The sequence below is a fragment of the Curcuma longa genome, chromosome 10 (genome assembly GCF_044706935.1).
Source record: "Curcuma longa cultivar G26 ecotype Majalengka, Jawa Barat chromosome 10, ITB_CL_G26_1.1, whole genome shotgun sequence".
Taxonomy (NCBI): Eukaryota; Viridiplantae; Streptophyta; class Magnoliopsida; order Zingiberales; family Zingiberaceae; genus Curcuma; species Curcuma longa.
The window spans coordinates 1,381,237-1,443,055 of NC_133870.1; the positions used below are offsets into that span (position 1 = coordinate 1,381,237).

The 61,819-nt window shown below is 36.1% G+C and overlaps 3 protein-coding genes, 1 non-coding gene and 1 pseudogene across 4 annotated transcripts; 3 read left to right on the forward strand and 2 right to left on the reverse strand.

Annotated features, from left to right (window-relative positions):
* Window positions 1-14,922: 14,922 nt before the first annotated feature.
* Window positions 14,923-44,239, forward strand: LOC141836339 (ferric reduction oxidase 7, chloroplastic-like). Its single transcript, XM_074723806.1, has 9 exons — window positions 14,923-15,156; window positions 15,238-15,328; window positions 15,412-15,609; window positions 16,356-16,590; window positions 32,441-32,768; window positions 33,715-33,985; window positions 34,285-34,540; window positions 34,617-35,058; window positions 43,688-44,239. Exons 1-9 carry the CDS (start codon window positions 14,928-14,930, stop codon window positions 43,855-43,857), a joined length of 2,220 nt encoding a protein of 739 aa, XP_074579907.1. The 5' UTR covers window positions 14,923-14,927; the 3' UTR covers window positions 43,858-44,239.
* A 1,393-nt stretch (window positions 44,240-45,632) lies between these two features.
* Window positions 45,633-47,731, reverse strand: LOC141836046 (uncharacterized). Its single transcript, XM_074723452.1, has 2 exons — window positions 46,809-47,731; window positions 45,633-46,752 (listed from the first exon to the last, which is right to left on the reverse strand). Exons 1-2 carry the CDS (start codon window positions 47,729-47,731, stop codon window positions 45,633-45,635), a joined length of 2,043 nt encoding a protein of 680 aa, XP_074579553.1.
* Window positions 47,142-47,247, forward strand: LOC141836774 (small nucleolar RNA R71). The gene has a single exon (XR_012602491.1). It is a non-coding gene; the product is annotated as a small nucleolar RNA R71 (small nucleolar RNA).
* A 5,093-nt stretch (window positions 47,732-52,824) lies between the features above and the next one.
* On the reverse strand, window positions 52,825-59,229 carry LOC141836047 (uncharacterized). The gene is made up of 4 exons (XM_074723453.1): window positions 59,176-59,229; window positions 58,641-58,862; window positions 53,301-53,872; window positions 52,825-53,155 (listed from the first exon to the last, which is right to left on the reverse strand). Exons 1-3 carry the CDS (start codon window positions 59,227-59,229, stop codon window positions 53,321-53,323), a joined length of 828 nt encoding a protein of 275 aa, XP_074579554.1. The 3' UTR covers window positions 52,825-53,155; window positions 53,301-53,320.
* LOC141836620 (haloacid dehalogenase-like hydrolase domain-containing protein At4g39970) lies at window positions 59,177-60,193 on the forward strand (annotated as a pseudogene).
* Window positions 60,194-61,819: the final 1,626 nt, after the last annotated feature.

A 61,819-nucleotide genomic window follows, 5' to 3' on the forward strand; every position in this document is an offset into this window, starting at 1 on the left:
TGTGTAATGGTTTGTTTTCTTACAGTTCGAGTTTATTCATCGTATTGCTACTGTGGACTTTATTACACTGCTTTCATCGTATCTGTGGTTACGGATTTTATTCTCCGTTCGAAATTTTAGTATATTGTGTTTTCTGCTGCATATTATCTCTTTTGCGAAGAATTAACGAGTTTTATTCGTTAATACTTTTACGGATGCATTGCATATATAGTAGGATGTGTTGAGTGGTCGTGTGGGTTACATTTACATTTATTTTACTTGTATAAATCCATAGCCTGTTATGGATTGGCCGTGTGGGCCTTATATATGTGTATGTATCCAGGGAATTGTCATAGATACAGGGGAGATGCTGCCGAAATTTTTCGGAAGGTCATCTCCCGGGTCGTGACACCCGCTCTGATACCAATTGTAGGATCGATGTACGCGCTAGAGGGGGGGTGAATAGCGCATTGCACGCTTTTCAATTTTCATAAAACTTCGAATGCTTAGGAAGCTAAAACAGAGAACGATGCAGAAACGTAAAAGATGAAGTAAGCAAGTGACACATTTATTTTTACTTGGTTTATAGCGCAACGCTGCTACTCCAAGGCCCACGGTCCTTGACCGTTTACTCTGGGCAATCCACTAAGTCACTTGCCCCTTTTCGGCTGCAAATGTGTCAGAAAAATGATACAAAATCCGATTACAAGATGTGAAATAATTAAAGTACAGGGTTTGCTTTGTTACCGAACTTCTGGCTTTCTCGTTAAAGTTACTTTTCTTGAAATTTTCTTTCTATAATTTTTCATTTCATTGATATCAGTTCATGATTTCTTATTATCTTCAATAATCCTTAATAGGTATGGATTCCAATTCAAGAATTGTAGTGGAAAGTAGAAAGCAAGCAAGCCTATGGAAGTGCATGAAACTTAAGTTGCTTGAGTGAGCTCTACTTTACTATGATCATGAATTAGAATTAGGGTGAGAGCCACTGATTTATCTATTGAAAACAACCTTGTGAGACTGAGTGTGATGCATTTATCTTAATTAGTCATGAAGGATGAAACTTGCTAGGTGGTTAACCAAGTACAAGAGTCTAGTTCATGGACTTAAACTTTTGAGATTCTACAATTTTAGGTAATTCTCCTTCAATTGTTTCTAATTATGATTGAGGATGATCTAGGGGGTACGATGGTAGGAGGTTTTTTTTATTATTTTAGCTTGAGCGGGACTCACAAGGTTAAGTGTGGGGGAATTTGATGAGCTAGGGTTTTAGTGTATTTTGATGGTTCATTTTGGAATTTTATATGAACAATTAAATGCTTAATCGACGTAATTAGATTGCAATTGTGACATAATGTATTTTTGGATGATTGATTTAATTTATGTAATTTTGATGGTTAATTTGATATTAATTGAATTTAATTCTTTGTAGGACTCAATTGGAGCCATGATCGAGCCAATTGGGATCGAATCAAGTCAAGATTGGTCAAATTCTTTTGAACCAAACTTCATGATCAAGATTCAAGTTGATTTGAGTTGAACCCATTCGGATTTGAATTGAACCAGAGTCAAATTGGAGCTGAACCAAGTTAAATCAGAGCTGAACCGACTTTAATTAGGGTTGAACTGGTGATTAAACGGAGCGAACCCGGTTCAGCACAGTACCCCGTTTTAACGAGGAATGCACAGTGTTTTGACGCGGTTACTGTAGATCTTCGTCCCGCGACACTCTTTTCTCTGTTTTTCTTTCGATTTTGAGCCAAATCGTCGGATCTTTTCTTTCCAAATCAATTTCCAGACTCTAGGAGGTGATTACAATCTCAGTTCGGTGTTAATTGTGATTAGAATCGCTGGAGAGGGTTTCTTCAGAGCTGCTGATCCGCGATAAATTCCGGCTGCCATGTTCAGATCCAGATTGATCGGAGCTACCAATTGCACTCGGAGGGGTTCTCTGAAGGCTATTGAAGCTTCCTGAGCATTAACTTACTAGCGATTTGAAGGATTCCAGCTTGATCCTTAGATTCTTGATTGTCTCTGTTCTGCAATTCACATAGGGTTTCTGTGGCTGATCAGATGCAATTTAGATCAATTTGAGCTGAGAATTGGCGTTGTTCTTCTGGATTTCTGATCATAGACCAGATCTAGTGTGACGGCTAGATTGGATTTGATTTGTGGAGGGAAGAGTCGAGATCTTAATTTGAATATGTTTTTATTTGCCATTTATGATTCTATTGTTCCATTTCTGAATTTTCTATGTTTATCAATGTTTGTCATTCTTTGTGCTTATCAAAATTCACAGCCCCATTTACATTTCTGATTCCATTGTTGATTGTAGTGATCTGTTTTGATGTTTCATTAGCTTCGAATCCTTCATCAATTGTATCTGGAAGTTTTTCATTATCAGTTTCTGATTATAATCACTGTTCCGTATCATACTTTGCTTCTGTATCAGATTTCATCAACTTGTCTAGCTTAAGAATTGAAGTTGTTGTTAGTTAAATACATTTGGTTAGCTAGATTGAACTTATGTAAGATAGGTGAGCTTGGTTTCTTTGAAAATCAATTTCCTGTTTAGCCTAATTTTCATTCTATGTTTCATGAATTGCATTCTTGAATTACTAATTTCATTGCCCTTGTTAAACTTGTGTGCTTTCATTTAGGTCCATAGCCATTTATTTCATGAATTATTTTTATGCTTGCAGTCTATTTCATTTAATGAATTCTCATTTACGTTTCATTTAAAAAACACTAAAAACCCCATTTACGTTTGAAAACCCAAAAATAACGACATTCTAGCTTGATTCATACAACTCTCTACTAGTCCTTGGAAAAATATGACTCGTGGCCCCTATATTACATTTGTTTGTGAGCTAAGGGTTTTCGATTATAAATTCTAATTTGAGGCTCATTCGTGACACTAACTATGGGCTCTATCAATTATCTTATGACACCTCTTAAATATAACACTTCCAAACACCTAGATCAGGCTTTATAAGTTGCTTCGAGAGGAAACCCTAACATCAATTTAATACGCTTCTACGATGACTTGTTGTGCACAAAGATCCGATCCAGAGCATCATCGTAACACCGAGGAGCTGCACTGACTACTACAAGTCTACTACTCTCAGTTGGTAATCTTTTTGTTGCTTTTTATACTTATGAAATTAAGACGGTATAAGTTTATCAAACCTAACATATTTGTAAAAGTAACAAACTCCTTATCATGAGAGGGGAGATTTTATAGTTAATTTTCTGTCAGAAATGATCACGGATCGCGGACCTTAGAATAGCAGCTTGTGGTTGTGAATCAAGTAAAAATAAAAGTGTTCATCGTTATTATTTCCGCTGCACTTTCTGATCTTATATACTTTTATTTTACGCACGAATTATTAAAAGAGTGAAAAAAATAAAAAAGCACTATTCACCCCCCTCTAGCACTTTTACTCAATCTTACAGAATCCTCTATGGGCTACTCAATCACATTCGGGCACTTCAACTTATACCTAATCATCCGAGGGCCACACCTCCAAAAGGTGTTTGCTTAAGATGTCAAAATATAAGTCTCCCTGACCAAGATGACTTGAATATCTCAAGTCAAAGGAAACTTACACTTAAGCTATAATAAGATCTTCATAGACATGTATAAAACCACATAAAGTCTCATGGTAGGTCACATCTGATGAACTAGTTATCCTTAACTAGCATCCTTATGTTAACTTTCAACATCCCAATATTTTCAACTAGTAAAATATTAAATTAAGGAGTCTAACACATGCTAGTTTTACAGAATCATTGATGTTCAGTCTCATCAATTTATTGACTAGGAAATATTTTAATACGTACATAATTACATATCAAGAGATACTCATTAATTATGATCCAATCATAATTTCTCTCATATTATGTATTATATTGTGGACTTCATTAATTATGTTTAAGATCTAATCAGATATATAGAAAATGTACACTCAAATAGTGATTTTATTGATTAATAAATAGTACATTATCTAAGGCAATATCTTAGAATACCTCTCAAATATAACATCAAGTATGTCTATCTGATCTTCGATCCTCTTGATTCACTTAGACTCATTTGCCAAAGTCAGATCTTCCTGACCCACTAGGACTTCGAATGTCTAATGTCCAATTCTCCTAACTCATTAGGACTTTACATGTTAAGTGGCCTACACACTTAACATTCATATCAAATACATAATATCTAATTTTATACCCTTTGTCAGACATCAAAATACATGTTTGATTATCGATGTCATCTACACCAATAATCTTTCCCTTTTTGATGTTTGGCACATCTTAAGTTTGTTATCTTTGGTCACCCGGAAGCTTCTCCTATCGCCAAGATGCCTAGGTCATTTCACTCCTCACTTCGGTCCTCTAATAGCTCTTGACTCCATCAGTTGAAACTTATCCTCAACGAGTCTCCCAAATCCCATTGTTAGTTGGAACCATCTAGTATTTCCCTACAAGATAAACTTTAATAAGCAAGAGTAGTAGTATTATAGGTAGCTCACTTACCATCTTGATGTTCTACTCCCATCTAGACTTATTGCCAAAACCTTAGCTCTTAGTTGACTCTCTTGGACTTCCTTTACCTAGTTCCCAAACTAGATCTTCCTTGCTTGGTTCTCAACTAGATCTTCCTTTCTTAGTTCCCAACCAGGACTTCATTACCTAGTTCCACTAGGACTTTAGCCATTACCTAGTTTCCAACCAAGCCTTTGACATTTATCAAGTTACTTGTACTCGCAAACTCAACAAACTCATCGGATCACAAACAAACATAACTTTAAATATAGTCATACATCAAAATATAGGTTCGATGTGGTGCTCCCAGTACCAACAACTTAGACACTGGCGAGATGCATAGGTTGATACAATGGTTCACATTGCTTGAGACATCATGATGAATCATAAGGGTATCTTCCATTAATCATTGACCAACTAGGGAAGCACCATTATTTAATTAATAATTACATGGCTCATAGATCATAGTTTAAATTTTATATTTTTAAAATCATACCATGTTTTGAAAAACTTAGGTTGTAGATTTTACATTTAGGTTTCAAAACATAGTTTGCAAAATTAGCACATAATTGGAGGTTTTTGACCTTTTGTAAGTTTGTGTCAAAATCTTACTTTAAAAGACATTTCATGAAAAATGATTTTTTTTTCTATGTTAGATATGCATCAGAAAAGTCTCATTACAAAATTTTATAATTTTGGAAATTTCTAAAATTTTTGGAGAATTTCTTATGTTGGTACATATATGCAATTTGGAACTAAAAAAAACTAGTCTACTAATTTAAAAACCTATCAATTGGCCCTAGAATAGGCGAATAGAAATGAGTAATTAGTAAATTAACATTCTACAAATAGTCTATAAAACACTATTTAAAAACATCTTTTTTGCTTTTCTTGATTGTATCCTTACTGATCTATGATATGAATTAGGAATACATATTTTGGGATGAATTATGGGTATTGGGACTCAAATGATGCAATCATTTTGATGATTATCTAAGGGGGTTTAGTTAGAATTTTAGAAAATTCTTTGGAAAGTTCATTCTCCCTAGGATGATGTGTAAAATTCCTTGCTCAAGAGTGAGCTTAGGTGTAGGGGGAGCCTATTTAGGTCTAGCATACTTGTGTTTTTTTTCTCGAATGTTTACCTAACTTAAACATATTATCAATTATCAAAAGGGTAGATTGTTAGTGCAATAAGACCTTTGGAGATTAGGTATGATTGATGTTTTGATAGATTGGGTAAATAGTTTAAGTTAGGGTTATAGTTGTATTTGATATGTATATTTGAGGCATTCAAGACTTGGAGATATACACATAGAGATGACTTTGTGTGACCATGGTTGGTTGATGATTTGATGACTCAAGGTCCATGGAGTTCGAAGAAGAATTGTATGTCACATCCTAGGGGTTGTAGGACAAGAAGCATTAGAGTATGGCTGAGCTAAGGAAGCGAAACTTGTAGGCGAAGGCATGAAGGATGGCAAGAGGAGGAGTCGCATGCTTGAGTGCATATAAGGAATGAGTAACTTGATGAGAGGGGGCTTCAAGGTGAAGGCAAACTATGGGGAGTTGAGTGTTGATAAAATTATACCTGAGCAAAGGGTAGAATCTCAACATAGATGGGTTTGGCCTTAGAAGTGGTCAGAGTCATGAGACCAATCTATTGGTACTTGATACCAATTGACTAATACTAAGTTCAAGGACTCCATTCTTTAAACAGAAAGGTTTTGCTATTCATGATTTTCTAGTATAATATACAATATATATAGTAGAATCAATCTATTGGTGAAACCTTAAACCTCAAATTAGGAGAGTCATAGTTTTGGACCAGTTTATGGTGAGTCAATGGACTAATAAGGAATTATGAGTTGACCGCTTGTTAGTTGACTAGGGCTTGAGTTTAAGGACGAGTCAACTATTGAGTTGGCTAAGAGAAAATTTCAATTGATTGCTATCATAGAATTTAGATCGTCAAAATGAATTGATGGAGTAACAATAGTAGGATCAACTGACAATGACACTTGACTAATCAACTAATGAAAAATCTCAATTTAGTGTCGGTAAATTTATAAATAGTTTGAATGAAGGCTATATAGAAGGATCTCTGTTTGGAGTTTGAAGAACCATCATTCCCAACTATATTTGAGCACATTCTTAAGCAATATGAGAGCTTTGAGCTTTTACTTGTAATCTTTCTCAAGTGTAAATAGGTTTTGTGACCCCTAGAACTTAACTGATAGTGGTGATTCAATGACTTAGGCGATGGATATAACAACTCGTGGGGAATTATGAACAATATTAAAGCCTGTGCCACATGGTTTGTTTTTCTTTATATTATATTTATTTATTTTCCTTTGTGTTTTGTTTGCTCTAACCAATTAGCAAGAAAATCATTTAACTCTCAAATCGAGAATATTTACTATTCACCCTTCCCCTCCCCACCATCAACTAGCTAGGCCTCTCAATTTTCAACAAACACCTATTGGAATTCTCTATCTATCACATATCAATCATCTTTGATTTACTTAAATTTTTTTTGACCACTGAACTTGCAGTAAGTTATCATGTATTTTGCACCTACACACTTAATAAATACATTTTAAACCCAACATTAATCAAACTTTTATCTTTTTCAAACACATCAAAATTTGTTGATTAAACTCGACACTTAGAGAATGATTGCAACAACAATATATATGAGCATTTTAACAGGCAGACATGTTTTAATGGGTCTAAACTATAATCTATATCCACATTCAGAATTAAAAAAAGAATGTTGGGAATTTGCTCATTGTAGATTTCCAATGTGAATTTGGCCATAGTAATTTTCACTTGGGCAGTATCACCCATCCTGTTTTAACTCTTGGGTTTTGATAAGTTTGCCTTCACTCTCTATCCCCAAACACTCGTTAGAAGGCCTTACTCTTCAGTCTCATTACATTAGACAGGCCTTGCTCTTCTGTCTCATAACTGGCTTTCGACTCATCTATAGCTCCTAAACTTGTCCGCTGTGGCTTGATGTTCAGGGCTTCTCATGTATCTTTATCCATTTCCATGGCCTTGATGGGAATCTCCGAGCCCATAACTTGATGGGAATCTGAGGCATGAAATTCAACCCCACCGTCGGTGGTCCAAGCTTTGTTGTCTTATGTATGATTGTAGACGTATGTCAACGTTGTGATGATCCATTATAATAGTGATAGCGTGTAATTCTATCCACACATTTTAAAATACTATAACCGATTATGTGATCGCTAATAAAGTTGGATAGACAGATTAAATGCAAAAAAACAAATCTTGGAAATAAAAATACAATTTTACATTTCAAAAAATTTGGAACCAAAAAACTCGTTAGAGTTGGATAAAATATAAGGTTGAAATGAAATCTTTCCCTGAAAAAATAATAGCGAAGATAAACAGTCTCTTTCGTGGCTTTCGTCCTCGCCTTTATTCGTGGTCTCCGTTGCAAGATTATGTAAGGTTGGCGATCTGTCTATTGCTTGTCCAGAAAAATTACACATGGCAGGAAATTAAAGAGAACAACCTTTTGGCATTGCAGCTGCCAATTTTGTTGTGGTTTAAATTACTATACAATGAAGAATACCTATCTAGTATTCATTGGAATGAACAGGACAATATATTTCAATATGACCTAAATTGAAACATAAATTAATCTGTCATGTATGTAGGTAGACTTAACATCATTAAGATATTTGATGGCTTAAGGTCTGTAATGATGAAAGAAGGATGACGTGGAAATTGAAGGATCATAGCATGTGGTATGTGGAAATTAGAGAAAGTATCTGGGACATAGTTGAATTGATTACAATAAGACCGACTGACTTATTAAAGTGGATAAGAATCGAATCTTGACGAAACTGAGATAATGCCTTCCCCTGTAGTGACCAACTGTAACTTTTCAATTTATCTCTTCATAGATGATCGTGGGATCGATCGTGTGGGACCGCTGGGTGGCGGATTCCACCTTTTTACTAGAATGTAGAAATTAGAGAAAAGTGACATAGGCACCCGATGATAGGTTAAAAATTATAGAGATTGAAAAAGGATGTCACAAGAATCCTAGAGACCATAGGATGAGATCTGTATAGATTAAAGAAGGATGACATTGACATTTGAGGGATCATAAGATAAAAAGCATCATAGTAATATAGAGCTAAAGAGGTGAATTATATAAGAGAAAACGTGAAGGAATGTGTGGGCATTTGAAGGACAATAACTTGACGAGAGAAGACTTTAAGGCTTTGAGATACTCCATGAGAAATGTCAATAGTGGCTGACATATATAAGAGACAAGGGTAGATGATAACTTAGGCAGACTTGATCGCGATGTAATCGAAGTTAAGGGAGTCCATCATCAGTTGGCCGAGAGAGTGTATGATTTAGTCAATTGGTTGATGGTTGTGGATTATGTAGGATCATTGAGTATGTTAGAAGGGTATGAATAGTATTTTTGGCTTATTCTCTCATTTTTAGTTTATCAAAGATGGCAGCAGAAAGTAAAGAAAAATAAAAGAAAAGAAATTTTTTTTTACTTAGTTCACAGTCTACGGCTGTTACTCTAAAGCCCACAGTCGTTGACTGCTTCCAATTGGTAATAAACTAATGTCTTCCTTGTTAAAATAGGAAAGTTTTCCTTTCACAAAGGATAAGGACCGGTAACAGATCTACCAATCCTTTTTAGAAGAAAGCACGAAATGATAAAAATAAGTGATGGGAAAGTCTTGAAAAACCGTTCCGTTGAATTCTTGCAGAACAAAAATTTTCTCGAAACGGTCTCAAGTTGCCCAACGCGTTTAGATATTTGGCAACATGATTTAAAGTTAAGTTTAAATTTTCATAAATAAGGCTTAACTCAAAAAATATTATTTTTAAATCTCCCCCTTGAGTTTAAACTCTACCTTAAATTCATAGTTTCTTTTGAAAACATTTAAAATCAATAAACCTCCTTATGTTGCCCCCTGTGACACACATCAAAAATAAGGTTCTAACTCACAAATGAGGTTTTAAAAAGATATCAAATTATTTACACTATTTTCAAGCTTAATTTCAAAAAGCCCTAATTGATAATTTCAAGGTTCATTCCTATTCAAGACCAGAAGAATTTTAATGCTTAAAGAACATCGAATGAATAGTTATGTCTTAGATTCCAAGCATGCATCATGTAAGAAAAATAACTACCTTTTGAAAATAAATCATTTATTAAATTATCCTTATTAACATGTCTAATTTTTGTTACTAGTTGATTATCATAAGATAATAGTTTTTAATAAATTAGTCAGGTTAAGTGTGAGTTTCCAACGTGTTTGTACAGTAATTGTTTGTATAAATACTTTATATTTTGATAGAATGGATGGAAGCTATGAGAAATTTTTATGTTTTGCGATGAATTTTGCAGCAAAAATAGTTTCGTCACAAAATTATCGTAATATTACTGTGTTATTGAAACTTTGATGATGAAAACACTATTTCATTGCCATTTGGCAACGAATAATCTGTTCGTCGCCAAATTGGTGATGAAACACTATTTTCGTCATCAAATTGGTGATGAAACCGTGTTTTCATCGCCAATTTTGATGATGAAAACACTATTTCATCGCTAATTTTTGGCGACAAAAATTCAATTTCATCGCCAATTTGGCAACCAAAATAATTTTCAACGCAAAATTGATTATTCTCCTATAGCTTCTCTATTGCAACGAAATCAATTTTTATCGTAAATTTAGCGATGAAAATAATTATTCGTTGCAAAATTTATGATGAATTGAAATTTTTATCACAGATTACAAATACTGAATTCTGTAATGAAAATTATTTTATAACAAATTGACAATAAATTTGGTGATGAAAAAGTTTTCCATTGTAAAATTAGCAACAAATCTGCTATTTTTCATTGCAGAAATTTGCGACGAGTTATTAAAAACGAATATTTTTTCATTGCAAAATTCGTCGCTAAAGGTGTTTGCGATGAAAATATTTTTCATTTTCGTCGCAAACTGTCCTTATTTTTGTAGTGGATATTGGGCTCATTTGCTTGAGTGAGTCTAATTAGGATCAAAAAATATAAAGATTGATAAAAGGATGACACGGTCTATGCCTCATTGATTAATCTAGATATCGAGGATAGAAGGACATGGTCATACATTATCATAATCACGAAGATTATATCGGATCTCAACATTTTTATCACTTGGGTAGCAATGATGCATTACTAGATGTCGTTCATTACTTATGTTTCTAAAATAGAATTTAGAAACATTGCCAATATTATAAGAACCTATTGGGTCACACACAAATAATACTCTATTTGGAGATGAATTTATTTTAGTTTGACTAAAGGAACAATTAAGCTCATTGAATGACCTAGACTTGAGTTAGACTCAAGTTGGTTGAATTTGAGTTAGACTCAAATTAAACCAAGTTAGATTTTGATTCATCATGCATGATTAATGTGGATTAATCATGCAATGAAGAAGAGGAAGTTACATACATGGAAGTTATCATGTATGATTAATAGGATTAATCATGCATTGATGAAAGAATATCAAAAGCCTAAAAACCTTTGGTATTCATGGCATGAGTATAAAAGAGTTTTTCTTGCAAAAACTCTTAAGTGGTTCATTTTTCTTCCCTCTTCCTTCTCTTGGCTGAAATCCACAAAGGCAAGGGTTGCTAGCACAACCACCTTTCTCCAAAAGTGAGTGTTCATGTGGATATGCATAGAGGCATGGACACTTGAACATGCTTGAAATTCGACAATCTTTGGACAAGTGGGATAAGCGAAGGGTACGCATCAAAGGTGAATTCTATTAGATAGAATTTTGTAGTTTTAACTTTTACGAGTTTTTTTACATGGATCACGAAAGGGATCCTATTTTCCGTTGCGAAATTTTCATTTTCGCATAGGATTCCCAACAATATGATCCTATAATTTCCTATAAATCATAATTCACTCCCATCCACATGAATTTAAGCCCTCATAAGTATATCACCAAATACACGCATGACACAATTCATATGGCAAAGCATAAACATATCATAGAAAATGACAAAGAGTACATCCATTAAAATACAAATCATCCAATACATCTCAATTTATCCTACATCTTAGGATCTAAGAGATCTACTCCATGACGGAGGGAACACAACTCGAAGAAGAATAGGAATACATCTTTGACCCCCAATCTAAGAGAGAAAAGGGAAAAGACTTATCTATGTGCTCAGATCTCCTTCGAATCGCAATCTCCTCGTCGGTGGTGGATGGAAACGGCAGAGTAGCACTGCAAGAAAAAATGAGATGTTGAAATCCGTGCAGAATCATGGTTGCAGCGTACTCCGTTTGCCTCTGTCCATCCCCCTTGTAGGGTTTCAAAAGAGCTTATTTATAGGCCCGCGCTTGACACGGCCGTGCCTCAAGGCACGACCTAGAACTTCAACTCGAGTCTTCCGCGGGCATGGTCGTGCCTTTAGGCATGACCCCTGGCTGATTTTACACTGCATAAGAGGCACAACCGTGCCTGAAAGGCACAACTCTTGCCTTGGTTCATGCTGTAGGAAGGGCACGGCTGTGCCATTTAGCACGACCTCTTTCTGGGATTTCATCATTCTCCCTTCGTTTCGCCTTATTTCGCTCTGATTTTCATCCTACAAATGCAAATACACATAAGCAGATCTCTGAACTAGAAAGTAAAGAAAATATGTCAAATGCATGAATAAAGAGTGCGATAAACACAGAGTATCATCCTGAAATTTATAAGGATGTGCAATAAATGTGATAGAAATGTATGTATACCCTATGTACATCAACATCTCCTTTTCAAGGAGAAGTGAATCCTCTATGGGCTATCCAAACAATTTTGAACACTTTGACTTATATCCAATCATCCCGGGTCTACACCTCTTTGGAGATGTTTGCTTAAGATATCAAATAGTAAGCCTCCATGACCAAGATGACTTAAATATCGCAAGTCAAAGGAAAATCGCACTTAAGCTGCACTGAGATCTTCATTAACATATCTCTATATGCATAGAACCATATGAAGTCTCATGGCAGGTCACTCCAATGAATTAGTTACCCTTAACTATAGCATCTACATTTAACTTTCAACATCCAATGTCTCCAGCCAGTGAGAATAGCTGCTTGGTAAATCAAGGAGTTTAAAATGTGCTAGTCTCAATATAATCGATGACATCCGTACTCACCAATTCATCGACTAGGGATAATTTCAATACAGCCATAATTGCATATGTAGAAATACTCATTAGTTGTGATCCAATCATAAATTTTCTAATGTTATAAATCGTATTACAGATATTCAGTAAATGAGTTTAAGGTCTAATCAAACACATAAAGAAAGTGCACTCATATAGTGAATTTTTATTTATTCAATAAATAGTACAACCATAAGATAATTATCTTAGGACACCTTTCAAATATAACAAATTGCAACAACAATCTCCTCAAACTATGCAACATACATGCTTGGGGTGGATTGCATCAACAAGAAGCATGTTGATTTGTACTCCTTACACATGGACAACTTGCATAAATAGATGCTAAAGGTTTAAGTAGCCTAGTGTTTCAAAGTATTACAGCCAAGGTATGGATAATAAACATCTAGTCATCAACTTATCGGAAAGTGTGAAAAATATTATTTTTAACCATATATAAGTTGAAAATATTCCATAAATTATGAGGTATGATAATATAACTAGTCTCTATAAAAGTTTTGTTTTTTTTTGTTTAATTTTTTTAGATAATTCTGTTAGAATTTTTATTAGAAAAGTTTATTATTTTATGAAAATAAGTCCTCTTATCTTCAGCAAGTCCTCTTATCAAACTATAAAAGGGGTATGATCGCATATATTAGACAAGTTTGAGGTTAATTCAATTTTAATTTTTAACAATATGCATTTCTTTTCCGATTTGAAATATTTTATGTCCATGTAATAATTTTGGATGAAATTACTACATGGAACTGAACTGGTCTAAATTTACAAACAAACACCCTTGTATGCTCCTAGACCTTCTAAAGTAGTTATATGCATTTGTTTTTTCAAATTTAGACTAGTTTAGCCCTTGTATCTATTTTAGCCACTACTAGTCTAAATTCATAAAAAAAGCATTCCTATGTATTCCATGAACCCTGTGAAGTTGTTATATGCTTCTTTTTTATCCAATTTAGATCAATTTATGATAATATAGTAGTTTTGTCCAAAACTACTATATGGACTTGAACTAGTTTAAACTCACAAACAAGTACTTCTATGTGTATGCTGCATCCTATGAAGTCATATGCATTTTTTTTTACTTTTGAATATTTTAGATTCATGTAACAATTTTTGTCAAAATTAAATTACCACATGGATAAAAACTAACCTAAAGTAACAAACAAACAATCATATGCGCCCCTTAGATCTTATAGATTCATTATATGCAATATTTTCCCAATTTAGAATTTTTTAGGTCGATGTAGAAATTTTGGACAGACCCTTGTACTAGTCTAAATTCACTAACAAGCACTCCTTGGCATTTGTTGTACCTTACGAAGTCATTATTTGCATTTCTTTTTTAATTTTGAATATTTTGAATTTATGTAACAATTTTAAATAATAATTATGGACAAAATTATTACATGTAGCTGAATTGATTTAAATTCACAAATAAACAGAACTATGCATTCCTTGTACCTACAAAGTCATTATATATTTTCTTTTCTAATTTTAAAAATTTTAGCTTCTTGTAGTAATTTTAGCAAAACTCCTATATACTAAAGAAGTAAAAAAGAATAACATGAGTGAGTAATTTAAAAATATAGGGTAGAAAGTGCTTTTGAATGAATAACTATTTAAAAACATATGCATGAAAATATAGAAGAAATAAAAAGAGAATTATTTGAAAAAAAAATTGAGAAAGTAGATTAGAGAAGAAATGAGAAAAGTGTTAGGAAGATAAAGCGATGTTTCATGTTTGCATGGAGAACAAATGAATTTGTAGGGAGACAAATTGTGCATTGGTTCATGGAATTAAAAGATTGCAGTAATACTATAACATCCTTTGATGGATATTAGGCTTGAGGTGGGTCAGAGTGTTAACTTAGTTTTATTTGAGAAATTGGATCTCAGAGTACACAGTTCGAAATAGTTATTTTAGAAGAGTATATTTGACAAAAAAAAAATATTGAGTAAGATATCTTTTAATAATAAATAAAAATACTCTTTAATGATTTAATAAAAATTAATTTTTACTCCCCCCTATTTTTACCAATCCCTTTCGCTAACGGTGCACCTGATTGAAACATATTTTATTCATCCTTTTGGGAGTATAAAATGGATGTTGAGCTCCGTCTCAAGAAGATGCTCAATTCAGAAGCACTACGTCCATGGCTGAACTCCAACCCCTCCTTGCAAAGGAGCAAAACCTTGTCGACCATGGAGGATCCAAGCCTACCTCCTTCCTTCTCTGTCTGGTCAGGCTTCTGTTCAAATCCCTCATGTGGTTCATCTTCATTCTCTGGATCGTTGGTATATTTTTCTTCCCCACCCAAACCGTCAAGGGTTTGTTCTCACGATGGACTAAATTAACCGAAAGCACCCTTTTTGGGATCACAGGCATAAGCATAACCTTCTTCTTCTCTTGGATTTGCCTTTGATGCAGATGATTTTTGCTTTAACAGATAGTATAAATTACAGGAAGTATCTTCCTTGGTTTCAGTGGACCGATCCTTGTCATCGGCCTTCTCGCGTTTGTCGATATAATTGCTTTCCCAAAAGACCAATTTGAGTACGCATATCAATTTTTTTGATTAAATTCACGTTGTACTTTTTCGAGATTGGGGAATCAATGATGGCTTTTTTGATTATCAGGAAGAATAGTGGGAAGTTACCCAGGTTTCGTCTTTGGACATTTCCGGTTATTGTGGACGGTCCTTTTGGTGTTCTTTCTGCTGCTGAGTTTATAGGGGTACTCTTGTTTTCAATTTATATTTTGTGGACAGTCACTGCTTATATCATCGAGAACCAGAGCACGGTTTCGATATTGCCCTTGCCATCAAATCTGAAACTGTATGTTAGCTTAACAGTTTTGTTTATGAGTGCAATTTTGTTTCATGTATAAATTCTTCGTTTTTTCTGATGGCTTATTTTTAGGTGTACACGTTTGTGTAAAGATTAAAATGGTTCTTATAATCCTCAAAGCTCAAGTTATTTGATAAGAATCTAATTTATGTATTGAATATCAAAAGGGCTAGATTAACTTCTTGCCTATTTTGAATCAGATTAATCTATATTTTGACTTTCTTGTGGGGATGATTGAAAGAGAGAACACTTGACCTAGTGGTTTATATGCGAATAAAACCATACAGGGATTTGAGAAACTATCAATAAAGAAATAATCATGGCTTTTGAACTGCTGTTCCATGTTCCAATTTATTTTTGAAGAATTGAATGGCTTATGATACACTCAATGCATATAATTGAACTCCTATTCGATGTTCCAATTTCTTGATCTAGTTGGGTACCCTTTTATGAGAAGCTACAAACTTTTTCAAGCATGTTACAGAAAGATAATTATTGGTGTAGAATTACATGATATAATTGAAGAGACCTAATTATGAGAAGCAAACAACCCTTAGAGACCTCTACTGTAATCATTTTGAAATAATTCTTAGTGACCTAATTATTTGTGTTCTTACGTAGTATGCAGTATCATTATACATTTCTATATATTTCGCTGTCTATTATTGTTAAATAGATTTATGCTAAATCAATGTGTTCTCACCTCTAATTTAGGAGTTTTTTCAAACTTATAGGTACTTTTTCTTGGAGATTACTGGTCATCAGTTCGGCTTAATAGGGTTGTTTTGCTTGGCATTTTTGTTTTTGCCAATTGCCAGGGGTTCCATTCTTCTCCGTTTAATAGACATCCCTTTTGAGCATGCTACTAGATACCATGTGTGGCTTGGACATCTCACAATGGCTATATTTACCATACATGGCCTCTTCTATGTGGTTGCATGGGCACTTGAAGGGCGCCTCCTACAGCAAGTGAGTTTGTCTATAGTGAATTTTTCACCTAACATCATTATAGCACCTATACATACTTTAGATACTGCTTTTATTGAATCCTTTATCACTATCAAAATTGTTATCTATTTGGGTGATGTTTGCTTCTTATGGAAAAGAGAATTTTACTTTGTTTGATAAAAATATAAGAAATAATCTAGCTTAAGGCATACCTAGCATAATGCCTATGTTGTTTTAAATAAAATACTTATTTAAGATAAGATTAGTCATTTATATATAGCAAGCCCTGTTTAGGGTTTCTTACTTATTTAGATAAGATTAGTATAACATCATGTTGAGTATAACAATGCAATTTTCTGCCATTCCCTGAATTTGACATGGTATTAATGTCACTCTTTTAGGATTTTCCAAAGAGATATTCCCATGAGGCACTGACCTAGCCCTTATCCTCCTAATCCTTTTATTGCCTTCCCTCTCATCCCTGTGTCTAACACATGTGGAGCTCCCCTAGGGATGAAAAATGACCTCCCGAGAATGTCATACAAGATAGCATCCTCACCTCTACTGATAATGAGCAACCTTGTCTCCATCATCTATATCTATTGACACTTTATTTTCTAGTGTTGTGGTACTGCTAAATTTCTTTCACCTCCAAAGTTGTTATGTTTTTTTGGATCTTAGATGGAAGACATGATTTTTGGTCCTTGCAAATGTTGACATGCTATCATAATAATGATAGCTTGTTGATATTAATTTTATTGCAAATTTGAAAGATTTTTCTTAACAAATCAAGTGCATGTATTGCATCAATAGCTATTGTTGGCATAATCATACCCTATGAAGTTTAAGTTAAGGGGAAGATTCGTGTTACAATCAGACCCTAGGAGATTTAAGGTGATGAGAAGATTGTTAGTGCAATCATGCCCTAAGTATGGATAAATTTGAGGTAATTGGCAAAAATTTCCGAATTTATGCTATTGTAATGAATGTCGAGCATCTAGATGGATGAACTTGATAGGAACTATAAGTGTAGATGTGGATGGAGTCCAAGTAGATCATAGTGACTAGATACTTGGTAGATGGAAGAAGTGTAAGTAGTCAAGATGACCATACTTGGCAAATAGAAGAATTCCAAGTAGGTTAACATGACTAGATACTTGGCAGACGATGAAGTTCAAGTAGCTCAAGGCTAATTAGATATTTTGCAGATTTAGTGTTGATACAAATGTAAGAGATCTTTGCTAAAAGAAGAAGTTTTGGAGGCAACCTCTTAACAAATTTATTGTGGAATAGGTAGTGCTTGGTTTGACAAGTGTTGAGGAAGAAACACATGTCTATGAAGATGTTGATTTAATGGTTCAACGATTCAAATCAGATTCAAAAGCAGAGAAAGAATCGAGGGAAGAGAATCATCAACATGAAGCCATGTGAGATGAGAGTACAAGTGAATGTGATTTTGGGTAGAATTTTTCTACTTAGGCATGTGCTCAAAAAAGGAATAGGTATTTTGGATCCAAGTCAATAAATAAACTCGAAGTCAAGTAGATTCAGTTGATTGATAGTTGAGTCAATCTAGTAGTCAATTGTAGATGATCTACTCAAGAACAAAAACATTATGTTTTAACTAGAGTTGATTGAACTAAAATTCAATTGATTCATGTTACTTGAGTTGAGTCAACCAGAATGATTGTGAATTGACTCAAGACTTGTTATTCTCAAGTTAAGGTTCATGGTGACAAGATTTGAGCGGAGTTACCTAGAGCCAAGTCATCAACAAATAGGTCACATTTAGGTGAGTTGATTAAGCATTAATCGAGTTGACTGAAGACATAATCGTCAGAAGAAAATGTTTAGGAATTACCTGGATGAGTCGACTAACAAAGGCTAGGGTAGACTGTTCTAAATTAGAGTCGACTAAAGACATAGTCGTTGGATGAAAAGGTTAGTGGTTATCTAGTTAAGTTGATCGATGCTTTTTAAAGTCAATTGATGTTGTTTTGAGTCAATTGATAAAGATTTAGTTGATTGGATGGACTTTAATTCAATTGAAGACAAAATAATTACTACAAATAAGTTTCAAATTTGGTGTTTCAGTCAACTATGAAGTAAATTTGGGTCAATTAAGTCTTGCAGATTGCAAGTGTAAATAAGGGAGTGAGACAACTTCAAACTTCATCAATTAGAAGCTCTCAGTCTTCATTCTCTTCTTTGTTCTTACTTCTCAGAAGTGTGCTTGACAACCTAAAGGAGAGGTTTCTCTAAAAAGGTTTATTTTCTTGTTTTTAGTTGTTTCTTTTGTGCTTTAATTTCCAAATTTTTATTAAGAGAGAAGCAAAGATTTTTGTATGAGGTTTCTCTACCTACTAGATAGAGAACTTTATCGTGTAAGGAATTTCAAGGGGTGACTTACCTTATGAGTCAATATGCCATAGAATAGAACTACGAATCTGAACTGCGTTAAAATCTTGATTCTTACCAAAAGTTCTTCAAGAAAAATTTATCATTGTAATCATGTCCCAAGTGGTTGTGTTTGACCTTGGGTTTTCATGGGTTTTGATGTTTGTGGAAAGGGTTTATGTTAGGTCTAACTAGATCTAATATGTGTGTGTTTGAGTGGTGTAGAGATTTGACAGAAAACTTTGTTGGTGTAATCATGTCCCAAGTGGTTGTGCCTTGGGTTTTCATGGGTTTTGATGTTTGTGGAAAGGGTTTATGTTAGGTCTAACTAGATATAATAAGTGTGTATTTGAGTTGTGTAGAGATTTTACTGAACACATCTTGAACTTGAAGAGATCATGACTCGATAAGGTCAAGTGATATTGATGGTGACTTGGTGCAACCAAAGCGACTCACTGAGTAACTTGGAGGTTCGTAGAGATCAAATAAGGTTGCATGAAATAATCAAGGGATCGCAGGACAAGAAGCACTGAGATGGTGATGGAGCAGTTCGTGGTGCATGACTTTGTTGGTGCAGGGAACACCAGATGATCGAACTTGAATTTTGATAATGGCAAAGGGTTCAAGTTAAGTTTGAGAAGTGATCTAATGAGCTAAATTGAGTGTGCAGGTAGCACAATGAAGTTCTAGTTGAGGCTAGGCAAAGGAAATCCTAGTTGCGGCTAGACAAAAGAAGTCATGATCTGGAGGATTGGGTGGAAGACCTGGTTTAGAGGACTGGGCAAGGAAGTCCTGGTAAGGAGGACTAGGTAGGAAGTCTTGGCAGATCAGAGCACCAGGCAAAAAGTATAGGCGGGTTTGGAGGACCGTCTAGCAGTGGAAGACCTGGGGGCTGAGGATCGAGGTTGAGCAAAAGTCCAACAGAGGTCTCGAGGGTCTAATTGGAAAAAGGTAAATTCTCCCGAGTGGAGTGGGTGAGGACATGTTCATGGTAAGGAAAACAGTAGACGTCGGTTTAACCTAGGATTTCACTGGAAACCTGAAGTCAAGACCAAACAGTTTGCAAAACTGTTATCCTTCCTGTTATATTTTGATTTTTGGACTAACTTGTAATGCAGAAAAGGAGGAGCTCTTAGAACTTTGTGTTCCAAGCGCCCTTATTTGGATCCAGGCGATTGGCTGGTCCAGGTGCCTGGATGGTATCCAGGCGATCGAACGTCAGTTGAACGGGCCAGCAAGGCAGATGAGATGGCAGAGTCCCAGTGGTTGGGACACCTCAACCTCTAGGCGCCCAGAGAGGTTCCAGGCGCCTGGATCTGGATAAGGCGTTGCAAAGTCAAAGTTGATCTGGCAACCTCCACGTCAGCATACAAACGTCTGAAAGGATACAAATACCCGGAAGATGCTGAGTCAGCATCGAAAGTAGATCGACAGGATGACGTGGAGGCGCCCGGAAGGACTTCTAGGCGCCCGGATCAGGCCTTATAAGCAGCTGCAAGGGGGAACCCTAGTATCAATTCAAGATGCTTCTACGACAACCTCCTACGTGCAAATCTTCGATCCAAAACATCGTCATAACGTAACGCATCGAGGAGCTACATCGACTACGTTGCAAATCATTACTACTTCTCAGTCGGTAAATTCTGTCTTAGCTTTTCTATACTTAAATTCTTAGGACGATATAAGTTTACCGATCCTAACTCATTTATAAAAGTGACAAACTCATTCTCATAAGAGGGGAATTATTATAGTGAATTGTCCGTCGGAAACGATCACTGATCATGGGTCTTGGAGTAACAGCCTGTGGCTGTGAACTAAGTAAAAACAAACATGTTCACTTTTATTCTTTTCTACTGCATTTTCTAATATCGTATAATCGTGTTTTACGCAAGATTTATTAAAAGAGTGAAAATGCGAAACAACGCTATTCACCCCGCTCTAGCGCTCTTACTCGATCCTACAATTGGTATCAGAGACAGGGGTGCTCGATTTTAGTGCAACCACTAATTGAGCGTTTTTCGATTTTATTTTTTGCTCTAAGTTTTCTATTTTCTTATTTTTTTTCACTACTAATCCAAGATCAAGTCTTGGTACATTCCTTTATTTTTTTGTGTGTGCAAGATAAATGCCCATTAGGAAGGCTATAGCATTGCCAGACCACCACTGTTTTCTAGGGAAGACTTCATCTACTGGAAGGGTAGAATGGAGTACCACCTTAAAACATAGTGGAAATGTGGATTGTGATCCAGACAGGAGTTCACAATTCCCACATATAACGATGGCATTCCACAACCATGTGTGCAACCATTCAAATGAAAATTGGGACGCAGCTACAAAGCTTAACCAAGGAAGAGCTTAACCGGGTTGGTCCACATAAGTGTGAAAGACTTATGGGACAAACTCATCGAGCTTCATGAAGGGACGTTAGACACTAAAGTGAGCAAGCACGACCTTCTGCTCAACAAATTATACAACATCAAGATGCAAGAAGGCGAATCCGCAAGTGGGCTACACGCACGGATTCAGGACCTGCTCAATGGACTTCATGTCATAGGACAACCCATGGAGAACCGAGACATAATAAGGTATGCACTGAAAGCATTCCCTACAAATACCTTGTGGGCATCAATGGTTGATGCGTATAAGGTCTCCATGGACCTTTCAAAAATTAAATTGGATGAACTCTTTTTTGAATTCTGAAGAAGAAAAAGTTGTACGAACAGACTAATGTCAATCCTGTCGAGGAAAGGGATTGCTCTTATTGCAAGTCTAAACGAAGGAAAGAAAATCTAGACGACAAACTGAAGAAGAGTCCGAAGACTCGTTCGGGTTCAGAAAGCAATGACGAAGTTGCTACCGAACTAGTTAATCTAGTTTGGAAGATGCTCAAAAAGAAGCGTGAAGTTCGGAGATCTGAAATGAAGAAGATGGTCCAAAAGGCAAGCATCAACTAAAATGCCAATCAACAAGACCGAACTCACCTACTACGGCTGCAAGGAGAAGGGGCATTTCAACACCGATTGCCTGAACCAAAAGAAGGAGCGCAAATCAAAGAAGAAAATGCTCAAGGCCACCTGGGATGAGTCTTTCTTAGAAGACTCAGAGGAGGAAGCAAACACAAGCTTTCTAGCTCTCCCAGCAAGAGAAGAAATTACGGAGAGATTGTTGGAGTATACTGAAAAGACTAGCTCTTTTGTATATAAACATTTCATGAAATAAAGGAATCATGTTTTGGTCAAATGGTTGCAATAGATTAGACTTGTAACATGTCCCATTAATTTACATTGTAGATAACATGGTGTCTGTGAGACACAGAAGATCATGATTATCAGCTCCTTGTAAATTATAAATTAAGGCTCACAACCAAGATGACTTTGGACAAACCATCGGGAACGGTTGTAGTGTAATTCAGTAACTGTCTATCTTGACTGTAGAATTACACTAGTACACTTTGTGTGTATTGAGTAGGACCATTGAGGTTGTTCAATTTACGCTGACTCATAAATTGAACAAGACCTCTGTTATTATACTTATGCACTCTTAATCCCGATATAATAAACGGGCGCATATATTTAGTAACTATCACTTTGATTTACCAAAGGGTGAGATCTTTCCGTCAGATCAAATATTCTCGGTAAGTTGGGTGATGTTACTATCTATATGGTGTGCCGTTAATTATAGAAGGAATCCGTGTCCCAGTAGGGCTGATGATGTCCCCTTGAAGAGCTCATAAGGATTGTCATGTCAAATCTTGCAAGTGGACTTAGTCCGACTGACAATAAGGATGAGTGGTACTATTCAAGGACATAGATGTCGATTATTGAGTTGTCAGTGAACTCAGATAATTGATGGACATACGATATCTTAAACACGGGGAGCAATGCATAAAATAATAAGAAGGAACCCATAACGTAATTTGGGGATTGGATTGGTAGTGCAATAATGATCCTCTAGTGGAATGGATCGTTATTGATGGATGTAGGTGTGTATTCGGAGTTGAATACGGGATCCGAAACCCATCAGAAGGCCAGATCCAATACCTCCTCGAGGTCCCTGCTGTAGCCTAAAGAAATCTCTAAAAGATGCAATCAAACGGATGAGATTAGTTCTCAGCCGTCGGATAAGATTTAACCGATGGATGAGATTGGTTCTCAACCGTAGGATGAGTTAGTGGATGAGATCAACTTGTATCCTTGGGATTAGATCAAGTTGCATCCAATGGATCAAAATAAATAAAGAGGATCAAAAGAGATTAAATTAGAACCGTTGGATGAGATCTAGTTGCGTCCGATGGACGAGATCTCTTCGGTTCGGTTTTAATTCTCTTTGGAAGCAAGAACCGGTTCACAAGGTGAACCGAACCCATCCCCTCTATAGCCCACGCCCAAGCATGATGATTTGTGGCCATTGGATCGAAGAGATCAAGTTATATTAAAGAAGATTATATTAGAACCATTAGATGAGATTAAGTTGCATCCGATGGATGAGATCTCCTTGGTTTGTTTTTATTTCTCTTAAATATAAAGATGGAAACAAATCCTCCTTGATGTGGCCGGCCACCTCTCTCTCCATGGATATGGAAATGTTTTTTTTAAAATAAAAACTGAAGGGGGACCGCCAAGCAATCAAAGGAAGAAATAATCAACGCCTATTCTTTTCCAGATTTGGAAGTTATTTATGGAAATTATCCAAATCAATCCCTTGAAGGGAGGGGGCGGGATTGGCTTGATTGGGGGCATGGGAGGCTATAAAAGAGAGGGGGAGGGGGCGGCCAAGAGAGACACAAGAATCAGAATAGCATACGAAATCTCTCCGATTTCGCAATTGCTCTAGTTTTCTTCTCCCTCTTGGCCGGCCACTTCTCTTCTTCTTCCTCTTTCTTTTGTGTTCTTCTCTTCTCCCTTTTGGTGGCCGAATATCCTTTTGGTGGTGGTGGCCGGATCCAAGGTGGAAGACAAGGAAGAACGAAGCTGCTTCAAGAAAGAAGAAAGGCGATCCAAGACTCCATCCGGCAGAGGTTGCAGTTCTTAGTTCTCGGAAGATCGTTGCCCACACAACGTCCGAGAAAGAGACAAGGAATACAGCAGAAGATTCCGAGGTTCAAACCGGGTTCAGGTATAATTTATTTTCCGCAGTTTTATACTTAGAACTGAATATGTAAAACCGTAGATAAGTAATTTAGAATCGGCGATCCTGTGGATCGATCGACTTAATCTTCTTTGAAGATTATGTCGATTGATCCGGGCGGGATAAAATTTTTGTCCTATGGGGTTCTATGCTTCTCGGAGCGGATAGAATCCGGAACATGGGACGAAGATCCAGAACGCCAACATAAGATCTATCTACTCTATAACTCCACAATGATCCAAACCAAGTATCTTATATATAGGAACAAAAAAATTTAGACCAAGGGATGTTGGATAGTGGATGCTCCAGACATATGACTAGAGACAAATCAAAATTCACAAAATTAAAGTTCAAGAATTTAGGATCCGTTGCTTTCGGAAACAACGAAAAACTTAAGGTAATCGGAACAGGTAACATTGAACTAGACTCAAACTTCATTATTCGCAAAGTACTTTTAATAGATTAATTTGAGTTCAATTTGTTAAGGATTAGTCAATTGTGTGATGTTGGATATTTGGTTAGGTTTACTAAAACAAAGTGCATAATTGAGAACATAAAGAATCCTAAAATCATACTTATGGGAATTATAAAAAATAACATATACAAAATTGACCTACCAAGCTTCTCAACTAAGTGTCTATTGACACAACAAGAGAAAATCAAGTTATGACATAGGAGACTAGGTCACACTCATATTAGACTCATTTCAAAGATGAGTCAAAATGAAGTTAATCACCTTAGAAAACATAATTTGTAATGTTTGTCAACAAGGTAAATAAACTAAGTCAACCCACAAAGTAACCAACCTAAACCAAACAAATTTCATACTTGAATTATTACACTTAGATCTCTTTAATTCACATGGGGCTAAGTCACTAAGCGAAAAATAATACTGCTTAGTAATAATAGATGACTACTCTAGGTATACTTGGGTAAAATTTTTAAAAACGAAGGATGAAACTTATGAAAAATTCACAAATTTATACAAACTTATAAAAAATAAAAAAGACCTAAAAATTAAAAGAATAAGAAGTAATCATGGTGGAGAGTTTGAAACTGCTAAATTTAATAAATTTTGTCAAGTTAATGAATACCACCATGAGTTTTCATGCCCTAGAACCCCATAACAAAATGGAATAGTTGAAAGAAAAAATAGAACTCTATAAGAAGCAACTAGGATAATATTAAATGAATACAAACCTAACTAATAAATTTTGGACTAAGGCAATAAACACAATCTGTTATATACAAAATAAAATATTAATTAGCAAACACCATAATAAAACACCCTATGAAATATATTATAACAAGATATCTAACTTGAATTACTTAAAAGTATTTGGATAGTACATATACTTAACATAAAAGATTACTTAAGGAAATTTGCACCAAAAACTACTAAAGGAATATTGCTAGGATATTCAACAACTAATGCTGCTTAGTAATAATAGATGACTACTCTAGGGCATATAGAGTTTATAATCAAAATACCCTAAAAGTTGAAAAACCACAAATATAATATTTGTTGAAGAAAATAACAATATAATCAACCTAATGAACAAATTAATAATCCACAAAATCAAGAAGAAGAAATTCAACCTAACACTATATCCGAACCAGAAGATAGGACTGACCCAAACCTAATCGAACCTGATACTACACGAGCACCTAAACTAAGAGCTAATCACCCACCTGATCAAATTTTGGGTGATCCGACACTGGCCTATAGAAAGATGAGCCAAATAGCACTAATATCCAACATTGAACCAAAGACTATAGAAGAAGCCTAACCTTGACTGGATAATAGCAATGCAAGAGGAACTAGCATAATTTAAAAGCAACCAAGTATGAGACTTAGTTCCCATGCCAGACAACAAATCTATCATAGAAACCAAATGGGTATTTAGAAATAAAACATATGAAAAAGGAGAAATTAAAAGAAACAAAGCTAGATTAGTAGCTAAAGGGTTTAGCCAAGTAGAGGGACTAGATTACGACGAAACCTATGCATCCGTAGCTAGACTTGATTCCATTAGAATGCTATTAGTTTACATGACTCATAAAGGATTCAAGCTCTACCAAATGGATATAAAATCCGCATTCTTAAACGGGTTCATTAAAGAAGAAGTCTATGTAGATCAACCTCTTGAGTTTGAAGATAAAGACTATCCAAATTATATTTTCAAACTCAATAAAGCCTTATGTGGGTGCAAACAAGCACCTAGGGCATGATATGAAAGACTATCAACATACCTAGTATCTAAAGACTTTAACCAAGGATAAATTAACCCCTTTTTATTTGTTAAGATTGTAAAAAAAGACTTCTTCATAACTCAAATTTATATAGACGATATTATTTTTGGTTCAATCAATACTAAATTTTTAAAAGAATTTATTGAACTAATGAAAAATGAGTTCAAGATGAGTTGAGTAAGTGAACTACATTTTTTCTTAAGATTACAGATAAAACAAACCAAAGATGGTGACTACATTTATCAAACTAAATATGTTAAGTAATTAATTAAGAAATTTAGTATGGAAAACTCAAAAGAAATAAAAACACCCATAGCAACAAACACCAATATTGATAGCAACCCAGAAGGAAAACAAGTAGACTTAAAGTACTATAAGAGTATAATAGACAGTCTACTATACTTAACAGCAAGTTGATCCGATATTTTATTTACAGTAGGTATGTGTGCTAGGTATCAATCAAATGCTAAGGAATCTAACATTAGTAAAAAAGGATACTTAACATTAGTAGGAAAAAGGATACTTAGATATGTTAAGGGAAACATAACCTTGTTTGGTTGGTTTAACTAAATTGTAGATCGAATGTGTGTACCTTGATCTACGGTTTTGAGAAAAAGAGTCTTAATCGATCAAGTGATCGATTAAGGAAGGATATAAGTAATCACTTTAACCTAGTAGGGTACTCTGACTTAGACTATGCTGTTGCAAACTAGATAGACAAATACAACTGGAGGATGTACCCCAACCAAACGCACCCGTAATCACTTTAACCTAGTAGGGTACTCTGACTTAGACTATGCTGTTGCAAACTAGATGTCTCCATGTCTAGTCAGCTGTTGTAGTAGAAAGCAATAGTATATTGCATTATTTATAGTAATATCTAAAGACTTTAACCAAGGACAAATTGACTTCTTTTTATTTGTTAAGGTCGTAGAAAAAGACTTCTTCATAGCTCAAAGTTATGTAAACGGTATTATTTTTGGTTCAACCAATACTAAATTTTTAAAAGAATTTGTTGAACTAATGAAAAATGAGTTCGAAATGAGTTGGATAAGTAAACTACATTTTTTCTTAGGATTATAGATAAAACAAACCAAAGATGGTAATTATATTTATTAAACTAAATATGCCAATGAATTAATTAAGAAATTTGGTATGAAAAACTCAAAAGAAATAAAAACACACATAGCAACAAACACCAATATTGATAGCAATCCAGAAGGAAAACAAGTAGACTTAAAGTACTATAGGAATATAATAGGCAGCTACTAAACTTGACAGCAAGTTGATCCGATATTTTATTTACAGTAGGTATGTGTGCTAGGTATCAATCAAATGCTAAGGAATCCCATTTAACATTAGTAAAAAGGATACTTATATATGTTAAGGGAATACAAAATGTAGGAATGTGGTACCCTAAGAGTAATCACTTTGACCTAGTAGGGAATCCCATTTAACATTAGTAAAAAGGATACTTAGATATGTTAAGGGAATACTAAATGTAGGAATGCGGTACTCTGACTCAGACTATGCTGGTTGCAAACTAGACAAAAAAATACAAGTGGAGGATGTCAGTTCCTTGGTCCATGTCCAGTTAGCTATTGTAGTAGAAAGCAACAGTGTGCTGTATTATCTACAATCGAAGCAGAGTACATAGCTATGGGAGAATGTATTGTATAATTACTTTGGATGATGCACACATTAACTGACTTCAACCTGAAATACCACAATACTAAAGTGTTGATTGATAATATCAATTCAATCAATTTGACTAAAAATATAATCCATCACTCTAGAACTAAACACATAGATGTCAAACACCATTTTGTTAGAGACCATGTTGCTAAGGGAGAGATTGCACTCAACTATGTTAAGTCCAAATCAAACTTAGATGATATCTTCACAAAATCCCTACCTGAATATGAGTTTAGCACACTCAAAAGGCAATTAGGAATGTGCTTGATAGACTAAGTAAAATTTATTTTGTGTTTCAAAACTTTTAATTTTTAAATTTACTACTACTTAGTTTTTCAAAAGTGTTTTCAAAATTTTATTTGTCTTTGATAAACTTAGTTTCAAATTTTGTATTTTCAAAAGTAAAAGGAATCTTTGGCCTTAGTCTAGGTACTCCCAATAAAAGTCATGCACCTATAGACTTAGGTTATTGCATCTCACAAAGCACATTAGATAACTTAATTGTGTATTGTGAAACCTAGAACGGTGTGAGATGCATAGGGTCAAAGCCTAGGTTTCAGATACTTATGTCCGTGCGTTAAATCAAAATTTGGGCTAAAAACAAAAATTATCGATCAAGTATTCCTACTTAGTGAAAGCTAACTGGAATGATACACTTAACTTGACTATCTTGATCAAATTACTATCTTTTGATAGTCAGCCAATACCAATAAGTTAGACATGTGCCTAAAGGATAAATTTTTTTAACTAAGTATTTTTTATACATTTATAAAAGACATGCTTGGACTGAAACTCAATTTTTCAGGTAATTGATATTTTATATTTTTTTTTACAAAAACACCACCCTTAAAATTTTAATAAATATTTTTGATTATGTCAAAGGGAGAGAGAATTGGTTAAGGTCAAGTTAAATTAAAAATTATTTTTGAACTGACTTAGAAATAAATTGTTTTTGAAATGACTTGGAAATAAATTATTTTTGAAAGGACTTAGAAATTTTTTCTAAATACTAAATATTGCCTTGGAATATTTTTCAAAGTGTATTTGATTGAAAATTTTCAAAATTGATATTTGCAAAATTATTTTAATACTTGTAAAATATTTTTTTTCTAAATATGACTTGAATGGTTTGTAACCAAATTGACCAAAATAAAAAACCATGTCAAGTTTAGGGGGAGAGGGAAAAGAAGTTTTTCTCAATTTTTTTTCTCTTCTCTAAGTAAACCTTAACTTCAAGGAGAGAATCTTGAATTAAGGGGGAGCCAAAAACTTTAACTTTCTATTGACTTGAAAATATGCTTTGATTGTTTTTGTTTACTTACATTTAAAGCAAATATTTTACTTAACTTAGAACCTAAGTTGTCATAATCAAAAAGGGAAGATTGTTGGTGCAGAGAACACTAGATGATCGAACTTAAGTTTTGATAATGACAAAAGATTCAAATTAAGTTTGAGAAGTGATTTAATGAGCTAAATTGAGTGTACAAGTATCACAGGAAAGTCCTAGTTGCAACTAGACAAAGAAAGTCCTGATCTAGAAGATTGGACGGAAGACCTGGTTTGGAGGAGTGGGCAAGGAAGTCCTGGTTAGGAGGACTGAGCAGGAAGTCTTGGCAGATTAGAGCACTAGGCAGGATGTCTAGGCTGGTTTAGAGGATCGGACATCTAGCAGTGGAAGAATTGTGGGCCGAGGATCGAGGCTGAGTAAAAGTCTAATAAGTCTGGACGATCTAGTTGGTAAAAGATAAATTCTCCCGAGTGAAATGGGTGAGGATGCGTTCCCGGCAAAGGGAACAATAAGCGTCGGTTTGACTTAGGGTTTCACTGAAAATCTGAAGTCAAGACCAAACAGTTTGCAAAATTATTATCCTTATCTTTGATTTTGGACTAACTTGTAATGCGGGAAAGGAAAGACTGAAACTTTGTGTTTTAGGTGCCCTTATTTGGTTCCAGACGATCGGATGATCCAGGTGCTTGGATGGTATCTAGGCAGTCGGACGTCAGCCGAACGGGCCAGTGAGACAGATGAAGTGGCAGAGTCCCAGTGGTCGAGACATCTTAGCCTCTAAGCGCTCGGAGAGGGTCTAGGCGCCCAGACCTGAATAAGGTATTGTGGATTCAAAATTGATCCGACAACCTCCACGTCAGCATACAGGCGTCCAAAAGGGATATAAGCGCCCGGAAGATGCCGAATCAGCACCGAAAGTCAATCGACGAGATGACGTGGAGGCGCCCAGAAGGACTTCTAGGCACCCGAATTAGGCCTTATAAGCAACTGCGAGGGGGAACCCTAATCTATTTAAGATGTTTCTACAACGACCTCTTGCGTGCAAATCTTCGATCCAAAACACCGTTGTAATGCCAAGGAGCAGCATCGACTACTGCACATCATTACGAAATTCTATCTAGCTTTCTGTACTTAAATTAGTAGGACGGTATAAGTTTACCGATCTTAACTTATTTGTAAAAGCGACTAACTCCTTCTCATAAGAGGGAAGTTATTATAGTGAATTGTCCGTCGGAAATGATCACTGATCGTGGATCTTGGAGTAGCAACCTGTGGTTGTGAACTAAGTAAAAACAAAAATGTTCAATTTTATTCTTTCCCTGCATTTTTGATATCGCATAAGTTGTATTTTACGTAAGATTTATTAAAAGAGTGAAAATGCGAAACAACGCTATTCACCCCCTCTAGCGTTTCTATTCGATCCTACAGACTTGACACACTAAGTTGGCAACTCAGTGGTTTAAGGTTCGTAAAGATCGAAAAATGATGATGTAAGATATCTGGCCTATGGATGACATCAAGGTACAACATTGACGATAGTTGGTGAAGGTGAACTATATAGATGAAGCATGAAATATGACACATGGAGCAAATCGATGGATAGTGCATCTAAGGGACGAAGAACCTAATAAGAAATGACTGTAATGACAAAGTTAATTTGCAGATGGTAAGCTTTGTTTGTGAGCTATGAAAGATGAGAGAATGTACTCTTAGGAGAGGGTATATCTCAACTTAGGAGAAACTTGATCATTAGGGTGATCGTACTCGGTCTCCATTCTACTAGAACTAAGTCCAAATAGAATCCCTATTGGGGGTTGATTCGACTAGACAATAGATTGATTTGTGGTGAGTTGACTAATGATAGGATCCAACCAACTGATGTTATAGCAAGAAAGTAGGAAGGAGCTTTTGATTGGATAAAGTTGCACTTTAGGTTGAATGACTCGAGCTATAGTGCCTCAAATGATTGATGGTGGAATCTAGTCCACTCATTTGTTGTTGGTAGATCCAGACTAAAGCCATTAGAGGAATTGAAATCAGCGATTGATTAGTTGAACAACAAGTTGAGATTGAAGAGGTATGAAGTCTATAAAAGGGAGCAAGGTGGTGTCTTGAACACAAGGCACAATAGTGATTGATTAGATCCTATTATGCCTTTCCATTGTATTCTCCTTGGCCTTCCTCTTAGTCTTCAAGTGTAACTTCATTTTGTTAGAGGTTTTTCTACAAAGGCTAAAGATAATGGACTTTCCGAGAGTGATTCATTAATGAGTCAGATCATGAAGTAGGAACGAGGGTTCCAAACCATATTATATGGTCGTGTTAGCATTGTGGTATGCTTGAATTCTTATGTATGTTTTATTCTATTGCTAATTGGTTCTGTGACCTTGCTAACCATTAGCAAGAGTAATATAAGAAGTACAATTGCTATTCAGCCCCCTTTAGATTATTCGACCGTCTTCACTATCCAGTCAAAGAAACTTATCCTTGAGGCTTTGGTATGTGTGATGAAAGGAAGGTACTAGCTTAAGGCTTAATGTTCAACACTTTTTCAAATAATGGCTAACAATTTACCACTATTTGGCAATCTCTAACTAGGAGAAGAACAATGAAGAAGAAAAAGCAAGTACAAGAGAAAAACTTGTATGAAATTTGTGCAAAGAAGATTTACAAGATACTTCAGATGCTAAAGGCTTGGATACAACACAGGATGTTTACATTTATACAAACACTACAACCACTATATAAATCCACTTTAATTTAATGCAATAACTATCAATATATATGGATCAGAATTGTCTATAAACATTAAGATTCATTAATCATCTTGTTTGAAGAACAGTGACAGAAAAGAAGACACTCCAACATGTCTTTCACACACTTCTAGTTTTCTTTTCAGTTATTTGGTTCATTTTCTCAAGCAGTCGGGATATGATCCTTGTAGCCATACGTAAATAGTTGTAGCCACTTTAACATTTTTCAACTCATGGTTTGCTTGTTCCGGTTTATTAAACCATAAATTTAACAACCAGCATAAGTTTTTGGAATTAATGTTCGTCAATAAATTCTTCAATTTCAATCAATTTAACACAAGATCAAATTGTGCTGCAGCTTCTGGAGTGGAAGGAAGTTGGTGTCGCCAATCTCCCAGGTGTTATTAGTCTGCTAGCTGGTTTGTTTATGTGGGTTACATCACTTCATCCCGTGAGGAAGAACTACTTTGAGCTCTTCTTTTACACTCATCAACTGTATGTGATCTTTGTTATATTCCTAGCCTTGCATGTCGGGGACTTCATTTTCAGCATAGCTGCTGCTGGAATTTTCCTTTTTGTACTGGATCGCTTTCTGAGATTCTGTCAATCAAGAACAAATGTGGATGTCCTTTCAGCAGTTTGCAGACCATGTGGAACTGTGGAACTTGTTTTGTCAAAACCAGCAAGTAAAATTCCTTAACTCCCTCTTAATTGTGAAGGTCATCATTAATCTCTGCTCTTCATATGAGAATACTCTTTCTCGGTCTAAAATATATATATATATATATATATATATATATATATATATATATATATATATATATATATAATTACTTTGAAATGCAGAGTAGGTTAATTCATTTAAGAGAATGAGGATGCATGGAATTGGATAGCATAGATGGAGTTTGAGAAATGATTAGCGAAGTGTTGATTAGTGATATACTGATATTGGGCTAAACCACAACTATGCAAGGAAGGGAGATGCTGCTTTACTTTTCCCTTTCAAATTGTGAAGAATGTTATCTTTTTCATTGTTCCAATAATTAGTCCAAACTGATAATATTTCTTGATCTAAACTAAATATCCTGAACTATTTCCTTATTAGATTGCAAAGTTTATCTTTTAAGAATATTATCAGTGGTTTAGATCGATTATACCTCTTTGCTGATCCAAATTAAATTAACAGCATTGAAAGAGGGCCATAAAAATGAGCCCAAATCACTTGCTCATGGACTCCTCTAGACTTAACAACCATAATATTATCCATCATTTCTGATATCTGTTAATTTGGATTGTTATAACTTTTGCCACTCAATAGGTTCCAAAGTCCACAGCCCAAAGTTTAATCCTAAAAATGACAAAGTGAAACTAATTCTACTATGACATTAGTTATTAGAAATCCACTAATTTGATGTCTAACCTCGTGCATAACATGCAGAAGGTTAAGTATGATAATAAACTATTTCTTGCTTAAATATAAAAGATAATAGATCTATTCATCTCAATTAGCCAACCATTGGCAATGTGTGACTAAATCTAACTGTTGTAATAATTTCCTCTAAAATTGATTGGTCTTATAGTCTTATTTGCTTTCCTGTGGTTTCCTAATGAGCACTTGGTTAAACTTTGCAGACCTTCGGTATAATGCACTAAGTTTTATTTTCCTTCAAGTTCGAGAGTTGTCATGGCTGCAATGGCATCCCTTCAGTGTTTCCTCCAGTCCAATGGATGGTAGATACCATCTGTCAATTCTTATAAAAGTTCTTGGTGAATGGACAGACAAACTGTGTTGCCTAATCATGGATTCACCGGAGCAACAACAAATTAACATTAACTCAAAAGCTAATAAGATAACTGCCTCTGTTGAAGGACCTTATGGTCATGAGGTACCATACCATTTGATGTAAGTCTCTCCTGTGACTTCCTGTGACAGATTAACATGAAATACCTCCTAGCGAATCCCAATTTTTAATTTTACCAAGCCTTGGTTTTACTAAATCCATAAACAATTTCCATGCCCTTGTAATTTTTTTTCAGAATGAAACAACAACGAATAAGTGCATAAAAGAAGGTAAAGAAAGACATTTTATATATACAATATCAAATACAAGCCCTTTGCAAAAGAAAACTAAAGAAGAAATTATTTGTAAATTGAGAACCGTTTACTGATTTTCACACAATTGACTACATACTAACTTCCAGGTACAAGAATCTTATCATGGTAGCTGGAGGAATTGGCATTTCACCATTTTTGGCTATTATAAGTGACATATGTCGACGAATCAATGAAGGCAAACCATGCCTCCCCCAAAATGTGCTTGTTATTTGGGCTGTAAAGAAGTCCAAGGAGCTTTCTCTTCTTTCAGTTCTTAATGAACAGTGTATTTCTTCATCTTGCTTTGACAAATTGCATCTGGATCTACTCGCTTATGTCACTCAAGAATCTGAACCTCCATTGGTACTACTTAGTCTATTGAACTGTTCTTTTTTCTTGGTGATTGTTCTACTTTCTATGTTCTACATCTTTATTTCAGGAAGAGGGCATTGTTCATGAAGATGTGAAGCCTGCCTCCATCTTCACTATCAATGGAAAGAACATGTCATGTTTGGTTGGCACAGGGAACACCTTTTGTTCTGCAATATACTATGCAGTATCTACACTTGGCTTCATTCTTCTATTTGGTTTGGTGGAAAAATACTACATAGGTCCTTTTGGAATTTATGCGTGGTGGTATCGTGGACTCTTGTTTACTCTATGCATGGTTGCTGGTGCTGTTGTTTTTGGAGGCATTGTTTTGTTCTTATGGAACCACTGGGAGAAGAATTCAGGTAATGCAAAGTGGATTGAAAGGGATGAGAACAAAAGCGTGTTGCATAATGAGGAAAGCACCCTACATAATGAGGAAGGCACCCTGCATAATGTCAATTTTACAAGCATGCTTTCTCTTCAATATGGATGCCGACCAGATTTCCATGGTAAGGTTTCTACTTCCTGCATGAGTAATACTTATGGATGTTAATTCTATAGTTCCATCAAACTACACTAAACACGTGCATAGACAAACTAAAGGAGACCTGTCACATGATGCAAAGGTCACCAAAGGATAAACCCTTTATTAAGCACATATACATACACTGGTTCCTTTCTTAACAGTAAAATTTTTTGAGATAATTAAATGATTAGTTTATCAATCTTAACATAATATTGATGTCTTATGTTGTTGTGCTTGGATTGGATCTGTCATCCAATCAGTTGGCCTACACTTGGGGACTTTCAAATTGTAAGAAAGAGTCTCTTATGAAGTACTTAGTGTAGGTTTTCTTCATATTATCTAGTCGTATATTTACTTGGTATTTGAGGTAGTCAGTTAACTTGTTTGTCTATAAATACGTAAGTTGTATTCTCTTCAATTAATAAGAAATATTTTTCTCCCAACTTAAATAATCAAAGTACAATTGTTGATTTTCTTAATGGTTTGAGCTTTTGAAGGATATCAATTTTAATCACATTTTATCTGAATAATTGATACATCACTATCATTCATAACACATATTCATTTTACATAAATAAAACACTATTTGGTAAATAATGAAGAATTTTACATAAATAAAACTAGATAGTATTGTAGTGGAGAAAAATTCATTTGAATGATTAGATGACCTAGTGATGTTGCAAAAGCTCAACATATGGACCTATGTGGATCCATCTACCTTAAAGATTCCAGATCGTGTAATGATTTTAATTGATTTTGTGCCACTAAAATTATATATCATCATGCCATATTTATCCATATTAACCCAAATATTTGGGATTTGCTAGATAAATCTTCTACCTTCCCTTTATTGAGCCCTTTGCAAGTCAATATCACTAATGACACTTAAATTAATTATTATTTTTATTACACTAATGAATATTTTATATGGCCTCCCTTCACCTTTTCATTTCCCACTTGAATACATTCAATTGTTCTAATTACAAAATCTATTGAACATCTTTAAAAATATTAGTATTATCTCAATCTATTTTCTTTAATCTTACAAAAAAAAATTTACAAACAAGATGATTTTAATAGAAGACATAAATGGACAATGTAGGAGTAAGAAATGAGAAATATGATAGAATGTATGGAGGTAATAATTTTACAACAAGAAATGATAAAGAAAAAGCTATATTAGATTTTATGATAGCATATAGACTTATAGTAATTAATACTTTTTCAAGAAGAGAGATGAACATTTGGTTACATTCAAAAGTGAAAATAATAAATCAAAATTTGACTTTTATATGGTCAGGAAAAGGGATAAAAAAATTTATAAAGATTGCAATGTCATTTCTAAAAAAAATTGAACCACCCAACATAAGTTAGTTGTGTTAGAGACACACCTCAAGCATAGTATCAATAGAAGAAAAATATGCATGGATCCTAGGATCAAGTGATGGAAGTTAAATGATGGAAAACAAGATATTATTATGGAGAGGGTAGGAGTATAAGTATTAGGAGAAATACATGTAGACTCAAATGTGACATGGAATTAGATGACATTAAATTTGAAAATGGTGGCTAAGAGCGTATTTGGTATCAAAAGGATGGGTACCACCAAATAAAGAATCTTAGTGGTGGAATGAGGAAGAAAAAGGGATGGAAAAATAAATAACTTATCAGTTATTGTACACTTGTAAGAATAAAGAAAACTTAAAAAAGTATGGTTAGCTAAGAAAGCAATAATAAAGCTAAGAATGAAACTTCGAATACTTATATCAATAATATGATACAAAAGAAGGAAAAATAAACATTTATAGAATATACAAAGTGAGAGAGATGAAAACAAGCGATCTTACTTAAATAAGATGCACTAAAAATAAATCCAATAGAGTACTGGTGAATGTGAGGAAATAAAGGAGCAATGGAAGAGGTATTTTTATTAACTTTTTAATGAAAGTTTAGGTGACCAACTTAGCTTAGGAAATTTAAGTAGGTTGGTGGAGTATAAAAATAAATTTTTATTAGAGAATTTAAATTTTAAAAGTAGAATGGGATATTAAATATGTTGCAAAATGGAAAAACGGTTGAACAAATGATATTTCAATAAAGGTATATAAGTGTCTAAGGAAGTAAGGTATTGAATGACTTACGAAGTTATTCAACCTGATATTGAAAATGAAGAAAATATTTAATCAGTGGAGGATAAGTACTCTAATCCCCCTATATAAAGATAAAGGAGACATATTAAATTATTTGAATTATAGGAGCATTAAGCTAATGAATCGTACCATAAAATTTTGGGAATGAGTGATAGAAAAAAAAGAGATTAAAGTGATTATAAATCAATTTGAATTTATGCTTGAAAGATCTATGACAGAAGTTATACATTTTTTCAAATAACTGATTAAAAAGTATTAGGAAAAAAAGTAAGAATTATACATGATTTCATTGAGTTAGAACAAACTTATAATAAAGTTTCGGGAGAAATTATATACTGCAAGTTCCCTATAAGGAAATTATAATAGAGTTCTGAGAGAATTCTACAAAAGAATAGTGTAACATGTAGCATATATTAAAATAATTAAGAATATATAAGAATGTAATGACAAGAGTGATGACTTCAGGTGGATTAATCGAAGAGTTATATCAAAGATCAGTTCTAAGTCCATATATTTTTACACTAGTCATGGATGAACTCACTAGACACAACTAAGACACGTGAAGGAGTAAATGCTAAATTTAAATCTTAGTGGAAAATATTAAAAGCAAAAGATTTTACACTTAATAGAGTAAAGATAAAATATATGGAATTTAAATTTAGTAGTAGTAAATGTAGCAAGGCAATTATTAAGATAGGAATTAACGAATTCCTTATAACTCAGAGCTTTGAGTATCTAGGTTCATTTTTGCAAAAGCATGGAGAGATTGATAGAGATATTTTATATAGGATATAAGCATGAAGGTTAAAATTGAGGAGGATATCAAGTGTTTTTTGTAATTGTAAAGTACCTCTAAAGTTTAAAGGGAAGTTTTATAAAATGGTGGTTAGACCTATTATATTATATAAAATTGAATGTTAGGCTATGAGTGAACATATGAGTAGAAGATGAGATTTGTAGAGATAAAGAAGTTAAGATAGATATACGGACATACTAGGATAAACAGATAAGAAATAAGAATATTAGAGAGAAAGTCGGGGTTATATTTATTGAAGGAAAACTCCAAGAGTCACTTTTAAAATGATATAAATATATACTTAGGTGATCAATAAATGCCTCAATTAGGCGATGTAAGACTATGATAAATATACACATTAATCGAGGAAGAGAGAGATCAAAGAAAAAAATAGTTAGCAACGATAAAATAGGATAAAATTCATTTAAATATTGATGAGAATATAGGGGATTAAGTCTAATGGCGTAGAAGGATCCATATAGTCAATCCCACTTATTGGAATAAAGGTTTGATTGTTGTTGTTGTTATTATTGAAGTACACCTAATTGCTCTACTTTCTAATTTTTTTTTTTGTTTACTCCACACATCCATGTTAGCATTCTCATCCATGATATATTAATGTTTTAAGTGTGATACTTCTTAATAACCTACCTGACACTTCAATCCATAAGTAAAAAATCCTCAATCATTCTTGTTAAAACCTGTAAATGAAGAAGGGGGGGGGGGGGGGGGGGGGGGGGGGGGTTGAATAGATAAGAACTTGAACCAATGCTAACACATCAATTTACGTGATTTGGAACCTTTAGTTCTAGCTCTGTAGCTTATGCCTCATTTGGTGAGTCACTCCTCGAATACCATTAATTTTCTCCTTTCATAGGTAAAAAAGAAATATTTTACATTTCTTCTTCTTACAAATAAGACAACAATAAGCATAAGTAAGAATGGAAACAAATATGAGGCTTAAAGATGGAAACCTTAAGCTTAACTATAAAATGAAGACTACAAAAAAGAACAAGAAAAGAGAACATTGGATGTTGAGAATGAACACTTTCAGTAGTTTTTGTTGTCTTCACAAGCACCCTTTGGTCCAATATTTATCGCCTTCAAGTAAATGCACTTATTCTCAAAATAGTTGCTCTACACAAAAATAGTTGACTTGACTCATGCTTTTACCATTGATTGAATCCTTGGTTGCATCAGCCTGCTTCTTTGCAACAAATACTTTAATCGACTCAATTAACTTCTAGTTGACTAGAGCTCTACATCACGGAAGTCATCTAACAATCTTAGCCTTTTTCTATTAGATTGATAATTATCAAGAAACAAGTCAACTACCTCATGATCTTGCCCCAGTCGAGTGCCTAGATGACTCCACCCTAAACATAAACATTCTATTTGTGAGCAAATTAGTGTGAGTTGACTCACATATAGTAAATTGAAAGTTGTAGCCAACTGAATTCAACCTTTGGTCAGTCGGATCATTGGGGACAACCAATTTTAAGGTTGAGTCTTTGCTAAAGTCAAGTTTAACTTAAAACCCAAATTTCAAGGTTACTTGACTCTCACAACTCACCATGAGTTACTTTTCAAGAGGTCTCACTTCTTGGACTTCTTTGTATGCCAAGAAGTCTCACATCCGAATCTTACATGCTAAGAGGCCACCACTACCTACAAGTCTTCCTCATTTACCAAGTATTTTATTTAACCCACTGGACTTCCAACCGCTAAGCATTAGATCACTGTTGACCTTCTTGGACTTCCAACTTGCTCGAACTGTTTCAGTTAACCTTGATCTACTTGTGCTTCATGCATTATAATACCTACAACACCTTGTTAAGTAACCTTGCACCTGCACACTTGACAAACCTCATCAGTAAACACAATACAAACATTGACTCAAACATCAAAACCACTTGGCTGAACTCAACCACCACTTGGATATGATTGCACTAACAATCTTTTCAATATATTAATATCCCCTAATATCATTCAATTGGTCGACTAAAACATTTGGAGCATAATTGCACCTTCTTTCATTGACATGTGAGATCCTCGATATGGTCGACGAATAATTGTAGTTCCTTCATTGACCAATTCCATAAAACTTGGCACACCTTCATAGTTTTCTTTGGTGCAATAGCTTCTTCCTCATCTGTGTCAAAATTGAAATCCTAGCTTCATCAGATTTCATCACTAGCTCCACTCATAATTGTATGCTTCCTCATTTCTTACTCCTCTACCTCTAACACCGGCATCCTCTTCTCCTCTTTTTCACACCTTTGATACTTATACCGATATTGATGACAACATCTCGAGCCATACAAGGACCTAAACTTTATCCCAACTTGAGATTTCAATTCGTGATTACCACAATTTTTAAAACTTTTCTTTTAGCCAAAAGGAGACACAATCATTACACAAGGTTCCACATGCACCTTTCTAGTTTGACCATTGATTTTTTGTCTTTTAATGATTTTTTCATCAATATTTTTTTGTTGAATAATAAATCCAAGAAATTTAAAATTCTTGCAATGATTTAAACTTCATCCATCTTTATGATTCCATTGTTTCTTTTCTTGTGATTAAAATGTTTTAAATATTCATTTTTACATCTCTATATTTTAAAACCTATAGTTTCTAAAGTTTTTATCCATAATTCTAGCTTAATTACATTCTCGTCGTTAACAAATATCATCACTAAAAAACATAAATTAAGGGGTTCATCTTGAACATAATTTATTAGTTCATCTTATAGACTAACAACAACGATAACAACAACCGAGCCTCATTCCATTAGGTGGGGTCGGCTATATAGATCTTTTTATGCTATTAAGTTTTATCCCCTACTATATCATCATTTATATTTAAATAAATTTTATCTTATTTTATTATTACTAACTAAATATTCTTTAGTCTTTCTCTTCTTCATTTGACATATACATATCGCCTAATTGGAGCATCTATTAGTCTTCTACATACATATTCATACTATCTTAAATGTATCTTTAGAAGTTTTTTCTCAATAGGTGCAATTCTATTTTTTCTCTAATATTTTTATTTTTTATCTTGTCCATCCTTATATGTCCACGCATCTACCTAAACATTCTTATCTCTGCAACTCTCATTTTTTACTTATATGCTCGAGTCATAGCCTAACATTTAGCTCCATATAACATAACAGATTTAACTTTTATTTTGTAAAATTTTCCTTTTTATTTAAGTACTTTACGATCACAAAGAACACCTAACAGTTTCTTCCATTTCAACTATCCTACTTATATTCTATGTAAGACATCTCACTTAATCCCTCTATCCTTTTGCAAAAATGAACTTAAATATTAAAACTCTCAGTTACAAACAATTTGTTGTCTTTTATCTTAATAATTGTCTTATTTTATCTAATATTACTAAATTTAAATTTTATATATTCTGTCTTTACTCTACTAAACCTACACTTCTAGTGTTTCTCGCATGATTCTAGTTTAATATTTACTCTTTAAAATGATTCATTTACTAAAATAATATTATCTACAAACAACAAGCACCACAGTACCGTATCTTGGATGTATTTAGTGAGCTCGTCCACGATTAGTGTAAAAAGATAGGGACTGAGTGTTAATCCTTGATGTAACCTTATTCTGATAGAAAATGCTTCGATTAATCCACCTGAAGTCTTCACTCTCGTCAATATGTCAACATATCCTTAATTAGTTCAATCTACACTATGCTAACACCTTTCTTTTCTGGAATTCTTCATATAATTTTCCTTGGGACTTTATCATAAGTTTTAATTAGTTATCTAAGAAGATGTATTGCTTCTGTTGTTGACTTCAGGCATAATCAAATTAATTTTCGGTCACCGTGATCTTCTTCATTAGTCTTTTTTTTTAAAATTTTTTTCTAAAATTTCATGATATGACTCATTAATTTAATACCCTTATAGTTTGCATACAATTTTATACATCTCCTTTGTTCTTATATAAGGGAATTAAAGTATTTACCCTCCACTGATTAGGTTTTTTTTGTTTGCAATATAATAATCATTCAATATCTTATTTTCCTAGGCACTTCCATACCTCTATTGGAATATCATCAGGTTCAACTATTTTTTTATTTTTCATCCAATTTAAAGTTTATTCTACTTCTGAAATTTGAATTCTATGATAAAAATTTAAATTTTTATATTCATTTCACCTACTTAAATTACTTGAGTGAAGTTGTCACTTAAATCTTCATTAAAAAGTTGATGAAAATACCTCTTTCATGACCCTTTTATTTCTCCATCGTTCAATAGTACTATATTTTATTCATTTTTAATACATTTTATTTGAATAAGATCTCTTGTCTTCCTCTCTCTCCCTTTAACTATTCTATAAATAATCTTTTCCTCTTCTTTTGTATATAATTTTTGATATAAGCATTCATAAGTTTCATTTTTTATTTAATGCACTACTTTCTTGGCTATTATATATATTTTTTAACTTTTCCTTGTTTTTACAAGTATATAATATCTTATAGGCTATTCGTTTTTCCTTTACTTTCCCTTGTACTTTCTCATTCCACTATTAAGATTCTTTATTTGGTAGTGCATGACCCATTGCCTCACCAAATACATTTTTTGTTATTATTTTTAATTTTAATGTTATCTTATCCCATATCGTATCATATATTTCTCTTAATACTTGTTCTTCGATAATTTCCTTAAATATGTTTTGTTTTCTATCATTAACTTCTACCATTTAATTTTAGGAGTCGTGCATATTTGCCTTCTATTGATATTATGTTTGAGGTGCATATCTAACATTATTAATATATGTTGGGTAGTTAAATTTTCTCTAGGTTAACCTTATAATTTTTACAAATCTTTCTATCCTTTGTTTTAACAATAAGAAAGTTAATTTACATTTATTATTCCCACTTTTGAACATGACCAAGTATTTTTTTTCTTGAAAAACGTATTTATTAGTATAAGGTCATATGTTATCGTAAAATTTAATATATTTTTTCTTTTTTCATTTTTTATTCCAAACTCATAACTCCATGCACCCTATCACACTTCTTATTTTTTACTCTGACATGCTCATTTAAATCTTTTTCTATTAAAATCATTTCATTTTCATTTGACAGAATATTTTATAGATTAATATAAAACATAGTGATTTAGAGTTGACTTCTAATGGAAACCCACAAATATGAAAAAAAAAAATTCATGTGTCACACTTTCAATAGCTTTAATACTAATGACAACATTATCGTACGTATTTTTTTTTATCACATCACTATAATTAATAGATGTTTCATTCTTCTAAAGTTCACCTGCATAGTTGTCTGAGGCTTCTATCATATGTTTTTTTTGCTACTAATTCAACAAAAGCAATATATTATTTGGAAAAAAAACTTTATTGGTGATCCCACTCCAAATTCTGTGTTGAGCAAACTTCTGAAAGTTCAGTTTTTTTGTGAAATCAAAGTTAAACTCTATCAGTTAATTTTTCCCGCTTAAACTATCCAACTCTCTGAACCTTAAAAACTTTCAGTGAGCAAAATGTCAGTTAGAATTGTTAAGGATTCCTGTTATTGACACTTCCAATCAGTATAAATACACACAACTTCTAGCTTGCAAAATGACTGCTATATCTGCAACTAACGTATTTCTTTTTATCTAGATTTATTCAATTTGTTTGTTAAGCAAAAGGAAATCATGGATGTGGGTGTCATCGTATGTGGACCACCGGGCCTCCAGACTAGTGTTGCAAAAGAGGTCAGGTCGCTGAACATCAGACGCAAAGGGAATCAGGTAGTCTTCCATTTCAACAGCCACAGCTTTGACTTCTAGGTAATTTTCCTTTTGAACTAAAATAAAGAAGTTCAGCACTGGAACATAACTATCAGATATAGAAATATCAGATATAGAAGCTCAATGCAAGACATGATGCAGTTCATCATTAGTATGCCAGATTATGTATAGGATCAATAGTCAGTCTGCCAGCTGCTACTTTACAAGCTTTGGCTACTCCACTACAAGATAGGGAAGCTTTTCGGATCCACCAAGAATTATTTCTTCTATGTTCAAGCTGGATCTTGGCTTTCTAATTGCATATTATTTAGTTGGGTGGATTTATAATATCTACCATTGATAGTGAACATTATTTAGTTGTACGATAGTGGTTTTGTTTTAAAAAATAGTATAATTGTGAACATTTTATAGTTCACCGAAATTGCTATATATGTAATAAAAATAGTATAAAATGTACATCATATGAACTATTAAACCAAGCAAAAATAGCCATTCAAAGTCCAACAAAATTAATTAGTGATAGTTGAAAACCATGTAGTAATCATCTGCCAACTTGAAAGACGCATAAAGAGAAAGGTAGCTCCCACAGTTTGGTGCAGTTGGTATTTGCATAAGTGTTTGCCCCAATAGGTCTTTGGATCAATTTTCAACGGGTGCAAAAATGCCTCGTTGGGTGTTTAATCTTTCTCATATAAAGGGTCATTGCGCTAGTGTGTAGACCCTATGATTTATTCCCTTCCAAAGTATGTCGATCCGTCTTGGAGAGGCTAATAAGGTGACGGTTTCACTTTTTGCCTTAATAAACAGAAAGGAACGTGAAGAGGAGCTAACATGTTATAGTCGGGGAAATCAAAGCTCTAAAAAAGAGATAGTGCTCACCCATCAATTTGAATGATATTCAATAAATAAACTAAGTAAATCGATGTCCAACAGGCGTTTCATACTACAATTCACATTTTGATATTTGTTCCTATTCTTCATAGTGCATAGAGCTGGCAATATAAGAAGTTGATAGGTAACGGAGTCTCAACAAGAATTGAGCAGTCTTCATTGACAAAGATTATAAGATTTTTTGTTCATATCACTTCAAGTCAATCAGATTTTGGTTTGTTAAATATGGCATTCTTCACCTGAAGAAAGGTGACAACAATCTTTATGTTACCCTGCGACATTGAATGAATTCAGGCAATCTTTCCTCTATACAAGAAGATCCAAAGCTTGATTGTATCTGTGTCAAAGAAAAATCTGAGATAGTAATTGGGAAAAAAATTCTTAAATCATGCTCGTACATTTCTATTTTTCTCATTAAAAGGCCCACACTTTATTATTTTTTTCCTAGAGGGTGCTGCACTGGATTGTGAAAAGCCCTATATACCCTCTAAATCTACCTGAACCACTCTATTTGCCCAAACAAACTTCGTCTGGTTGTCTTCTAGCCTAACCCATTGTTTAATCTCATTAATAATTTCTATTCTCGAAAATTGCTCACACTTCACTTCATGTTGTTTGTTATGATTCTTCGACCTTGTCATTCCAATTGCTCCCTTATGTGATTTTCTTAGACTCTTAATAACTAATATTTTTATGTATTATTTTGCTCTGATACTGGATATTTTTATTCCATATTGTACAGGGATCATTGGTTGCCCTCTCGCAACCTTCCCCTGGGAGGAACTTTGTATTTTGCTATTTTTGAACACAGCTTCCTTATTTGCCCGGCCGGAGCGGGCATCCTTTCCGGCATGATTGTTGGGTGGTACTCAAACTTCCTCTTCTTCGGTTGGATGTCTTCCAACCGGCAACAGTGGATCTTTTCACAACTTACGGTTCTTCACATCAATTTTTGCTCCAGAAGTGGCGAGGAATGACCTTCCCAGAATAATAGGGATAGACGGATCTTCCTCCATGTCAAGTACAACGAAGTCGGTGGGGATTGTGAACCCCCCGACTTCCACCGGCACATCTTCAACTATTCCTTTTGGATATCTGCAAGTCTGGTCTGCTAGTTGAATGGCCATGGGTGTAAGTTTCAGATCCGTAAATCCACATCTTTCACTTGTCACATATGGGATAATGCTGACGCTGGCTCCAAGATCACAGAAAGCTCTCCCAATTGAAATATTACCAATCTTGCAAGGGAGAAAGAAGCTACCTGGGTCCTTGAGCTTCTGAGGAATCTTGTTGTTCAAAATCTTCTCACTAATATCCTCAGTGAGCGCCACCACTTTCTTCGGCCGGGTGATATCCTTGGTAGACATTAACCCCTTGATAAATTTTGCAAATTTAGGCATCTCGATGAGTGCATCGAGAAGGGGTACTTCCAGCGTTAAGTCCTTCACCCTATTGTATAACTTTTCAAACTCCTCATCCTTTTGCTTGTATAGGAGCCTCTGCGGGTAAGGAATATTTCTCACATATGATTTCTTCTGTTGAATCCCAGCGGGTGAAGCGGTCTCAACTTCCTCCATTGTGTCTTCAACATCGGGTACTGAGGAAGGAGGTTGCACAGCGGCTGGGGTGAAAGATATACCTTCCCTAGGAGCAGTCACTTGAGGCTCTCTGTCCTTCAAGGTCCGTCCGCTCCTAAGCTCAATAGCTTTGCAGTGCTCCATAGGATTAAAGTCTGGCTTGCCTGGGAGTGCACCCACAGTTCTGGAGGAGAGGGAAGAGCTTATCTGAGCTATCTGTGTCTCCTGCATCTTCATCCTCTTGTCGTGGTCGTCAAGCTTTTCATTAATCTTGACCACATCACCTTGAAGTTGCTCCAGAATTTTCAAGATTTTCTGGGTGTCTGATACTTCTTCATTAGGCTTCTGCGCACTTTGATAGGAAGGTCCTTGTTGTTGTTGTTGCGGTATGAAAAATTTGGGTGATTCCTCCAACCCGGATTGTAGGTATTTGAGTACGGGTTGTTTCTTTGATTGTATGTGCCAACTGCATCGCATTGTTCATATTGAGAAACTTGAGTTTGAAATGCTCCAGCTTGGCACATCTCAGTCGTATGGCTGGAATCTCCACATATCTCACATGTCGTCACCACCGCATTGACCTTTCCAAGACTCATGTTCTCTACCCTTTTGCTAAGGGCATCTATCTGCGCATTCAGCTTAGTGTAATTGTCTACACTGTATCTCCCAGGAGTTCTCTGCATACTACCTCTCTCATTGGCCCATTGATGATGATTCAGTGCCACATTCTCAATTAATTCTTCGGCTTCTTCCAAACTCTTATTCATGAGAGCTCCTCCAGCAGCGGAATCCAAATACACTTTCGTCTGATAGTTGATTCCGTTGTAGAAGGTATGAATGATAAGCCATCTTTCCAAACCATGATGTGGGCACTTCCTCAACATCCCTTGGAATCTATCCCAAGCTTCATATAAGGTTTCTCCATCCATTTGCGTGAAGCTTGAGATCAAATTTCTCATATGGGCTGTTTTGCTTGGGGGATAGAATTTATTCAGGAAAAGCTTTTCGCACTGCTCCCAAGAATGTATACAATTTGGAGGTAGTGAATGATACCAGTCTTTAGCTTTATCTCGGAGAGAAAATCTGAAAAGTATCAACCTTTGGACATCAAAACTGAACCCTTGTGTTCTCCTGGTACTACAAGCATCGGAGAATATCTCTAAGTGCAGATTTGGGTCCTCATGTGGCCCACCACCAAACTGGTTCTGTTGAATCATAGCAATAAATCCAGGATTGAACTCAAAATTTGCTACTTCTATGTTTGGTAGGGCAATGCAAGATGTCATCCCTCTCATTTGTGGTGCTGCATAGTCTTTCAAAGATTTCTGGGCCATGTTGTTTGATGATTCTTCCTGATTGTTTACCCTTTGTGCGTGAAGTCTCCTTCGGTAAGTTCTCTCAATTTCAGGGTCAAAAGGAAACTCTACTGGGTCGGCCCTGCGCATGCACACAATAAAACAATTGATTAAAATGCCAGAAAATTAATGTTGCAAAGAATAGTACCAATGAATGTATATGAAAAGAATGAAAAAGAATGAATGGAAGCTATGTGTATAAAAGAAAATAAAAGAAAAACTTAATGTGCAAGTTTAGTAAAAAATTACGCACGATCCCCGGCAACGGCGCCAAAAACTTGATGCGTGTTCCGCAAGTATACGGAATGTCGCCAAGTAATAAAAGATCGAATCCACAGGGACCGTGGAATTAATTACTATCCTAGCACAATAAGAGTGGAGAGTTCATAGGAAATGGTTTGGTGTGGGGGAGAAAGAGTGTTCTAGAGTTCCTAAACCTTAGTTCGAAGATATAATTCGACTGTGACAATATGTGGAAAGCGACTCTAGGACTTCGGATTCCTCGGGATATTGATTGATTGACTTGGATCCTCTATCATTCCTCAATGATTACACAATTGTAGGGATTCTAACCAAATTATCCAATTAGACCTCGTCAGGCTTCCTCGGAATAAATCAATGGTGTTCTAATGTTACTTATGTTGGTTTGAGATGATTCTAGATAGCCTGGTTCAAGGCTTTCCTGTGTCACTCAGGCGCCCCAGAATACTACTAGATTCCTACCCCCTGTCACAGGGTATCCTTTTAGAGACCTCTCCCCAACACTAAGCAACCGTTAGTTATCCCTCATAAATATTATTCACAGCTTAAGCAATCCCTCGGAAGGTCCGGTTAAGACTCTCCTCCTGTCACGAGGCGTCCCGGGTATACGATCCTAAGAATTCCTCAAACTCCAAATAATCTCTACCCTTATGGATTCATACTATTCACAAGCATATCATCAAACAAGCATAAAGCATAAATCCACAAAGCAATTGCACAATCATATCATAGAACATGGTAGATTAACAAATCCAAAGTTACAATCATCCAATAACCCCGATTCTTCCTACATCCTAGAATCTGGAGGACTACTCCATATCGGGGAGGTTACAATACAGAGAAGAAGGTAAATAATACATCCTATTCCAAGAATCTAAGAGAAAACAAGAAATAGGACTTATCGATGAGCTTCTTCTTCTCCGGACTGCAATCTCTGCGAAGGTGGGATGTAGATGCGATGGAGTGTCCGGACGGATGAACGGATCGTCGAATCTAGCTCCGGAATGAGGCGTCGGTGGCTCTAGCACGCTCCGGTGGCTCTCCAAGGTCTCCCCCCCTTTCTAGGGCTCTTAAGGGGGTCTATTTATAGGCCCCCACGAAATACCCTGAAATTCGGCCAGGCACGCCCCCGTCACACGGCCGTGTCTGGGAGACACGGCCTGGTGTGGTCGCCCAGCTGTGGTGGAGGCACGGCCGTGCCTGTGAGGCACGGCCACGAAGAGTTGAAGCTCTGTTGGGAGGCACGGCCGTGCCTGTGAGGCACGGCCATAGGAAGTCTGCTCTCTGCTGGGAGACACGCCCGTGCCTGTGAGGCACGGCCAAGGGAAGGTGCTCCTCTGGTTGGAGACACGGCCGTGTCTGAGGGACACGGCCATGTCTTGGCATGGTTCTGTGTCTCTGAGGAGACACGGCCGTGTCTGAGGGACACGGCCATGTCTGGCTGCTGCAGGAGGAAGGCACGGGCGTGCCTTTGGGGCACGGCCAAGGCTTGTTGGATCTCTGGTTGAAGGCACGCCCGTGCTATGTAGGCACGGCCCCTGGAGGTGATAGACACGGCCGTGCCTATGAGGCACGGCCCTGTCTTGCCATATCTTCAATAGGTGCTCCATTTCGCCTGTTTTGCTCCGTTTTCCATCCTGAAACACACAAATATACGAGCAGTCCTCCGAACTAGGAAATAAAGAATACAATGCCAAATGCACAGGTAAAGGGTGTAACATACATAAGATACAGCATGAAAAGCATAAAGATGTGCGAATAAAGTATAAGAAATGGTTATATATCCTACGCACATCACACTTCGATTTGACTGTTGTGTTAATATGGCACTTTTGGGCGCTTGGAAGCCTTTCAGACACTTAGATTCTTCAAACTCAATCCACTCTAACAATAGTTCGTTAACATCTTTGGATGATTCCTTGCAATTCGGGCACCTGAATTCTGCTGATGTAGACTCCATCTTAATCTATCTCGGTAATGATCACATTGACCTGGACTAGATATCCAAGCGCTTGAAATTGATCCAAGCACTTGGAGTCTGGTCGTCTAGAACAGCTCTAGGTGCTTGAAATGACCTTTGGTTGACTATAATCCTCCTCCGTTTTTACCTTTCTCATCTTGTATAATCTTTCTTTCGACTTCTCATCACTTAGATGCATCGAATCCTTCCAGCTCGCTCCTGAAGGGAGTCGCTCGGAAATCGTTCCGTTGATTTCCCTTGTACAAAAATTTTTGTACAAAGGACGAAACTTTCCAAGAGGCCCCGCGGATCGCTGGCTTCTTGCGTTTGTTTTCAGGTTCCATACAAAGGTAATTACAACTAATAAAAGCGAAATAACTTAGTCGTACCGTTCACCTTTGTATTGTGTGGATGATGTTTGTACCCGAAGACCTCTTGATCTTCTGCTGTATTCCTCTCCTCTTTCTCGAACGTTGTGTTGGCAACGATCCTTCGAGAATCTCTCCACCAGAATTCTCCTCTCTGATGGCTAGCAAACTTTCCCTCTTTTCTGGAGAAAAGAGAAAGGGAAGAGGAGGTTGTGGCTGCCGAGAGTTTCGGCCACCAAAGGATTGTTTCGTGTGTCTCCTCAACCCTTGGCAAGCCCCTTCTTTTATAGCCTAGTCATCACATAAATATGGTATGATTTAAATCATAAACATGGTATGATTTGTTTCATAAACATGGTATGATTGAAATCAATCAGTCTGAGAATTTTGGTAAGATTTTGGAATTAACCAATTCGACCCGAGATGTTTTAATCGATCAAGGAATCGATTAAACATTGTAACTTTTCCTCATTAAGCCTGGTAATCGATCAGGTGATCGATTACCAAGGTGTGTAATCGATCAGTTGATCGATTACACTGCTTAATGATTACGGAGCTTGTAATCGATCAGGTGATCGATTACCAAAGTGTGTAATCGATCAGTTGATCGATTACACTGCTTTGTATGGGTTCGAATGCCTAGTTTCTTCACGAATTCATCCATGGTGGATTTGAGGATTTCCCGAGGCTACAACAGGGACATAGAGGAGGAATTAGTTTTGGCCTTCCGATGAGCTAAGACTTCTCGTGTTCGCCCCGAACACACAACTTTAGTCCATCAATAATAACTCATACCATTAAAGAGTTATTATCGAACTACCGCACCAATCCCATATTACAATATGGGCTCCTTCTTACCATGAGTGCATTAGTCTCCCTGTGTTTAAGATATCGAATGTTCGTTGATTATCGAATTACTGACAATTCAATTAATTAACTTCTGAGTCCGAGAGTAGTACCACTCAACCTTATTACCATGCGGAACTAAGTCCACCTGCAGGGTTTACATGATAATCTTTATGAGCTCCTCAAGAGGACATCATCAACCTATTTAATAGGACACAGTTTCCTTCTATAATCAACAACACACCATATACATAACATTATTTCCTAACTTATTGGGCCTTTTGATCTAACGAGATAAATCTCACCCTTTGATGAATCAAAGAAATATATGCTAAGTATATGTGCTTGTTATTATATCCGGATTAAGAGTATGCACTTTCATGATAACTGAGGTTTAGTCCAATTATATAGTCAGTATAAATCGAACGACCTCAATCGGTCCTGCTCAATACACACAAAGTGTACTAGTGTAATTTTATAGTTAAGATAAACTAATACCAAATTATACTACAACCGTTTCAATGGTTTGTCCCTATCCATCACGGTTGTGAGCACCTTTATAACTTATAAGGAACCGATAACATGATCTTCTGTGTGGCACCACACACCATGTTATCTACAGTATAAATTAAATGGACAACTGTACACAGACATTTGACTACAATATGATTCTCATTAGAATGAATAAAATTGCAGATGTTCTTACAAAAGCTCGGCTTATTGTATACATCCCTACAGCTCCCGTGCGTCCTCACTCCGTCAGAGTATTCTTCTGCAGCTCCTCGTACCTCGAATATACCGAACTCACCGAATCCTTTCTTATGTCATCCTTCTTACTTGATTGGGTCTTCTGTTAAAGTTTGTCATGTGGAACACGTGTGTTATCCAAAATCCCTATATACTTAGACACACACACACATTAAACATAACACGGACCTAATTTCAAATATATTTGACCGCACATCAAAACTCCACTGAAGTACAAACACATCTTTTCAATTATCAAAGCATTCCTTTGGACAATAAACATACATTTCTTGATATTATTGTCATATACTTAATCTTGTTGATAATTGAGTTATCCCTATCGATATTAACACTCTTCAGATAAGAGTTTTAAGATCAAAATGAAGTCAAGGCTTAAGATGATATTGTTCCATCCACGTATTTATAGTTGATTGATAATCACCTCCCAAAATACAAAGATCTACTATTCCAAAGAGGTCAATTTCAAATTTTGAGTCGTGAAATTTTTTTTAAAATTTTAGAACTCTTTGGAGAGAAGAAGAGAAAAAACCTTAAAAAGATAATTCACAATTTGAAAATTGAATTGAACCAAAAGAGCGAAATTTCTTTTACCGGGAAGAGACAATTTTTTTAAGTGTAAAGACAAAAATAGGTATTCGTTTTACAAATATCATTTACTTAAGTTAATTACTTTAATTTTACATATGTTATGCTAGTCATGTTATGTTAATCAATCAGATAACTTTAATTAATCAATATCATTAACTTAAATAATTATTTTATCTTTAATTACTCAATTAATCAATCAAACAATCAATTTTTAATTATTTTCTCTAAAGATTTCTCAATCTATTTCTTACTTTAATGATCTCCCGTGAATTGACAATCAACATAGCTCATACACGAACACTTTCGTCAGATAATATTGGATTAACCCTCCGTTACTGAATAATATATTAATTTTTTATTCACTTAAAAAATTAATTTATAATGATCCGAAATAATCAACCATATCCATATTCGATTTATTGATTACGAAAAATAATTTTCCAACACCTTCTCTAACCACAGCTCCTACCTCTAATATGTTACTAGTTGTTTATCGCCGATCGATACTCGTCATTGCTTCCTGGAATGATCCAAGCTTTTTAGCTTCTCGGCCCCCTCCCCGTGTGATTGACAGGACGTGAGCAAGATTCATTCTGTCTTGTTTCATGCCACTACAAGAAAACGTAGCCAACTACAGGAATCTCACAAGGTATTAACCCACATGGGTGTGCCAACAAGTCTAAGTGCATCTCCCACGTTGGTAAGTAGCAGCACACCAGAATCCTTGATTACAGTAAATAGCAGGCATTAATAGCACAGAAAGATAAATATAAATTGCAACTAAAGCCTAGCGGCACAAGAAAGTTAATGGAACTTAGATCAGAAAAAACTTCCATTAGAAAAAAAAAAAATACTTCAAGGAACTTACAATTCCGCAACTGCAGAAAATTATGTAATATTCATAACTTGAATTATTTCAAAATGCATCTGCAAACTGGGCTTCATATTGACAAAATAGAATCTCTCCTCAACCTGCAATTTTCCTTCACATCTATGAATTTCATCTTTAAGCATTTGCAGGAGGGTATCTTTTTCTCTATTAATCCATGGACGATGATGGTCAGACCATTGTCGAGGAGTCCCATGAAGAACAAACCGAAGACTAGCATTATTAAGCAACAAACATCGAGCAATCTCCTTAATAGCAGAAAGATCAGTCAAATAGGCACCAGCACAATTTAATCCAACATCAACATAATGGAATTCAGAGATGCTCAGCAAGAGATCCTCCTTGGAGATTGGATACATGTGGACTTGCTTTCTATCAAATGACCGGGGTGAAGATATCAACTTGGCATATTCAGTTACAAGCTGGTTTACTACAGTGCCACCTTTGCTGAAACCCAGAATGATTGTTTTAGGAAAAGGTGCTGACAATAATGTAGTAGCATGTAGATTTTCTCTTGTCTGTTCTATCAGGTTGCTTGAGGATGTGGTCACCTGCTAATCAGCAAGAGAAAACAAGGGAAAAAGGAATATGCATGTGGCCAGGGTTCAAGTCATTCTCTTTTCATTCTTTTATATTAAGTACGATGATGAATAATTTAAAGCAAACACAACAACTACCAATTGTCCATTTTTTTTTCCCATTTCCACAACAAAGCCAATAAAAATATTAAGGACATCGAGTTTCATTAAACAATAATCCAACAATGCCACCATCAATTTCTTAAAATTTAGTGAGAAAGCAATGTAATCAAACTACAACGAAAGAATATTTCCCTTGTCAAAAAATTGATAGGAGGACCATAGTAAAGACTGAATATACAAGGAAAAGAAAAAGATGGTGTTAACGGGAGAGTGCTGTTGCCAATGGAGAAATAAACAGATCTAGATCCAGATATGCCTATTTGTAGACTCCACTAGGGCTTGTCTAAAGCATCCTCTAATCATTCATTTAGAAGATTCCATGTTTGTAGTATTCACGAGCTAAAACCTAATATAGAATATTGGAACTCTTCATTCAAATCTTTTGAACTAAAACTACTACAACATCAGGGGTCACATAAGTGCTAGCAATTGAGGGTCAGTTATTAGGTTTGGATCTCAAGTATAAAACTATATCACGACTAACATGTACATCAATTGAATCACTTCCTTTTTACATTAACTAAAGTTTTCTCTAACAACCTCAACCTCTCCAACTTTACACTAAATTGCTCCCAAATAGTAGTAATTATTTTTCCATACAAAAATGTAGGAGAAACCAGAAAAAAAAATTATATCAAGCAACCATGCTAAATACAACAACAAATATTATGTTTAAACTATTTAGGATCATGTACATGAATTTCCCTACAACATCTTCTGATCAATGAGATGAGGTTCCAAAAAGGATATGAAAAATTGTGACCTGTTTAATGCACAATCAGACCCATGTGAATTGGATACTGTTTTGTGGAATAATTCCTTACACAACTATATTTCTGCAGTCGTCTTTTCTATCAACCTACATCCAACTCAAGAGCATCAGTCCGTGACCCACATCTTCCCCTTCTTACTCCTTCCTGTACTCTTCGCCCCTACCACCCCTCATCAATCTCTGTGCAGAAGTCTTCCTCTCTAACCTGTGAGGTCACCTTCTGACAAGTACTCCATTTGCAATCTCGCAAGACTCTGCCACCCTGGATCTGGTCACAGTGGGTGACCTCTTGACTACTCAGCCCACTCGCCACCCAACCCACAACTGCCACCGCAGGAGAGAAGAGTACTGAAACTCATCTTCTTCTTCCTACAAAACCACTGTTATAATCAAGAAGATTGACTTCTTCCCATAGTGAGTTAATCCTGGCATCTATTTATTCTGTAGAACTCAGAAAGCTGCAAGAACCAGCTCATTGTGCATCTCTTCAACAGACATTAGCACAACAACACGACTTCCCTAGTACGCTAGCTATGTTCCCAACAAATCATGACAGCTACTGTAGTCCCAAACTCTCTGGCCAAGCCACTAGAGCTCTGCTCATGACTGCCTCCATATGCACCGCTGGCATCTCCCCATAATAAGTGCCTTCGTCTGCCTCTAGTAATCATTATAATTTGGATCCTCCACCCCGACCCCCATATGCGATGATAGCATCTCCCCAAATGCGAAGCTGGCATCTACCAGCCGCATCTCCCAGCCAACTCGTTGTCAAAGACATACCCTGTAAGGCCTGCATGATCTAGGTGACCAAAGTCCCTTGCTCCCTGATCAGTGAAGGGGTCCAAAACATGCCCTGTAGCAGAGGTTGAGAGTCTAGGATGTGGCAATACCGATTGTCAAGCCTCCTAGGGCTCTCCTTCAGCCGCCCCCCGAAGGCAGGCCTCATGGACCTGTTAGAATCGTCCCGATGCAATTCGCGTATTTACATGTTTTGAAAACGTGCGCAGCGAAAATAAACAAATAATTACAGCTAATTATTACAACAACACACGCATGCAAAACAGGAAACAACATGTATAAGGCATGGCAAAAAATTAAAATTTTTACAAAATAATAAATTATTTTAAACGCGTACCTCATGATGACGTTGAGCGGTGTTGGTATCAATCGAACGATCCTCGTCGAAGTCCCGCCTTTACTGGTGATCCATGTCAAACTCTCGTCCGAACGACTTCGGAAGCCATAAGTCGTGTCATCGTCTTTGGTACTAGCCGATGATTGATGACAATCGAATCGAGAGAAGCCTTATTCTGAAAATCACGCGACAACGTTTATCGCGATCGTTCCGAGGCTTTCTAACTATCACCGAGAATCGTATTCACGGTGTAGTTTTCGGTGGTCAACCTTTTGACCGCCGATTTAAGACAAAGAACCAGAAACCCTTTTCGATGATGATGGAACAATCTCTGGAACTTTCATAAGATTCCGAGATGATTATAGATGGTTGTCAAACAACCGAAGTTGATAGGCAACGACCGGAAAACCTATCCGATGGTTGGAAATAATTTCCGACTATCGAACAATAAATTCCGATGGCAAAATCTGGCGGCGACTCCGTCAACAACAAGCATCATCTCCGATGGTCAAAAATAATTTCTGACAGCGACTGAATCATTCGATCGACCAAGGGCAGCAAGTCAAATTGTCAATCATGACCTATACGCCTTGCATCAGTTCCAAGGTTTTCACAAAACCACCAAGGTAAGAGTACCACACCCTCTGTTGGAGACCAATCAGCCTTCTCCCTTCCAGTGGACATCACACGCGAAAAAAAGATAGCAGAAATCGTGATCGGCCGGAACAGAAGTGGTGGGAGACAGAGCAAGGAGCACGCGACGACGAAGGAAGGCAACGCTGGAGATAGAGTTTCCATCCATCGTCTTCCACACGGCTAGCAAGCTCGGACGGACAAGCGGCGGCGTCGCAGCAAGCGCAAGGCAACAACAGCGCTCGCGATTAGGGAAGTCCCGCGCTCGCGTTTCTCCTCCTTGCAGCCGGCGGTATCCACGCGAACAGGAAGCAGGAGACGGTGTCGTGAGCCCTTCTCCATGCGGCCGGTGGCGTCACTCTTGTGGGAAGGAGAATAATTGGGGAACACAGCGCATCGTCGGAGAAGAAGACCAGCAAGCGACGCGGCTAGGTTTCCTTCTTCCCGTCGATTCTCCGGTGGCCGGCGAGCAGAGAAGATCGCAGGCGGCACGTCGAATGGGAGAGAAGCACAACGCGTCGCGGGAGAGAAGCACAGCGCGTTACGGGAGAGAAGCAAAGCACGTCGCGGGGAAAAGCACAGGAACAGGGGCCGCGATCCCTTCTTTAATAAGGAGCTACAGTGTTTGTTATTTGTTTTTCATGCGGCAGCCGAAAACCCCAAAAGAAACAAAACAAATCCAAAACCTAATTCGGGTTGAACTAGACCGAATAACTGTAGCGAGCTAGTTCATCGTTGGTTCGCTTGGTTCACTAACCAAACAAACTCCGATTTGATCCAAATAAATATTGTTACTTCGTCTTCACAAGACGAAATTCATCTCTTCCGTTTTGCTAAAATGTCTTCCATCATGAGCCAAACCAAATTGGTTCAATTTGGTTCAAACCTGAATCATTTGATTCACTAACCAAACGACCTCTGATTTGAACAAATCGATTTCGTTCATTTCGTCTTCATAAGACGAATTCCATCATTTTGTCCTTTGTCCGGTCCAACCAGACTTTATTTCTCTCGTTCTGATAATTCAATTCTCAAACTCGTTTTAAGTATTCGGAGAACTTGTAGTGCGTGTGACCCAATAGGTTCCCGGTTATGTTGGCCGTCCGTAATTAACCATTAATTACGGAACGATCATGAGTGGCACCTAATAGTACATTATGATCCCCAATTGATCGGAAAATCAACGATTGATTCCAGAACATCTTCTAAACCTTTCAGCAGCTCCAATTAAACGTGTCTCATTCCTTTCACCTTCTTATACCTGCTTGGTTCAGGATATGATCTATGTGTCGGTCCCCACTAGGCTGACTACGTCACACCTAGCCCAAGCTGCTTTCTTGTCCTATGGATTCAAGTTACTTGTACATGTATCCCAGAGTACCATACTCTTGACATGTAATGCTTTGGCCAAAGACTTTTAGTAACAATCCTGATAAGCAGACGCAAGATATACGTCTTCTTTTCCAAGAAGCGGTGAATCCTCTGTGAGTTATTCAAACACTTTCAGGTACTTCAACTTATACTCGATCATCTCGGGTCCACACCTCCTCGGAGATGCTTGCTTAAGATATCCAAGTATAAGCCTCCATGACCAAGGTGACTTGAATACCGCAAATCAAAGGAAATTCGCACTTAAGCTGCACTAAAATCTTCATTGACATATGTATCGAACCATATGAAGTCTCAAGGCAGGTCACTCCAATGAACTAGTTACCTTTAACCAGCATCCATGTTTAACTCTCAACATCCAATGTCTCCAGCAGTAAGATCAACTGTTTAGCTAACCAAAAAGTTTAAACGTGCTAGTCTCGACAGAATCGATGATGTTCATGCTCATCAATTCCTCGACTAGGGATAATTTCAATACATTCATAATTGCACATGTAGATATGCTCATGAGTTGTGATCCAATCACAAATTCTCTCATGCTATGAATCGTATTGCGGACATTTAGTAAATGAGTTTAAAATCCAATCAAACACATAAAAAATGTGCACTCAAATAGTGAATTGTCATTTATCCAATAAATAGTATAACTGTAAGGCGATTACCTTACGACGCCTCTCAAATCTAACAAGACCTCCGAGTCCTTGGTAAGGAGTATTAGCCATCATCTCCTTCACACTAATAGAGTCCCCTAAGCCTCCTCGGTGGAGGTTGAAGCTTGGGGGATTGAAGGAGATATTTGAGACGGCCCTGCCTATCCAAGCTTCCCTGAAGTCACCTACCTTCTCTTTAGCAAGTGTTTGGACATAATTTGCTTGTAACATCTTATCCTCTACACGAAAAACATAAAACTAAAGTCGACATCAATCACAAGTTATGGAAAAGAACAAGGGTCACTAGCAACTACTGTAAAATACGGTAAAAAAAAAGGTTTGATGGGTTTGGGTTTGAGTTAAACCCGAAACCCGTTAGGAATTAAAAAAAAAAAGGAAAGAAAGAAAGGGTCGCGATTTCCGTCGGTTGGAAAATCGCGACCTCGTCGGCGGAGATTGCGGAGGACAGGGGAAATAAGGGAGGGGGCACAGGCTGATCGAAAACGAACCCTAGCTCCGCCATCTCCCTCTCCTCTCTAAGCCCTAGCCGCAACCCTCATTGCCGCCGCACCTCCTCCCCCACGTTCCCTCTGGAAGCTCTCATCTTCGACTGCGACGGCGTCATCCTCGAGTCGGAGCACCTCCACCGACAGGCCTACAATGATGCCTTCGAGCACTTCATCATCCGCTGCCCCGCCTCCTCCTCGCAGCCGCTGCACTGGGACTCCGATTTCTACGACAAGCTCCAAAATCGAATCGGCGGTGGGAAGCCCAAGATGAGATGGTACTTCAAAGAAAATGGATGGCCTTCTTCGATCTATGAGACACCTCCATCCAGCAATTTCAAAAGGGAGAAGTTGATCGATATCATCCAGGACTAGGAGACTGAAAGATACAAAGACATAATTAGATCTGGTTCGGTAGAGTCTCGACCTAGTGTCCTACAGTTGATGGATGATGCCAAGGGGTATTAAAGTTGCTATTTGCTTTGCAGCAACTAAGAGTTCGGTTATTTTGTCACTGGAAAATCTTCTTGGACGGGAGAGATTTCAAAGTCTTGATTGCTTCCTTGCAGGTGATGATGTCAAAACAAAGAAGCTTGATCCCTTGATTTATGTTACAGCGGCAAAGAAACTAAGTGTACAAGCAAGGAACTGCTTGGTAGTGGAGGATAGTGTTATTGAGCTACATGCAGCTACTGGAGCTGGAATGTCATGTATAATTACTTACACATCTTCTACTGCAAATCAGTGATGCAATTGCAACATATCTAGATTTAATTGATGTTAGGTCATCGACTTGCTATCGGACTTCTGGACGGAGGTTTTCCTTTCGGACACCGACTACTTTCGAAAGGCGGGTATCTCGATCTATCTCTTTAGATATGTCTATCGATGTGTATGATTTTGCTATGACTAGTAGTAGTAATTTTATATGCTTTATATCTGCCATGTTATGTCACTATTTAGCATATGTTGTTGTCATCTTTATCTGCTACTTGTTTAGGTTTATATACCTTCTTGATACTTGTCACATAAAATATGTTCAACAGAGATAGTGAGATACTGTTTCTTTACTGGCACTGATTGGTCGTTATTACACACATTAGTATCATGCACCATTCTTTCATGTTTGCATGCTGGCGATCATCGGCTCCTCTATAGTCTGAGCCCGTCGCTAGTTACAGGATCTGCACACACAACCACTCATGAGATAGTGGTACATCAGGAGGGTGTGTGCAGTTGCTCTGTCAGGGCTCCGCACGGCCGCACCCGAGATAAGGGTGTCGTAGCGTTGTAGCATTACAGGGATCCCTCCTTCGCATTATGACGAGGAGATGAGAGCGTTGCTCCCCCATGTACTTGGGGTAGGAGGATAGGTGTACTCCGACAGGACATTCCATCATGTGCATATTGCATGGATTGCATTTATTATTGCTTGCTGTATTTGGTTGCTGCATATGTTTGACATGCACATACAAGAGGCTTTATGTATTTGGTTTGTGCTATTGTATCGAGGTAGATGATTCTGGTATGTACAGCTTTTACAATATTTCATTCTGTATTTCTTACTGTATAAGCATGGTTATTACTGCTAGATGGCTTATTGTACATATCTGTTAGATATCCGCTGAGTTCTTTGAACTCACCCCGTTGATTTTATTCTTTTCAGGTTGACGTCTGTCTAGAGAGCCGTGCTGCTAGTCCCTCGTCGAGTTGACCTCGACCATTTTGATTTTTGCTATGGTTTTTCAGTATTTGTGTCAGAACTCGTTTTATATCGTATGAATGTCTTAGACATGTTGGGTTTTGTCGTGCATACTTTATTTACTGGTTGTGTACCTTATTCACATAGTTTAGTTCTGTTACATATGTTGTCATGTGTGGATTGTGGTCGTGTAGGCTTTATTGTGGCCATGGAGGCCTTATGTTAGATCGTATTCAGGGAAAGTGAATTGTTACAGGGGAGATGCTGTCCAAATTTCTCGGACAGTCATCTCCCGGGGCGTGACAATTTATTTGGTATCAGAGCGTAGATTGTGAAGTTCTTTTTTTAGTTCTTTTATTGTTGTCGTGGTATTTCGGAGTTTATTTAATACCAATTTATTTGGTATCAGAGAAAAGGTATGCAATGTCTTTCGGTTTTAGTGTTTCGGATTTTTGTTTTGGAGTCGTTATTACGACAAGGTCATATTTTGGGACTAGCGGCGACAGGGCATCTCCAGACGACAATAGGTAAAATGTCTAATCTAGTAATTTTATACCCTTGGTAATACTTGGTAATAATGTTAAACAGATACGACTCTTGTAGTGGTGTTTGATTAGGATTTGGATGATATCTGATTTATGATCTTACATTTTACATCGTAAATACATGTTGCTAGATGCTCTTGTATCATTTTCTTTTGGCAAGAGACTTTAATTTAAGGTCGTGTGTTTTGGCTTAATTCAGATTTAGTTAGGCTTTATCTTAGTCAGTACCAATGAAACCATAATGACCCTAGCATTACAATGACATTTGCCTCATCACAATCTTAATATTTGCCTACATTATTTTAATTTTTGTTCTGCTAGGAAGTGCTAGGGCCTTGAAGCGTGAGCTAGGGAGGAAGAAGTGTTGGCCACCACCTTCAAAGCTTCGGCCACCATTTTGGATGGAGAAGGAAAGACGATGTAAGGGAGAGAGCTTAGATCAAAATCTATTTTTTCAGGATT

What these genes read in the sequence shown, in the direction of transcription:
- LOC141836047 (XM_074723453.1), bottom strand. Translation starts at nt 59,229, where the DNA reads ATGACGCCGTCGCAGTCGAAGATGAGAGCTTCCAGAGGGAACGTGGGG. An exon ending in GAGGGAACGTGGGGGAGGAG is followed by an intron (nt 58,863 to 59,175) that starts GTGCGGCGGCAA and finishes TGTCGACTTTAG; the next exon opens with TTTTATGTTTTTCGTGTAGA. An exon ending in ACCAAGGACTCGGAGGTCTT is followed by an intron (nt 53,873 to 58,640) that starts GTTAGATTTGAG and finishes GCTGATTAGCAG; the next exon opens with GTGACCACATCCTCAAGCAA.
- LOC141836046 (XM_074723452.1), bottom strand. Translation starts at nt 47,731, where the DNA reads ATGCGCAGGGCCGACCCAGTAGAGTTTCCTTTTGACCCTGAAATTGAG. An exon ending in TCCAGCCATACGACTGAGAT is followed by an intron (nt 46,753 to 46,808) that starts GTGCCAAGCTGG and finishes AATGCGATGCAG; the next exon opens with TTGGCACATACAATCAAAGA.
- LOC141836339 (XM_074723806.1), top strand. Translation starts at nt 14,928, where the DNA reads ATGGCTGAACTCCAACCCCTCCTTGCAAAGGAGCAAAACCTTGTCGAC. An exon ending in CACCCTTTTTGGGATCACAG is followed by an intron (nt 15,157 to 15,237) that starts GCATAAGCATAA and finishes TATAAATTACAG; the next exon opens with GAAGTATCTTCCTTGGTTTC. An exon ending in AAGAATCTGAACCTCCATTG is followed by an intron (nt 34,541 to 34,616) that starts GTACTACTTAGT and finishes TCTTTATTTCAG; the next exon opens with GAAGAGGGCATTGTTCATGA.